A 72,089-nucleotide genomic window follows, 5' to 3' on the forward strand; every position below is an offset into this window, starting at 1 on the left:
TCCAAGATGTATAGCGTGCACCACAAGCTATTTTCTCAAAGTACAGACTCCTGTCGGCATTCTCTCTATAGGCTTTGAATGAATTATCTTCTAAATCAACACCGTCTTTCCCGGAGAGGCCGTGTGTTTGCTTCCAGCTCTGGTAATTGTCAGCACAAGCATTCTGGTGAAGTATGCTCTCACCTACGGCCTCTGCACAAGGGGCTTGGTGACTCAGCCAGCCTTGCCTGGTCCCCGTGCAGCTGCCGCTCCCTCTGCGCTGAGTAACACCCTGCAGCAGCACCAGGCAGCGGCTGGGGCGGAGGACAAGACAACGGCATGCTTTGGAGCAGCGGAGTTAAACTGCCTCTTAGAAAAACAGAGGTGATCCTACCCCTGATGTTGAAAAGCAGATCTTTTTTATCTGCTTCCCCCTTAGAAAAGTTGAATTTCTTCTTTCAGACAAGAGATGCAATCACATGGCACAAGCGCAGTATTTTGCAAGCGGGATTAAGATGGAAAATCCAGTGTATATCCTCAGCAAATAAATGTTTAAAAATCATCATGATTCATGTTAAGATATTATGAAAATCTTTCCCATTGTTTGAAACTATTTCCTGAAACTTTTCTTCATTGTTTGAAGATTCTTCACTGCACAGAAGCTCCAACTACCACTCAGCTGGAAAAAAAGATACCAGTAGAAAGTAGTGCATCAAGGCTCCACATAAATGCATCAAAATTACATTCAATTATTAAAAACATCATAAGATTATCATATAGTAGAATAGTTTTAGCTGGAAGGGACCTCAAAGCCTATCCAGCTCTACCCCACTACCATGAGCAGGGCTGCCACCCAGCAGAGCAGGCTGCCCAAGGCCCATCCAACCTGTCCTTAAGCACCTCCAGAGATGGGGTATGTGTTAAGGATGTTGTAGATTCTGTGAAAAAATGTACACGCCCCAGAGAAGCATTCAAAACCCTACTGGCTCCTGGTGTCTGTAGTCCAATCCCTGATAGCTCCCATTTCCAATGTGCTTGCCAGATCAGGGCCTTGATGGGAAAAATAAAATAAAAAAAAAAAAATAATAATGCAGAAGTACATTAGCTCCAGGGTTTGGTTCTTTGAATAAATACTTTGCACTCTCAGAATGGAGCCATTGTTTTCCTGTATACATTAACCCTGATTCTGACTCTTCCTGCATTCTGCCACACTCTATACATAAACTTATGCTGTTTATTGCCTTGTAACCATTATAAAGAAACCCTCCCTTTCTTCAGTTTCATAGCTTTCTTCTCCTTTCCTAGCAGCCAGACTGTGGAACCACCAGGTGCGGCAGCTGTGGCAGTGAGTAATCCTGTTAAGCTGTGGGTCTGGCTGGGCTGTAATGGCCTGCACCAGATTCCTGCCTTTATCACGGGCATTTTTTTTACTGTCTGACAGCGCTGAAATACAAGGCCTTTTATGTGTGTAAAACAAGGAGTGGCCGAACAACTCTCCTGTTGTTTCCCAGCTGCATAGCAACCCAGCCTGCTCTGAAGGTGCCTATAGACCTTGTTTCTCAGGGCACTGTGACTTATCTTTCTGGGGAAACTTACATGACAGACAAGGTTTAGGCAGGTACGAACTATTGCTCAAGATCCTGCTGTGCAGCTGGTAGAAATATTAGCCTTTTTTTCTTTTTTCAAGTCCATGAACGTTCATCAGTGCTGTAAATATGAACTATAATTGAGAAAAAGATTGTTGTGAAAAATTTCACTTGCGTTGTAGAAGCCTCTTCCAGCCTTACTGTCAGGTCCAGTGTCAGCTGCTATAGTGCACTACTACTGCATAGGATTTCAAGAACTGTAGATACAGATATGGCATTCCCTGGTCACGAAAGAATTGGGATCTTTTTTTTCTCATGTCACAATTCAGTTACATGAGCTAATTCGCTTAAGTTTACTTTGTATAACATTACACTAATTCATGGGTTAACATTAGAAGCATTTGCCTTAGGAAAAATGGTCTTAGTTTTGTTTTAAAAAACAAGTACAGGCACAAAAACAGATATTAACTGATCTGAGGCTTAGGGTGACAATTAGAAGAAAAGCAAACCCACAGATTAGCAGGATTTGGGGTGACTTTCTGCTGGAAGTATAAGGCCAAAAACTCAACTGCTTTTTGGCAGATTTTGTCACCTACTGAAGATCCTACTGTGTAGTCGCTAGTTTTCAAGAAAGTGGATGTTATACCGGAGAAAGTTCCTTCAGATTTGTCTTCCTAAAGGCTGTTTGAAAGTTTTGTTAATGTGCAACAGATCATCATAGTGCTTTGCTGAAAAATATAGCCTTAGCACATATTTTCTGGCTAGTTTGAGAGTGTCTGTCAAATCAGTAAGTGTAGGATATGCTGATGCATTAGGATATGTTTTCATTACATGTCACTAAGGTTCTTAGAGTCATCACAGCATCCATGTTTGAAAACCTCATTAAATTACAGTGATGATGGTACAGCAGAAAGGATAGCTTTGACCTCTGGCTCTACTTTTATTTGTTCTGGTAGTTTATCTGCACTGCAGGCTGACTTGTTTAGTGCTGATAATTTTCAAGTGCCTGCGCTGAATTAGTAACCTGAGTTCACAGCCCTCCAGGAAAAAAAGGCCCTACAAAAGCCTGCAAATGCCAGCTGCAAATAACTAAGACCACCTGAAAAGATTTAAAGCAAAATAAACTGCTATGATGTCATGTGCTCTAAACTGACAATAATTTCACCTGAAATACTACAATTGTAGTAAAGTTTAGAGTCTGAAATTCACTGAACACTCATATGGAAAGAAAAAAAGGGGGCTTTTTCTTTCTGTAATGTACCCCTTTTAAATTCATCAAGCCCATTTTTATTCAAATCATTTTCCTCTGCTATATATACATATTAAGAAGAACAAAAAAAAAAAAAAAAAAAAATGGAAGAAAGGAAGAAAGGAAGAAAGGAAGGAGAGGTATTCTGAGACTGTTCAGCCTGGACAAGAAAAGACTGCAAGGGGTTCTTGTCAATGCTTATAAATATCCACTGGGTGGAAATCAAGTGGATGGGGCTGGGCTCCTTTCAACAATGCCTAGCAAGAAGGCAAGGAGTAATGGGTACAGACTGGATCATAGGAAGTTCCCTATGAACATGAGTCAAAATTTTTTTACTTTGAGTGTGACAAAACACTGGAACAGTCTGCGTGGAGAGGTGGTGGAGTCTCCTTTTATGGAGATTTTTAAATCCTGCCTGGATACTTTCCTGTGCAACCTACTTTAGGGAACTTGCTTTAGCAGTGGGTTGTACTCACTGACCTTCAGAGGGCCCTTCCAGCTCCTGTGATTCTGTGAATAACCTTGCACATGGACATCGCCTAACATATACACATGGTGGTGTGTTAACTTGGTGGTGTGCTCAGAAAAGAGTTTTCCAGATGAGCAAATACTAAAACCTAAGCACGTGGACTGATGGTACTTCATGACAAGATAGAGCTGGTCTTTCAATTTTTATATTCCTATTTTTGTACAGTCCTTAAACAAAACAATCCTCTACGGTTTGGATAAATATTATTTGAAGAGTTGAAAGCAGGACATGCTTATCTTTTTATTCCTCTTTCTTCCCTTGGCAGTTAAAAAAACAGCTGAAAATTCATTGTTGAAGAGTAAATTACAAAATTGGTTCATGCCAATATACTGTCATATTTATTTACATTTAAGGCCTAAAAACTGTATCAGCATTTCCTAGTATTTCTACGTCAGGAGGAAAATACCAAGAAAGTAAGGACAATTAATTAAGTGCATTTAAACATGAGGAAAAGAGTAATAATATTCATTGTTTTGCAATTAATTAAACTTTCTTCATCTTTATATTTTCTTTTGGAGAGACAGGGAGTGCACATGGGTAAGAGACACATTAGGCAGGAAATCCATTATTATTCAGCTGGGAAAATTGAACTTTGCCACATAAAACTGTAAGTTAACAAAATCGCTCAGAATAATTCCTTGTCCAGATTCTCTACTGTAGGGTGTGCTTGGTTCATCATTTATGACTTGCAACTAGAATGCATAAATTGCCTTTTCAGTTGTCTTTTCAGTTGTTTCAACTTGCTTTTTCAGTTGGGCAAATGTCCACGTGAGCCTGGGCTGCCCAAAAGTTGCAATTCAAGTGTCTTCTGTTCTCTTCCTTCTTTTTGATCTACAGATCCTCTGAAGCACTGTTTCAGAGATGAGAGACAGAAGAGTATCACAGGCAAAGCCATCTAATGGGAGAGAGCAATACAGAGAATGATGACTTGAGGAAGTTGTACAGTAATTCCACTGGGATGTGAGAAAATTGCTGCTTTGACACATGAAATCATTTTACCTTGGGATGCCAAGGTCAACACTTTTTTTTCTTCTCAAAGAAAACTAAAAAATAGATACTACACAAACCTTCAGTTTTAAAGAAAAATACATTTTCCACTGATTGATGAAAAAAAATTCCGTCAGTCTACTCAAAATATGATGTTTCAAATGTTCATTTATTGTACTTTTTCAATCATTCAGAATTTTTACAAGCAAAACTGTAATCTTTTTATTTATGAAAACATAATTACATTGCACTATTACTTGTACTTTGAATAGAATGAAAATGATGCATTTGGTTACAGTAGGAAGAAAAGTTGGAACTATGCAGTTGTATTAATTCAAGCAAAATTGTAGGCACTTTTGGATTTTTGCTTAGATGGTCTTTTCATCTTGCAAGTAGTACAATATGCTGCTCACAACAGCTTAAATGTGTTTTTTTTTTTTTTTTTTACCACAGAATCAGAGTAGAGCAATAAGAATCACAACTGGCAGTTTTTGACTGAGTGTGCTCCCTGTTCAGTAATCTACTGAGATCCCTGGCTTGTGGCTCTATTCACTTCCATGGCCATATGCTTTTTGTGCTGCCAAGGTCTAAGTGAGCCTCTGGAAGACATTAGGATCTGGCTCTAGAAAATCCAAGTAAAGAAGCTATAGACTTAGTGTGGCATGCTGCTGATACTTTAATAGGAGTGTTTTGCTGAATGGCTTATAGCAGGATTGAGATCACTATTATATATTATGTTTCTTTCCTGAAAGCAATTCATGTTTCTTTATTAAACAACAGAATAAAAGCCAGGCAGCAAACAGGCTTCTAAGTTGCAGTTGGAGAAAAAGAAGCAAAATTATTGTCAGTCAGAATTAATCTATATGCTGTTTTTTAGTAATAAAGCTAGAAAAAGAATTTACACTGAATACTATTGAACTGAGTATTTGTTCATGTTTGATACACTGTTATTCCACAGTTTGTATTAACCTCAACATTTCAAGGTCTCACTTAGAAAACAGTAGTTAGAAAGATCGTAAAATAATGCAGCAATAGAAGTTAATATTCAGAAATGTACTGAGGGATAATGTGATTGCTGTCTCATTTCCAATCATGATGATATTTAAAAAGTGAGACTGTTTCTTAGAAATTTTATTAAATAACAAGCTATTGCTTTTAAAAAGTTGGCAAAATACAGTGCTGGTAAGGTAGAGAACCGCTACATAACCAAAAGCTCTAAGAATTTTTTCTTTATTTGTTCTTCCCCTTCCTATTTCTAAACATGCAAGAAATCAGAGTTAGTTTGCACATCCAAACTTCACACAACATTATTTTTAAGGGGCTACAAAGGATTCAGCATCTGCTCCTGAAATCTGACTTTATAACCTTGGAACACAGCTAGGAAATATATTTCTAATTTGGATATGATGATTTTTGAAATATTTACAAAAAACATTTTTTTTACATTAAAAATATCTCTAATGGGCTTTGGCTATATTGCATAGGCTTTCTAAATGTACAAAGTGCCCTAGATATTGGAAATACTCATGGGTTCTTTTTAATTTATTTATTTAATGTAAATAGGTGTGTTTAGTAAAACAAAAAGGATCTCTTCAGTGAATTTTAGTATGTAAAATATCAAAGTGTACATATAAAAATACACAGCTTTATATATTGGTAAGTATTTTCCTCCTTTAAAGAACGCTTCCAGAAACCATTCTTGCAGTAGCTACCAACATGTAAAAGATAATAATTCCACTGAAGTCAACGTAATTTTAGTAACAATCAAGGCTACAGGATGAAGTAGCATTACTTCAGATACCTAGAAGAGAGATTCTAACATGCTCAGTTGCTTCCAGGAAAAGCTTGAAGTCCTGGAAGAACCCTTCCTCAAGGTAGCCTTGAATTTGGTAGTGGCTCCTGGGGAGCAGTGCCGTCAATGACTGTAGCACTGACTCTGCATCTTGTCTTTGAGAGAAGATCTGGTTGCATTTCTGAAAGCATCATTTAAATTGTTTACTCCTGAAATAAAACTCAGACACTTGTCTGAGGTGGGTTAATCTGGATATGAAAATTTCTTTTTGTTGAGTGGGAAATAGTTCACAGACAACTCTTCAGCTTTTCATTAACCTATCCATCAAAGCTGAAGAAGCAAAATTTGAGGAAAAGTACTGATCTGGTGATCTAGCAAAACAAGCCAATCCCTCCATATACGTCTAATGTATTTACACTGAAGTGATGTTGCATACACTGTGCTTACTATACATATGATACAAAAGTAAGATGAGATAGATACTATATTTCCGTATTTCGCTCCTTCAGATCATACTGTAAAGTATGTTAAGGTATTGCTAGAATAACAGAGTCCAGTAGAGCGTTTTTTGTGGGAAAATAAAAGCCGAATTTAATTAAGATTATAGAATCATCAAGACTTTTTCAATTAACACATTCAAATACACTTTCAAAATATCAATGCAAAATACATTGACATATGAAATAATAATTCTCCACATTGTGTATTCATAAATTTATGTTGTTCCCAAAGTTTTTTTTTTTGTTTGTTTTCATGAAGATCTTCAGCTACCACTATCAGTATTATAATACTTGCTATTGCCTCCCCATATCACAGAGCTTTTATGACTTTGTTTTCTTGGCAGTATTTGAAAAGAGAACTAGCATTTTCTATTATAGTCCTCAAAAAACAACACTGTGTTGGAGACTTAAAAGAGTCAAACTTTGGCACAAGAATCCAACTAAATGTTCCTGTTTATCAACAAAGTCTTTCTAGATTTAAATAAGGTATTGGAGAAAAGATGAAGCCAGCAACTTTGTTGTTGACAGCATTAATGTTGCAGCTCCAGCTGCACCAGATTCTTGGCCACACTCATGACCAACATAGAAGGTCACGAGAGTGTGAGTTTCACTGAGAACTTTAGTAAGCTATGAAAAAGTATTGCATTTATGTGATTATTACATTTAACTTTTGCTGGTGATAAGAGAAATGATTCAAAGTGCCATTTTGCAGTGCACCTGGAAATACATGATGCATTTGAAAGTGCTTATTTAGTCTTGTATTGACTAATTATTGCTTTGTTTTTCTATCTTGCCAGTAAGGAGCAATCAACCTAAATCTGCCTGTGGGAGTTCGCCCAGAAATACAGTATTTTAACACTCTTTCATATGACACTAATTCATGCTGATACTGCATGCACTCAAAGATCCCCTCTCACTGATCTGCTTAGTAATCAGATTTCTCTCCAAAAACATTAGTGTCTGTTTGTACATGCTTACTGCTCTGTGGAGAGAGAGTGAGAGAGAGAGCAAAATTTAGAGCTAACCTCAACTTTCCCTTCACTGACAAAACTTTTGACCTTGTAACAGGGCATTCTTCTGAGATCCTTACTCAAGGAGGAATCCCTGTAATTTCAGTTCTGTGAGTTAGTTACAAATAAAGACAATGTTCTTGGTGGGTGGCAGCTAATAAGTGTTGGTGCAAGTGGTGATTTCACTGGGGAGGTGTGCTGACAGGAGCCTTACTGGCTGGAATATTGCACGGTGCTGTACTTTGTCACTCTTCTCCTGGAGGTGCCAGGGGATGCTGTGCCCATTGCCTGACCAAGGTGACAGTCAGCACTAAGCATTTGACCCGTGCTGCTCAGTCCACCCAGGTTGGCCCCTCCTAGTCCTCCCCCTGCCAGGTTGCTCATCCCAGACCCTGACACTACCCTCTCAGTGACCACCACATTGTGGGCATTGGATAACTCTGAGGGAATATTTATCAAGCTGCCTGGCATCCCAGAGGCAGGCCTGAACACCCTTTCTGTCACCACCACGTTTGACCCATCTACCAAATCGGGAATGCTCAGAGATGCTGGGAGCCGGGAGTTAGGCGCAATGACTCTTTCTGTGACGATTACGTTGGAGCCATCTGCAAGATCAGGAATATCTAGCATGCCACGCAAATCAGAGGCAGACGCAGGACCGACAACCCTTTCTGTTACAACAACATTGGATGCGCGCAGTGGATCAACACAAAGAGAAGGAGAACCGGAGGCGTAGGTCTCTGTCACCGTCACATTGCTGTGGAGCAAAGGATCAGGCATTGGCCGTGGGGGCTGTATGGTAGATGCAGATGTATAGGTGTTTTCGGTAACTACCGTGGTAGTGCCAGCTGGGGGAGCCATAGGTGCAGATCCGTTGACAAGGATCGTGGTTCCTGGTGGTGGGAGGTTTAGGTCACATTCAGAGTTGGGAAAGGTGACGTTAATGCCTGGCCAAGGTGGGTTGGCATCAGGGAAAGGTTCTATCTCCTTGCCCAGACAGATCTCTGCCAAAGTCTTAAATTTTGGTCCTAAAGTTTCCAAGTATGTTTCATCTGTATCTTCTCCAATAAAGCTGCAGCAACCAACAGAGCCAACAGGAGTACCTATTCCTTCATGATCATATATTAATAGGCAGTCATTTGCTGGCCGACCTTCATCTTCATCTGCATACACAAACGCTTTCTGTAGTTTGCAAAAACAGAAAAGTGAACAGAATGTCAGGTTTGTAACCACGATGACTCAAACCATTAGTGAAGTTTCCCTGTTACAGTAGGGCCTAGCTGACTCAAAAAAGAGAACATCACAGAACAAAAAAAAAAAAAAAAACACCAAAATGTTTTTTACCTTCAAATAAGCTTTATCTAAATGATACTCACATTTGTTCTTGTTTCTGCAAACACTTAGTATCTCAGATTTCATTAAAACAGTTACTGCAGAGACTTGAGACTTTTATACAAAAGACAGTGTGTCCTGGAAATAATTTTACTAGATATTTCCTGCCTTCTTGCCCCAGAATCTTATCCAAAGTTTTTTAGTTTGATAAAAAGTATCCTTTGTTAAAATTCTGAAATTGACAAAAGAAGTAGGTGGGAGAGGATAACATAAACAGAGCTAACCAAGACAGACAAGGAATGGTAGTATTGGTCTGCTGACAGCAGGTGTGACTGTGGGGTGAATGGAAAGGAACACACTTCCTGGGCAGCTGTATCCAGACAAAGAAGTAGGAAGAGAACTGGAGCAGGATGGCAGGGAGAGCAGCAAGGAAACCAGTACAAAGGGGAAGTCATTGAGTTGGCCACAGTGAGGAAGACATGGTGTGTCTGATGGAGAATCCATTTTGAGCAGGAAAGGGATTGAAGCTTTGGAATGAAGTTGATGATGGTGGGGTGATCATGAAGGAGAGAGAGGGAAGGAAAGAACAGAATTTAAAGAGGGATGAGGTTGAAAGACATAGGGAAAGACAAAAGTGAAGGCCCAGGAGGGAGAGGAGGCAGTGAGTGGGCGACTGAGAGGTTGTTTGTGGGGATGGATTTGGCAAGCAGAAAATTAATACATAGTTCTTGTCCAGCTGGGTAGATCACAATCTGGGAGAAATCAAAGGTCAGTACTGGGGCTTTTCCTGTTCAGTATCTTTATTGATGCCCTGGATGAGGGCATTGAGTGCACCCTCAGTAAGTTTGCAGATGACACCAAGTTCAGAGGAAATGTCAATCTGTCTGAGGATAGGAAGGCCCTACAGAAGTATCTGGACAGTCTGGATAGCTGGGCTGAAGCCAATGGGATGAAGTTTAACAAGACCAAGTGCTGAGTCTTGCACTACGGCCACACCAACCCCAGGCTTGGAGCAGAGTGGCTAGAAGACTATACAGAGAAAAAGGGTCTGGCGGTGTTGGTGTATGGCTGAACATGAGGCAGCAGTGCACCCAGGTGGCCAAGGAGGCCAATGGCATCCTGGCTTGTATCAGAAATACTGTTGCCAGCAGGAGCAGGGAAGTGATCATCCCCGTGTACTCAGCCCTGATGAGTTCACACCTCAAGTACCGTGTACAGTTTTGGGCCCCTCGCTACAAGAAAGAGTGAGGCTTTGGAGCATGGTCAGAAAAGGGCAACAAAGGGGTCTAGAGCGCAGGTCTGATGGGGAGCAGTGGAGAGAGCTGAGATTGTTCAAGAGGAGGCTCAGGAGTGACCTTATCACTCTCTACAGCTATCTGAAGGGAGGTTGTGTTGAGGTGGGAGTCAGCCTCTTCTCCCACATAAGAAGCAATAAGACTAGAAAGATTCCTCAAGTTGCACCAGGGGAGATTCAGATTGCACTTCAGGAAATATTTCTTCTCCAAGAAAGTGTTCAGGCACTAGAACTGACTGCCCAGGGAGGTGGTGTTGTCACCGTCCCTGGAGGTGTTCAGGAGATATTTAGATGTTGTACTGAGGTTCATAGTTTAGTAGGAAATATTGGTGCTTGCTGGATGGTTGGACTGGATGATCATAGAGGTCTTTTCCAACCTTGGTGATTCTGTGATTCTATGAAATTTATGCTCAGGACTTCAGGACTCCTATTTCATCCCCTCCACTGAATGCTGCATAGATTTTGAAATACATTAATCCTTACATATTAATTAAGTTCTTATATGAAATTTATTTTTATATGTGACTATAGTACCGTACGTTACAGTTCATGCTAGTCATAAAAATATATCCCATTAATCATGTAAACTCCATATGTAAAGGCTAATTAATATTTTTCCAATTTAAAAGCGTTGTATCTGTGTCATATGCTATCTTTTAGGGAGCAGAAATTGCAATAAAAATACGGAAGAAGGTGAACCAATAATCACAGTTGCCTAACAGTTACTAACTTAAACAGACTCTGTAGTAAGTAATTGTGAACAACTTGACGTTGTAAATAGCTATTTTTACACTGTAAAAATTACTATTTTTATAGTTTAAAATTGATAGATTTGATCATCACATATTAAATTGAAATAATTTAATTTCTTGCCCATAACCACAATGTATCCATCAATTTTACAAAAAGGAGTCCTACTGAGTAATCAAGACTCTTATGTCAACAACTCCAAAGCAGTATTATTAATATCATGTTGTTTTTCTTTTTTCCTATTAATACAGTTAGCTTTGTTCTCACAAGTTTCAGTAGAGTGAAGTTAGTTATAGTTAGAATTTGAAATGGGCTGCCCGGGGAAGTGATGGAATCACCAGCCCTGGAGTTATTTAAGAGGTGTATATGGGTGATGCTTAGGGATATGGTTTAGTGGTAGACTTGATAGTGTTAGTTTGATGGTTGGGCTTGATGATCTTAAAGGTCTTTTCCAACCTGAATGATTCAAAGTTTCTGTGATTCTATAATTTTGTATTTACACAGTCTCACTTGGGGAGGATAGTGTAACAACAGTCTCACAGATTCAACACAAAAAAAAACCAGTTGTTACCTCAGAGAAGTAGTTGTCTAGGAAGGCCATGTTCACCCCTCCTTCTCGATATTCTTTTATTGTTCCTCCAACTGACCCTTTCGCTTCCCCAGTTCCAGAAATTCCTCCAGCTGTTCCATAACCAGTACCAGTGCCATAACCAACTCCTGTAGTTTCTTCCACACCAGAAGCTACTACTCCTCCTCCTCCATATGTATTTGTATATATATCTGAGAACAGAAAATGAGTTATTGCTCTTGTGCTCTGTGAAAATTTTCTCTCACATTTTCTAGTTGTTAGATTATTAACAGGGATTCAGGAGAAGAAGTGTTGATCATAACTGATGTTAATAATGCAGAATGAAAATAAACTTCACACTAAATTATAAAATCATACTGTCTTAGTTTCAAGTGAGATGGAAACTGTTTTCTTCAGAGTATCTTGTATGATGCTATGTTTTGATTCTAGGAGAAAATCAATGTTGATAACACACTGAAGTTTATAGTTGCTGCTAAGCAGTGCTGTTTAGTGACAAGACCATTTGCAGTAGAGGGCCCATGGAGCTGGGAGGGAATGGAATCAGGATAGTTGACTTAAACTGGCCAAAGGGATATTTCATATCATAATAACATCACACAAAAGGAAAGTTTTGAATTGGATGTGAGTTCATCTGTTTTCCTTCTGCTGCTCAGAGTGCTTTCTGTGCATCAGTTGGGAGTGGTGAACAATTATGTGTGTTTCACTCATTATAAACATTTTTGTATATGTAGTCATTACTATTTTCCTTTATCTTAGTGGATAGCTTTATCTCAACCCATGAGTTTTCCTTTATTTTATTTTTTTTTAATTATTCTTTCACCCATCCCACTCGGAAGGGGAACTGAAAGACTGTGTGGTGCTGAGTGATCTGCTGGGTTAAACCACAACATACCTGCAGAATTTTATATTCTCCATAATTTTTCATATATAATAGCAATGAAAGTATGATCTTAAATATTACTCTCTAATACAATATAAAGCAATTGCATACAATATTCTTGACTATACTTAGAATAAGAAATATAGGCCAAATTCTATTTTCCCTTTTTTTTTTTTTCCCACTTAATCTTGATCTCAGCTGTAGAATTTTAACCTGGGGCTCACACCGTAGTAATAATGAACAGTGGAAATAAAGTAAATAAAAGTCTTAACTTTTCAATTGTTACAGCAGCAAAACCTCCCCGAGAACAAAGACTATTAATTTATATCCCAAAATGTGCTCTTTTTACCTAGAGGATAACATTTTTGGCTGATCAGTACTCATCAAAGAAGTTGCTGCTTGCAGTGATGTGTCCTCCTATAAGAAGCTAGAGAAAATGGATCTGTACCAGCATCTTTACTGAAAGGGACTGGGAGAAGGAAAGTAACTTACTCTCTATGGACATCAAATTCTAGGGGAAACCTTATCACAAAAGCATACATTTGTTATGACGTGTGCCAGCTCTCTATCTAAGCTGCACACAATTGAGCAGTAATTAACTAGCTACTCAACAGATCTTATTCTCCTTTTTACTAAGCAGACCCTGGGAAGAAATTAATCTTTCACCACTAAGTTATAAAGGAAAACTTTTTTAATTTGATCTTGATTTCTTCTAAAACTGGTATTTTGAAAAGATCCACTAGCTGGGAGTAGTTTCCAGAAATGATCCTGCTCATTTTCAGGGCTATAAACCACAGATGTTCTCTATATGCTGGAAATCCTAGTAGTGTCAGTTTGGTTATATGCAGAAGTAAGATTGGAAGGGCTGGGTTGTAGCTGAGTAACCAGTGTCCTCCTTGAGCCAGAGGACATGAAGTACTGAAAGATAGCTTAATGATAGTGCACACTGAAAATCTTAAGATCTTCTTACCAGAGGGTTCACCAAAATCACCTCCAGCAGCTGTTGTTGGGGCGAGAATGTGTGAGACATCCTGGAAAACAACATTTTGATTCCTTGAGTGATGACTTTGAAATTCCCACATGAAGAGCAACACTTTGTGAATCATGTTAAGGAGTTACAACTCTGAACTGTTAATGGTAGCTATGAATTACCACTCTCATAAAAAAAAAAAAAGAAAAGATTCAAAGTGTTTTTCATTGTCAATGTAAAAGGTGATCATTGAAGATAGTTTGTTATTTTGCCCTATCTTGCACTGGAAAAGCTCGTCAATTATGATGTTTCAGCTGAGGGAATAGTAAGATCAAACTATTGGGCCAAGCTAACTAAGCACAACCTGAAGATCACAAGCTCCATCTGCAAATATTAATTAAGAATCACCTTTCATGCCTGCCTGGCAATGGCTGAAAATCTCAGGCTTCTTTTAGAAGATTTCTTTCTATAATCCCTTTCTTGCTTCTAGACATATATAGTCTTTTTGTAAACACAAATTACTGTGGGCTTTTGAAACACAGAATATACTGACCCTATCTTCAGGCTGTGCACCTTCTATTCCCCATGGATGAATTGCCCCTTCTGTGCATTCAGGTACAGGTTCAAATCCAGTTCCGACTCCAGCTGCAGCTCCGGGTCCACAGCCACAACAGTCACTCATTGACATCAGAATTGGAATCACTTAACAGGAAGGAAACAGGAAACAGGTATTTAGGACATCTCTTCTTCATAGCTGCAAGTACCCAAGAACTTTTGCAAATGTATCTTTTAAAATGTTTCAAACTAAGCAGCCTGCAAATCTAGCTTTCAGAATCATTAGCTGCTTTTGAAAATGTATGCACTTGGGTACTCGGAGTAATTTTGCATTAGTTATAGTAGAGCAAAATTAGGGTGGAGCAGAGCTGTTACTCCAGGTTTATGCCTATACACCTGGGAACAGACTTTGATCTACTTCAATTGAATGAATATAAGATGCAGATGTATGAAAATTAAACAAGTAAGACTGGTTAGTCTTGCTATATATAGCATTCAGTGATATTCATACCTGATGTAGAAGAGTATATTTTCTCTTCAGACATTGTAATTGAAAAATAATAAGCATCAGTAACAGTAAACATAAGAGAATCAATCAGAGTTATCTGACTGCAGCCATCTTTGTCTAACTCTCATGTTGCATCTCCACATCACATGTACTTGATGCTTATTTGAAAAATAATATATTCAAAGCTCAAATCCCAGTTTTAACAAATGATTAGACAGTGAGTCAGGTTTCTCAGTGTGGTATATTATGCTTAGTTCTTGCAAAAGTTAATGTTGGATATTGCTGAATACTTTAAAAACTAGCATAAGTGACGAACAGCCCCTGTTCATTCTAGGAAAGGGCTGCAATATTCATTCTGGTTGTGTTTAGGCTGTTAACCTAGATAACTAAGTTAGTAACCCAGTATTTCTGAAGAGTTAGCAGGAAGACAGTTGTTTGCCTACAGCAAACTAACCGAAGTATCTAAATTTCCCACTTTAACATCAAAGTAAACCAAAGAGAAGAGGGAAGAGGGCTATACAGTGCACAAAGTGCTACTTCACACCAAGTTAGTAAGGATGTATTTATTCCAGACCACTGACCAGAAGAGATTTCTGAAGGCAGAAAGGCTGTCTGTTCTGTAACATTAACCACACAGGAACTAAAATCAAGACAGCCTTTTACACCTTCTGCTGATTCCCACTAATAGAGAACAAGACCCAATATGACTACCACTTCAAAAAATCAGGTCTTTATAGTTGTTGTAGTCAGTATTTCTATACCGCTTGATGCTCTTATCATGAAAGAAGAACAATTACATATTACCGTGGTGGCCTGGGAAGAAATTGCCGAAGTTCATACGTTGCATAAAATCTAGGTTGACTCCCTTAGACTCATGCTTCTTCAAAAATACTGGGACATGTTAAAGAATGAATGATCTGCTTTGATCCTGTCATTGCAGACACTACTGTTTTTTTAGCAGTTTTGTTTAGCAAGAAATTTTTAACATATTGTTTAGCAACAATGGCCAAAAGATTTAAAAATAAAGCTTTATCTTTCTGCAAGTGAAATTTGGCTTAGAGTTCAAAGGATGTTTGTTCCTTGCATCTTTTCATACCTGATTTGATCCATTTGTTTTGGTAATGTAACTACAGAACAAATTACAGCATTACAAATGTTGTAAAGTAATACAAACAGCTCTTGTCAAGAATCTTCTGAATCTTCTGCTAAATACTTTGACCTGCCTGATGGTCTGAGTACAGAATAATATTGAAAAAAAAACCCCAAGTTTTATGATGGAGATAGTTATTTCTGAATGAAATATATGTGTATATGTGGAATATAAATATAGATATATATTCTTACAGTTTAAAACTTGTTTTTTTTTTTACTGAGTTCACAAGTAAATAATTGACAAAAAAAATAATCAGAAAAATTAAAACATACACTTGCTAAAAGATTAATATAATAACTTTCTTAATGTTATACTTACAAACAAATATTAATCCACCAAGAAACATCAGGCCAATGGCAGAACCGCTAAGCGTGGTAGCAGAAGGTTGGGCGTATACGCTAGGATATTCATTTCTGCCGTAATCAGTATCAATGCTGTCAGTATAAGTGTCGTAACCTCCATTGTCTACACCAGTGTTAGAATCCCAGTCTGTGTTGGTTTCGCCTCCGTCATTTCCTTCATAATCAGTCCCACCATAGTCTTGTCCTGTTCCTCCACCAGTTTGGCCTCCTTCACCACCAGTGCCACCACCACCAGCACCACCACCACCACCAGCACCACCACCGCCTGCACCACCACCTCCAGCACCACCACCGCCTGCACCACCACCTCCAGCACCACCACCTCCAGCACCACCACCTCCAATGATAACTATTTTTGTGGCTCCACTGCTGCAGTAATTGCGACTGTCACATCGACAAGCTTGCAGAGGAATCACATACGGCTGCAAGCAACTTCGACCTTGGCTATCTCTTACTCTGATAGAGATCTTGTAAAGGTAAAAGTCCATGTTCTGATTCACTAATTCTGCAGAGGAAGCTTTGGGGGGGAAATAAGAGTATAATGTTTAGATTAAGGTGTTGTCACTAAATATTACACACTTTTTTTTGTTTGTTTGCGAACAATGTTTCTGTCTTATATTAGATCTTCCATTACTTATGCATAGACAGTACTTATTCAAAACTGAAACATGATCGTGATCTATGCTGGGTATTTTTTTCAGTTTTGGAAAGCCTCAGCTAGATCAGTCTAGTCACCACTTTTTAACTTCAGAAATATAAAAGATGAAAATTCACTTTTTTATATCTTACTGATGCTTTTCCTCATTTTTATTCCCATTATGGTAAATATGAATTGCAAGTTTTATACACTTTTTTCTCTCTCACTGGAAATGTACATGATAGTTATGCTTTCTGTTTTTCAAAAGATATTTCCATTAAAAAATATATGTAATGTTACATTTGCATCTGTTTAGGGCAAATGAGACAATGGTAGTTGCAATTATGATATTTACCATTTAATATAGTCTTCAATATGTACAGTAAGTTCTACAAATTCTGTCATTTAGTAAAGTATGAGATTTGATGAATTCATAAGCTAATTCAATCCTCTTGGAGGAAATTGGATAAGCTTGGAGGCTGAAATGTTTTCTTAAAGATATAAGCAAGCAGAACCTGCAGTATGAACTGCAAAACTTGTGACCTTTATTTGCCATTTTCATAAGACTCATGAAAATAAAGACCAGCTAAGAACTTTACTGTACTCTAGCAAATAAAGAGCTTTGTCATACGCTTAGGATTCTTCTTAGATAAAATAAAAAGGTATCAACTTACTGCTTTTTAATTGCCTCATTATGTTTAGACCAATAGAGCTGCTTGTCATAGATATACTCATGCATTAATAAATATACATGTGCAAATTCAGAGTAACTTTTTGGATTCATATGAAAACAAAATCACATATGAATATTTTATATTTTTGTCATTAAAATGTATTCTAATCTGTTATCTTAGATAGAAGCATATTACTATGATATACTGTTATAAAACGTGAGTAAATTTACCATTTATTGATCTGATAATCCACGTGGTCTGAGGTTCACCATGTATGCTGAATGTAAAGGGGAGGGCGTATTGATCACCATTTATGCTCTTTGCTGTGATAATCACCGATGGGGAATGCATACATACTTTCCTTAATTCTGTATTAATAGTTGGACAATTGTCTCTGGTGTCTTGCATTGTAAGTACAATGGTTCCTGTAGCAGTATATCGAGGAGCCCCTGTAAAAAGAGGCATTTGTGATCAGGATGTAATATTGATACTACAAACAATGAGTTCAGATGGGAAAACATGGAACTGAAAGAAAATTAAAAAAGAGATATATTGAACAAAGAGTTTTGTTCAGAAAACAAAATCTGTTTCTTACCTCTGGTAATAGCCAGAACTTCTGCTCTGTACTGCCCATTTGTTACATAGGAGGATTCCCAGTCAATAACTTTGGTCAGTGTGATCTCCCCAGTGTTTTGATTGATCCTGAACCAGGCACCTGGATCACGTCCTATACTATATCTGTATTTGGTGAAGAAAAAATATTCAGAGTAAAGTTGAATATGAGACCTAGCTATCTGAGTAGAATAAAGCATGGACTCCATATATTTTAGTGGTCTACTACATATACATCTTGTAAGTAATACTTGTCACTTCAGAAAATGTTTCTTTAGGCCATGCTAGATGGCACTGCATTTCACCCTATTCAAGCAAGATTTCTGTAGATGTCAAAAGAGGTACACCATAAAAAAAATCAGTAATAAGGGAAGAATGTAGAACCCATTATATTTTGAAAGTGATATATTCTAAAAGAAAATGAAATCTATCTAGATCCTGTAAAGATTTAATAGAACTCATGATATTATCAGTAGTTAAACCACAACTCTATGGTTGTGTTTGCTAATAATTTTTCTGTTTTATGAAAACTTTACAATTTTTTTTAAATTGGGTATACTAATGTCTATATTTGTTTAAAAACAAAGTATTTTTCTACCAAAACTGACATGAATTTCAGCAGAAATAAATATAAAATCAGATTATTCTTTTTTTTTAATATGAACTGAGCCAACAGTGACTTCTATTCCAATTTTATAATATTGCCCTTTATTATGGTCTTCTCCTTGTTTTTTTTAGAGATGCTGAGAGATTCTCTGTATTTGGTAAACATTTGAGATCTCACAAAAAGAATTTTCTAAGTTATGTGGCAAAAAATGTGTTCTGATTTATTTTAATTGCTGCTTGATAGAAGAATAATATTTTCATTGTCTCATGCACAGAGCTAAGAAAAGTATGTCAGGAAACAAGAGAAACCATAGTATAATAATTTACTACTCTAATTCTATTATTCTATTGTTATTAACTTTTTTTTTTAAGTACCCTTTGTAAGTAACCTTTCTTCTTCTTTGACTGGAATAGAGATAACTAATTACTTATTCCACTGAAATTTTAATTAAAGTATTATTCCATCTGGGGGGTAAAATAGAGCAGAGCTTACACAACATTATTTGCAGTAGTGCCTGTGTCCTCATCAAAGGCTGTGTATGTTCCCACAATATAATTCGCCCTTGTTCTTTGTGGTACAGATATGATCATTGAAGATGGGTTAAATAGTGGTGGTTCAATCACGTTTTTTACTTCTACTATGAGGGGTGTTCCAATGACTTGGTAATGAGACGAAACTGAATGGTGGAATTCAGCTCTGTTCCTGACACCAATACTCAGGGAGTGAGTTGGGATATGCTCATAATTCAGCTCCTAAAAACAAACAAACAAACAAACAAACAAACATGGAAAATCAGAAGACAAATAAAACTTGCTGGACTTCATCTTATTTAAACTATGCTATTTTAAGTACTTGACTGACAGTGCTGTCAGTGATTTTTTTATTTAACAATTAAAAGTTTTAATATGATTGCTTCAAATATCCATACCTTAATTACTCTAAGGATTCCTTGATTTGTAGCCGGATCCGTAACAATTTCGAAGTAGTTATCTTCATTACCAGATATAAAGAAAAACTCTGCCAACCAGTTGTCAGTAAACTCTTCATCAGCATCCAGAGCTTGTATTCGTAGAATTTCTGAACTGAGTGAATTTTCTGAAATACTTGCTGAAAACTGGAAGGGCAGATACATACGTATTAGCAAACACAGTTGACCACAGAGGATTTTATTTGAGAATGTCCTGTCTGCAGTAAATATATTAAAAAATAATAATTTAACAAAAAACAAAGCAAAACAAAACAAAACAAGCTGTGTTGTTCTGTTGAAATTGTGATTCAGGTTGCAGATATAAAGAGCTATGTTACTCCAGTGTTTGTAAAGGCAGCTTAGTAGAAATGGATTTGTGCTTTCTGATCATGATGCTTTCGGTTTTAAAAACTTACAGAGCTCTGAGCAAGAGTTGGGAAGTTGTCATTGACATCAATAACTTTCACGTGACAGCTACAAAGGGATGAAATTCCATCTGCAGCTCCATCCCGGTCTGACGCCTTCACAACCAAAGTATAACTACTGTGTTGCTGTCACAGAAAGAGAAATTACCCTGTTACAAGAATCTCTACACACTATAAAGTGTAAATACCAATGTCTTGCCACTGTTTCTTCACATAGGAATTTGCCTCAGATGTTTCATTTTAACACAAATAAAAATATATTTTCCCCATTTTATTTTATATTATTTTATTTTATTTTATTTTATTTTATTTTATATTATTTTATTTTATTTTATTTTATTTTATTTTATTTTATTTTATTTTATTTTATTTTATTTTATTTTATTTTATTTTATTTTATTTTATTTTATTTTATTTTTATTTTTTGTAGCAGGCACCCTTTCTCTCTCTCTCTCTCTCTCTCTCTCTCTCTCCCCTCCCCCTCATTGTGTTCCTACCTCGCTTTCCTTCCCTCCCATCCCCCCTGGCAACATATCACTCTTAAAGATACACAGCAGCATTATGTCACCTAATTTCAGAAACATAAATATTACCTCTCTGTCAAGATAATTTGCTAGATGGAGTTCTCCAGTATATTTATTCATAATGAACATTGGTTGGCCTGAAGGCTCTTGACTCTCTATCTTGAAGGCAATTTTAGAGTTCAAGTGATTCGGTTCATCTGCATCTGATGCAATTATTTTCATCACCAGTGTGTCTGTGAATAAAAAAATAATGAAAATTAAAACTAAATCATAAAATCTGCTTTGTTCCTGAAAAAAAAAATAATCATCGAGATGGTTTTAAATACCTGGTGCATAAAAAATAACAGAATTCTATCTCATTTTTGACATTTATGAAGAAAAATAGAAGTTTAATTTTGTTCTGATTATGTCTAAATGTTAATGACTTTAAGAAGTGATAAAGAACAACTTTAAGTGTTTAAGTAGGGACTTATTTAGCAATATTCTACTGCAACTGCAATACTCAGGCTTCAAATACAAATATTTGAAGTAGAAGAAATGGAAAAAATGCATTGTTTGTACTCTCATGGGAAATAAGTATAGTTGCGATATATATATATTTAGAGAAAAAAATAGACTGATTTATTCTAAGTTTTCACATCTAAAGGAGTTGTATGAGGATACAGTTAGGAACTGGAATATTCAGCATTTTTTGTGAGGGAAAGAAATGCTTCAAGCAATGAGCTTGAGCCTTTCTCCAGTAACATTCTGAGAAGCATCCTCTGCACTTTCCTCTGCAGTAGCTTTGGGAAAAGAATGTCACTGACTAAGGAAAAGTAGAATGAACACACCAGGTTTATATTGCATTAACTATATTCTGGATTCTTTACTAACTTTACCATAATTGGCACAATGTAATTACTTACTGTCCATACTGCATTCTTCAACAGATCCTGTAAATACCGACTGTGCAAATATAGGAGGGTTATCATTTATATCCAGAACTCTGACTCGAAGTTCAAGAGGTGGTTCCAAATCCATACCCGTCACTGAGTGTTTTGCAAAGCAGCGTATCTAGATAAAGGTATTTACTCATTTTAAAACCAAAAGCAAAGGAAGAAAAGCATCAATCTGAAACAGGTGATTTAGAATGCTTTTATTCTTGTGCTTCTCCGGTCCCAAGCCACATCCATCATTATAAAGGGAAAGAAATTGAGGTGTACTTACAACAAATACTGGGGTCACTTCCCTGTCCACTATTGATGTTATATTAATTTCTCCAGTTCTTGGGTTAACAACAAATATTCCATAAGGGGCACGATCAATTCCAACTCCAGAGATGCTGTATGTGACTGGATTGTTTTCTTCACAGTCTGATCGAATCTGCAATAATAGATTATTTATACTGAGAACTTTACAGGGAACACCTCCAGTGTCTTTGAGAGCAGAGCTCAGTGCTGCCCCTCCACTCTCATGAGGAGCTGCAGCCACCATGAGCCTCCCCTCAGCTCCTCTGCTCTGGGCTGAGCAAACCCAGAGACCTCAAGCTGCTTCCCATAGCTCTTGGCCTCCAGATCCTTCACTGCCTTTGTTGCCCTTGTTTGGACTCTCTCTAATATTTTTATGTCCTTCTTATAATGAGGAGCCCAAGCTCTTGGTCTCTGTTGTCAGGCACCATCCTTGAACTTGTGCTCACTCAAGCAGCTTCACAGAGTGATAGATAAAAGAGTATTTTGATCCAGTGCACAGACATTGCACAATAAAGAGGCTGTGGCTGGAGCTCTCCAGGAAGGGGACTGACTGCAATGCTCTAGGAAACTTTTGGTCACTCCTCAGCAGCTGTGTGCATTTGCCTTATGAGAGTGCCTCAGCAGAGCTGTAAATTCTTAGTCATCTTTCTTTTATTGTACGTTCCTTGCTTTGACTAGTCTAAGCAAATGTGCTTTTAAATCTATTTTATCAACATGTCTTTATAAAAAAGCTTCCTTGTCAGTGAACAGTTCTGCTATGCTTTCTACTTACTTTGGCAATTGGATTCCTTTTAGAATTATCTTCTCCTTCTCTACAAGCTGCAGCAAATTTTATCCATTCACGTTTTTGTCTTCTGAAAGTTTTCCATCTTGCCGTTCCATTTTCATTCCATTCTTTTACCTTTGACATAGAGTTCCAGTGTCATATGACCAGCAACCTCAACATATCTTAAATTAATTCAAATACTAAAACATCCCCCAACAAGAAGGAATAAAGAAATAGAATATATATTTTTAATACTTTAGAGAGTCCAAAACTCTGAGACTGTGCATGTGTACTTTACAAGTATTCCTGCAAATGAGATATTCATATAGGTTCAGGAGAAGTTCTTTTGAGGCAATGAACAGGCTATTACCTGCAGCTGTTTAATATTCAAACATATTTTCAACCTTCAAGCTCAGAAATGTTCTTGTTTAGTATTTTCCATGTCATTCTTAAATTGATTATGTCTGATTATATAAAAAAATCATTTTCTCAAGAAATATTTATTACCTCTACATGAAATCCTGTGCTGAAATCCAAGAGTACCTGCAAGAATGATAAAAAGATTAGCATGTAAAATGCAGGGCAAAATGCATCAGTTCAAACCCAGCCACAATACACTGCAGAATTGCAGGGCAGGAGTTGTATGTTTTTTCAAATCTATTTCAGTAACCTATCTAGGCTGAAGCATTTCTGTAAATTTCATTGTACCATTCATTTTTTTTACTATATCCATCACGTCAATTCCCTGAAAATTAATTCATTCAAAATTATTTCTGTCTTTCAAGGCAGAGATGTGCCATAGCAAATTTCAAGTTACTCCTACTATCAAAATGCAAGTTTCACATGGATTTTTAGAATGTATCCATCTTAGCTGAAAAGAGAAAGTAATAATTGCAAGATTTATCCTAAATACTTTATTCCTTACTTTTTATGTTTTTCTTACTTAGTCCACAGTAGACCCAAATACTTCAATATATATTCAAACAAAAGGAGAAAAAGTTTTCTTTAGGTTAAAGTATACAGAAAAGCTAACTGAAGTTGGCAGGTAGATTTCTCTTTTCTAGGAGCTTTGATTTGAGGTCTAACTATACAACCAAAGACTTGAGTAAATAAAGTTCAGAAAATAAGATGCAATATGAAATTATTTTAAAATCAAAATTATGGAGAATCATCAATTTCTTGATTAGCACAATTTAAAAGAAAACACAATTTCATTAACCTTCTCCCTAAATAAAGTGTGAAAGTGGAATTCACTTAGTCAGTGTACCCCTTAATAGATTAGGTTTAGGATCTACCTCTGCTATCTTCACATAATGAAATGAGAAGAACATGGATTTGCAGGACCAGATGCTTGCTTCATTAATCACTGGGAGAAACAAAATACCTAGGTGATGCAAAAAGGTGTGCAGAGTTTGCCTTTTCTTGCCAAATGTGACTCATGGTTCTAGTTATCAAATTTCCATGTGTGTATAGCTTCCCTGTTCTTGTGAATTTAGCATGTCTCATTTTAAGTTGCATTTCTGAAGATTCTATACGAGTAATTTAAAAACATATATATGTTTGTATAGCTATAAGTTTAGTTTTTTGACTGACATTGTCTGGTGCATTCTAGGTCAGATATTGCATGGATATACTCTGTGATGATCTTTTCCTCGTTAGCAACTCCATGTCATGGGTCTTTTCTAAGTTAAATATTTTGCAAGGTTGTTCTCTCAAGACTGGAAGATAAGCATAGACTATTTTCCTCTTAATTCATGTTAAAACAATTTTACAGTAGATTGTGATTAGATTAAACTGCCCTGATCTGTGAAGGAGGGAGTTTATAACGTGGCTCTGCCTCTTTGTTGTGCACAGTACCTTGATATTTATGAGACTATCTATGGAGTAATATTTTTTTGTTTGTTTGTCTCTTTGAGCAAGATACTGACACAAATTGCTAAGAAAAGAACTTTGCAGGAAAATCATTACAGTCATTTTATCTCTTTGAGAAGGAAATAGATATGTTCATGCTGTGTTAAAAACATCAGTATAGCTTCTAATATCTTGGTGACTGTTTAAATCTTCAGTTGGCATTCATATGCAGTCATTACTCATCTTGAAGAAGGTAGCCTGCAGTATTAGGCTCCATTTAAGCTGTCGGGTGCTTTCACTTTGGTAGTAACTAAAGCCTGTACTTTTTAAATCCCCTTTGTGGCTTGGGGAAACATGAGAGAGTGGAAGATCCTGATTACACCCTCACCAGAGAGGCTGACTGATAAAGTCCACCAGAAATTGCACTGATTCAACATTTCATATCAGTTGATCACACTGTCATAACAGATCTTGCTTTGGCAAGTACAGTGAAATCCTCTCCACCCTTAGGCTGACGTCCCTTCTGGCATGCAAGCAATTGTCTTGACCCAGAAAATTATGAGCATACACCTTCTAATGCAACGCCAGTGAATCTTGTCTACTGACTGCATCTGATGGCATATTCTGTTATTTAACAGTGAAACTAATATCTCACATCCAGTCATGTCACTCTTGTGCTTCAAAGGCCTACCCGAAAAGCTGTGCTGTGTGTCTGTGTAAAGAAAAACTACAAAGAATTATTTTCTTTAAGGACATGAGTATTCATTAAACCCCTTAATTTTAGCCTATTTGGAGTTCCACTTCCAAGCAATGAAGAATATCAGTTTTATACTGGAGTTTCATCCACTGGATCATGAATGATGGGAATTCAAATAATTTATTCATCATTAATGCTGGCAATTGTAAATTAAGGCCCTGTGTTTCCAGCTGTGTCCCTTACTGATGAAAGTAAAAATCCCACTACTACATGTTGCTAATAGAAAATCCTTAAAGAAATCTTGATGGTTTTGAATCCAGAGTCCTTAGTACATTTTGTGATGTTTCTTGAAAATCCTCTGACAAACTCAATATCTGTATTCAGTAACTCTCTCTCAGTAACTTCTATGCTGTAGGACTGACGGCAGACAGACACCAGATAAAGTTGCCAGGTTCACCAGCTAAACTTAAACAGTTCTGAAATGACGTCTATCAAGTATGATCCAGGGCTGAAGAATCTCCTGCCTTCCTAACATTTTCCATTCATTAGCAGTTAGAGGGTTCCCCTCAACTCCAACTGTCATTGTTTAACATCTCTATGTGATGCAAACTCTTTTTTCCAGTGCACTTTCCAGTGAAGAAGTACATTTTGCCATCTGCCTGCAAGATAGTTTGGTTCTCTTCTAAATAGTGAACAAATTTCCCTTTTTAAACTTGTATCTAATTCTCTACATACTGTAATTTCCATAGATTCTGTGATTAATGACAATTAAAACAACAGTAGGCACTGAAATATGTGGGATGTATCTTGAGGATGGTGGGGCTGCCAAGCTGATCAGGATGAAATCACGATGTGCTGTCCCTGAAAAATGCAGGGAAACTGGAGGCTAGTTGCACAAGCTGTTTCTGGTGTGGGCTGGGAGAAGTGCAAGCAGAAGACATATTTATTGTGACAGTCATTCTTACTGTATTATGTCTGAAAACCCTATTTTTTCTATGATGAACCCTGTTTAGAAGATGGCACCTTAGAATCACACTGGAGTTATTCTAGGTTTATTCTGATGTAACTGGGAACGGAATCAGGCCCATAGGATGTGCATGGTTCTTTGCACCTTCAAAGCAATTTACAAACACAAATTAACTAATCATTAATTGACTGCCAAGCAATAATGTACGCACTTACAGAATCCTCCCTCCTCCACCTACTTGTATCTAAATGACTGAACATGCCTTTAACATCTTCCCAGCATTATTCATATTGGATCTGCTTCTCACTCTTTGAAGTCAACGGCAGTATTGTTACTGGTTGTAAAGGGAGGAGTGCTGAGAACTCACATACATTATATGACTCATCAGGGTTCCATGGTAGCTCTGGTTGTGTCAGCATTTTGAGACTTTTACATCTTACTCAGCCAAAGTTCTGACCAGCAAAGGGTTGAAATATGAACCCTTCTCATTACGCATTCTGCACTTCTTTAAGAAAAGATGTGCCGATGCATGTGAAATAATGACAAGGAAACCTGAAATACAGGACACACTCTTATATATTATAAATAACTTTTAAATAAAAAGAAGAGTAAGATTTTGTCTGTACTTTTCATTTTTGCAGGCCAGGAATGTACGTGCTTCCAGGTTTAAGGAAAAAATTGGGGGGATGATTTTTCTATCAATTCGTCTTGTAATTCTGCAAAAGTTAGGTCAGTTACTTCCTGCCTTAGCAAGTGGACTCAATATTTTATACTGTACCCCAGATGGAGGGAGGATCCACTGTTATTTCAGCAGAGATATAATAATATTCATGTCAGTCAGAGGAATAGATTCCAAAATTGTTATTATTTTAAAATGTATTTACTCAAAGAACTGACCACTTTGGGAAAGTTTCTACTGACATTGTTTCTTTTCTCCTGAGCAAATTAGCAGAAGACAAGTCATAGAGAAATAATGAATTTCCATAGAGTAATTGAGCCCAACCATTAGAAAATGGAATAAAAAAATGATTTCTCTGGATGTTGTAAGTCATTATCATTCAGAATTTAGTTTTTCAAATTAGATGCACTTTAATCATGATCTGCTCAACAAATCTTGACAATAAAGCCTGAACTCTAATATATCTTAGCATTCTAAGTCATATTAGAGTCTCTAAGCTAGGACTCTAAATGCCATTTAGGAGCCAATTTTTACTCAGGAATGTAACTGCAGACTTAAGAAACTCATCTTGGGTGGAACTTCTGATGCAGAAGTGATTTATTTTCTACTTCTACAGTATTTTTTTTTTAATTTCAGAGTAGCTTAAAGTATCCCGGCTGCATCCTGGTAGATGTTTGGTATGCAAGTGCCAAAGTGGAAAAGATTGAGCCCCTTAATATTTTAAGTACAAGCCAGCTTATGAGTAGGAGGTGCAACTAGAGCCTTACTACTGGAAAATAAAGCATAGATAAGACATGGGAAAATACAGCCAGACAAAAGTGCATATGAGAGATGTGGTGAATTTAAAATTATTAGCTGTCACATGATGGCTGGCAGGGGAAGAGTCATACCTGATCAAACAGGTTATTTCCATAAAACGTGTCGGCACAAGTACCACAAACAGAACTCCCTTACTCATGAGAATAATGCCTTTGAAGTCATGTGAGCAGGGGTTGCAGAATCAGACCCACCAATGGTGAAATGTATATGGAGAATTATTAGTTTCAGAGCTGGTAAGTTTTCTTCTTTTGAAAGCACACTAGCATGCTAAAATATTTATAACTCCACAGACTTTTGATTTGATACACGTTAGTGACCATATACTGAGCAGACACACACCAAGACAGGTATTTTTCATGAAAAAGTAATCAAGCCAAAAGCCAGGACTGCTTTTCAGTCTTGCACTAAAATAATTTACATAATATACTTAAACACTACAGTTTGTCCATCGCCTTCCTCTGCAGTGCTGAAAGATACTATTATGCTATAGATGCCACCAAGACCACTGCTTTTCAGGGAAGCACACAACAAGAACAACAGTCATTTCCTCTGGGATACTCATCAAAATACAGTGGCAGTTTTCTTGGTCACTCCTTTTTCTGGACACAGATCAGTCACAATCATAACAACAATACACTGAAAGAATTAAAATTCTCAAGAGTTGATGACAGAAAACAGTTAAAAGCTCTTCTGATTAGGCAGGATTAAATGCAGTATAGTGAACTTATTTTTAAACTGTAACCCATCCAGAGTATGTAACATCAGGTAACCGAATAAAATAAATATTCACTAATGTTATATAAAAACCTGGCACTCCTAGCATGATGTGCAACATGCCGATCTCAGAGATCTGCTTGCTTCATTATACAAGTAGAAACGCATCTGAACCATAGTGTGCTTTTGCCAAGTTTAGTCATTGTTTTCCTGGCAGCTGCCTTGTGCGAGCTAGTTCTACTTTACTGATGCCTGCAACATAGGAGTCACGGATTACCTTCTCTAAGCAAGTATTGGGATTTTTTATACTATAAAAACATATCCCTTTTTTTCTGACCACCACAGTTCCAGAGGTGACAGTGATACAGAGTTAACAAACTAATATACTGCGTAAATCAAAAGCCACAAGAAGACGTAACTACACTATAAATTCTATCCTTTCCAGTCTTCAGGGCCCTAACACTCTACCTATATTTAAACAAGCAGCATAGATGAGTGAAAAAAATCTATTCAAAAAGGAAAAACAGTGCAGGAGTAAGAAGGCCACCGTAATTCCTTTAAGTCATTTCTTGGTAAGTTCCGTGCCTTGATGAACACATTGTACAACTATTTCACTTCACCATAGCCACAGCTTTCGTTCTACAGTAAGAAAAACAAACCCAAGGAGTGTCACTTTCATCATGCATTCACTTGCTCAGCACATGGCTGCTCGGACACATGCATTCTGTAAGGCAGGAATTCTTTGTAGCATGAAATAATAGGCAAAGTCTTGATTTTTGCTTGGATATCATTTTCAATACATTTCATCCTTTTTTTTTTTTTTCTTGATTATAGACATAACATTCAGCCAGTTCTGAAACTATCCCATTTAGAAAAATATATTTGCTCTTCACCTTTCTCTCAATCGAACAACAACAACAAAAAAAAATATATATAGAACAAACCAGTCAGGTTATCATGATTCTTTTTATAAATGATAAGATTTTTATTTTAAAAAGGAACTCTTTAAATAGTACCCATATACAGCATTCACCTGAAAAGTCAAGCCTTAAACACGGAAAGTTATATATTAAGCATCAAAAGACTACAGATTTGCAATCAAAAGAAACATTTGTCAGCATTTAATGAAAACCAAAATTACTCGTATAGAATCTTCAGAAATGCAACTTAAAATGAGACATGCTAAATTCACAAGATTTTCGGGGGGGCTAGGGGGAGTGGGGAGGGGGTTAATTAGTTTACACTGAAATGTAAGGGCTGCTGAGGAGGATTCAACAGGCACGAAGTTTCCAAATATTGTTGTAAAATTTGACTTACCAATAAGAGGAACAGAAAAGCAGCTGTTCTGTGAGGGAGCCAATCCATTGCATCTGACTTCTCGGATACAAGTCCAACTGAGTTATGGTTGCAAGCCTGTTCCTTTTCCCTCCCCCCCCCACTCTGGTGTCTATGTAAAAAGGCACTCGGTAGATGTCCTTATACTCAGCCTTTCAAGGTGTCTCTGCCTCCCTCTGAAGGAAGCACTGAAGATGCTGTATAACAGAGTGTCTTTCCCCACCCCAAAATCCTGGGCTGGTCTCATCTGAAACGCTTGACAACATCATTATTGCTTGCAGGTAAAAGCTAAGAGACACACCTTAATGCTTATTGCACTGAAACCCTTTGTTGGATACAAAAGGGTACGTTTTAAAAACAGAAGGCAAGCTTTGCTCAGAAGATACTGAGTGATTTATAAATTACAACATAAGGAATCATTAAAATGGTAACTTATCTTTGCTTTGAATGCAGTTGCCAGTTTTCTCCTTACACCAAGTAAGCTTTCTGAATATTACTGTAGGGAATACAGACTTTAAGAAATGATTGAGGTAAAAATACACGTTCGTTTCCTGTCAGGTGAGAAGTCAGTTCTGTCCACATTATCCACAGAAGTGCATTACTCCAAGCACTTTTTTTTTCATTAAAAAAATGAACATTTCAATTTGGGGAAAAAAAGTGTTTTCCTCATTGGACCAAGAAAACAGGCAGAGGCAGAGAAAGGAGACTTTCTGTTTTCACTATCTGCATGCCATACCTCTCCCTTCCTATGGGTTGTGCTCTTGCTGATAGGGTGGAGACGAAAAAGCATACACTCCTTGTGCAGAGAACCTGGAGAGCTGCTGGAAGCGACAAGTGGTGGAGAGCAAAGGGAGGATGTGCTCACTTCAGGCCTCATTTGGGTTAGCACGGGAACAAATATGTGAGGAATGAAGAAACCTCTACTCAGCAATGGATCTCTTTTTGCTGCACTTTGTAATTGCCTCCTTGAACCCCTGGGGGAAACAAAAACAACAATAAAAGTGAATATTTGCTGTGCTGGTGGACTTGTGAGGAAAGTAGAGCTCCAGTCTCCAAAAGAGCAGTACAACTGGCATGCTTTTGCTCCTTGAGCCCACTGATGTGCTAGTCATCTCCTAGGACTGGACACAAGATGGAAAAACAGAAATCAGCAACCCCAGGGCTTCCCAGCATCCCCAGCATCTCCTGGGATGAAGCCTTATGCTCCTGCCAGTTCTGTACTTTCATTTTGATTACTGAATATAAGTTATTTCTTGCAAATGTAAAATATGCATATTCTTTTACAGACTCATCTTTGCTCTGTAAATATTTTCATTACAAGAAAAAATAATTTGATGTACAGAAGATAATGTGTCAAACAACAGTAATGGTTACAGAAAAAGTGAAAAAATAAATAAAAATAAAAACCCACCAGCTAATAAACTGTATCTCTCTGTAACATACCTCCCACTGAAAAATAGTGCACATAATAAGAACACAATAAGAACAATTGTTCAACAGAAAAACTTGCCATACACAATTTCAAATCAGATTACAAAAAAAAAAAAAAAGGTCACATTTAGAAAACATAATTTGCACATTAAAAATTAAAAAGTATATTTTAAGAAAAAATGACAAAAAAATTGCAATAATAGAATCTAAGAATCTTTTGAATAGGAAAGGAACTTTAAAGGCCATCTGGTCCAACTCCCCTGCAATGAACAGGGACACCTACAGCTACGTCATGTTGCTCCGAACATCGTCCAGCCTGACCTTGAATGTCTCCAACGACACTGTTCCGGTACCTTGAAAATCTTATTATAAAAAACTTCTTTCTTACATTCGACCTAAGTCTCCCCTCTTTCAGTTTGAACCCATTTCCCCTTTTCCTATTACAACAGACCCTGCTAAAGAGTCTGCCCCCTTCCTTCTTATAAAGCTCTTTAGATACTGAACGCCAGTTACAGGTCCTCCTGAAGCTTTCTCTTATCCAGGCCCCAGATCTCACAGCCTGTCCTGTAGGGGAGGTGTGTCACATCCCTTGGATTATTTTTGTGGCCCTCTTCTGGACGTGCTCTAACAAGTCCACATCTCTCCTGTACTGAGGACTCCACCTCTGAATGCGCTCCAGGTGAGGCCTCATCAGTGCAGAGAGGCAGGGTCAGCCTCTGTCCTCTCCAGTTCAGCACCCACTCTGTCTTTCCAAACTAAATATATCTGCTTTGCATTCAAAAAGTCTACTTTTCTTCACACCTAGAAATAGAATTTATTTTCATACTTCATTATAGGGCTATTTTTTTTAACATTTCCCATGGCACAAAATATGCAAGAACAAAAAAGAGCTTCAGCTAGAAAATTAGAACAGGAAATAACAAAGGAAAACATGATAAAGTAATAATAAATACTTTAATCATGGAAAAGGTAGATATATTTATTTACTCTGATAAAATGTTGATAATATTCACAGTTTGATATTATGAGAACTATTACTGTGTTAAGAGAGCTCTTTTGTAAAGTGTTCAGGTCTCATGGACAGAAAGGAACAGAACCCAAAAGGCGTCCATTGAGAGGGAGATGCTCAAAAAGGTTAATGGTGTAAAATATGTATGAAAACAGTAATAACAATGATGCGATTCTGCTCTGAACCTGTGCCTTTCCACATCCATTTTCTTAATGTTTATGTGGTTTAAATGGTGCAACTGTTTGTGTCTCATCTAGATGGCAAAGCGTGACTAAAATTTTCACTTGATCAAATTTCTAACAATCTTTGTGATTGTTAACTTTATATTAGTGCTCTTAATTGAACAAAATTGATCAACTTACACGTCATTTTGCAAAACAAATGAAAATTAAATTAATATGTTCTGAAGAATCAGTATTACCTTAAAATGCGATACGACTACAAAAGAAGAGGCTTTATGAAGTTTTTTTGCATATTTTTGTCACACATGAATGAGGAGGGATGTTGATGAGATAACTGAATTGCAGATAAGAGTTTCTTACTGGCATAAATCTGTTGCCAGCTCATGCTTTGGTGTAGGTACTGGCATAAAGCCTTTCTCAAGGAGAGCTGCTCACCAGCTCCTTCCATTCAGGCTGAGTAACAAAGTTAGCAGGTGGAAATGCTAAAGGACTCAGAAAAATATGGTGGCAGGCTGAGTATTGTGGCCTAGCTACTGAACAACCTGTATTTATTTTTCAGAGAACATTTAAGCAAACTATATCTCTTGTACAGTAGAATTTTTCCTTTGGGGCAAAAATATTTCCTTTTGCTCATCTCCAGATAATGCCAGCTGAAACTGGCGAGTCTCAACCTATGTTATTGATTTTTTTTTTTTTTCACATTCCCAAAATTAATTTTTCAGTGTTTTAAGACTCAATCTCACAACAGTAACTGAAGAGGAGAAATTATGGAGAATATACATGGAAAGAATTAAAAGCACCCTTAAAATCCCATAGTACAGCCTTGGATGCTAAACCCTGAATCTACTCATAAATTCATGATGACTTTATTGAACTGTTACAGAGAAGATTAATGTGGGTATTTAACTAAACTTTTAAATTAAAATATTTTGCTTTGGTTAGCTGTACTATCAACTTATTTCTTTTTGTTCTTCAGTTGCATAATATTGATCATATCTTGAAATTATTTTTTTCTTTATTAGTATTTATTTTTCAATGTAACCTTCTTATTTATTTATTTATTCATTTATTTATTTATTCATTTATTTATTTATTGTACTTTACTTTGATTTGGTGTGGGTTTTTTTCAGAGAACTTTCATGCAGATATTCTTTTTTTTTTTTTCAGAAATTTGAGTTAAATGTTTTCATACTTTTTTTCTATCTGAACTAAGTATACATATTAATACAATTTTGCATTACCCCCCTATGTAAAGAACATATATATATTCTCCTGTCTGATAGACTACGCATAATTTTCAGATTTCTTATATGGCTTAAAACCTGCAATTTTTAAAGGTATGAAACCTCAAAGCAGATGATGGCAGGAAGGAAGAGCTAATGCTACAAAACCAGGGGCAGAGGGACAGCCCCTTCAGGCTACAGCAAGAGCTTGCATCTACATGAGATAGCCACAAAAACACACCCTAAAATTGAAGTTTGAAATAGTTCTCAGACATAGCCTTGAGTGAAAGTCTCCCATATGGGATGTATATAAAAAAACCTTACCACAAACAACAACCCCCACCCTGCCCTCAACAACAACCTAAATAATTAAGCTTTTCTACTATAACATTATTTTCCTGATTAAAGGATGTGTGTTTCTCAAGAAATTACTGGAGGATCTGTGTCATTCCTACATCAATACAGATCTCTATTCTAAAAGAACAAGCTAGAGTAGGACTTTCCTAAATTGTCTGTTTTTTTTTTCTGTGAATAAGGAACATACATTTAAATTATTTTATCAATGCTATATTCAGACCTACATGGAAGGTAAAAGAACAGAGTTTCTGTAGTAGTGTACATACACCCAAGAGAAGGCAAATGAGAAGTATCATTAACTTTTTCAAAGCAGTGGATGAGGAAGTCAACACGATTAGGCCTATTTTAATATGAGGAAACTGAGGCATGGGAAGGTGAAGTGATTTTTCTGTAACAAGCAAAGCAGGGACAGGAAGAATCTCAACTGTTGCATTTTAGGATATGTGACAAGTGGCATATGGCAGTGCACTCACCTCTAATACATCTTATTTTAAATTTCTGGAGCTCTAGCTCCTGGGAACTGCTTGAAACATAAGGCACACAGTCTGCAATGCCTATGATATACAGGTCTATCTTTTGTTACAAACTTTATGATTTGATGTATTTTGAGAATTTCATTTCAATATGAATAGAATCAATTTTGCTGCTCATAAAATATTTCTTGATTAGAGATTTCTACTTTAACAATTATTTCAAACTGCTAAACATCCATCTCAATACCCAAAGAAGTTATCTCTAACAAAAATTGTTGCTAGGACGGGGAAGTATCTCTTGTTATCAGACTGATTAACATTGATTTGCATTATATTATCAATTCATGTGTCTGGGTAAGAAATTGGATATTAAAATCTGATTATGCTGGGTTGTGTCTAAGGCAATTTTTCAGCTTTCTCTGGATAGACAATTTCTGTATGCTACTCATTCCAGCTCACTGTTACCACCAATAACTGTTGATAATAATAATTGTGATAACACTGTCATTTCTGAGATGCTGAAAATACGTGGGGAACACAATCAGAAAATGGATTTACACCAAAACTAGAAAAAATAAATGTGATGGAAGGAGTAGGAGATGAGGAATTACAAAGAAGTAATGAGACTGATTAGAGCAATGCCATCATGACATTGCCAATTCTGACATGATGTTTGCCTTCTCTGTCAAACCTTTGGAGTGACCAGTAACAGAAAAATATTTGAATTAATGAGTGATCTTGAAAACAGTGGCCTGCTACTTTATCAAACAGATAGAATTTTCTGGCTGCCTTACTTTTATTCTCCCAGTTCTGGAGTACAATTTTCCTTTGATTCATTTATTAATTTATTTATATTCTGTTATACATATGTATATTATTACTTGTGAATTTTGTCTTCTGATGAAGTCAAATTCATATGTATGTATTGACTCTAGGGCATGCAGTACCACCTAGGCTTAGCTGCAGGAAGATGTTGCCTGCATATAGTTACCATGACTCATTCAGAATAGTAGCCAACAATGAAGTAACTGTTAATGCTTTTGTTGGTTCTCTGCTATGATGAGCATAGGAGCAACTCCTGGGTCCAGCTGCACAGCCCAAGCACTCTCCAAGACCAATGTGCCAAACTTGCCAATCCCTTGTGCTACCTGTGTGAAGCTGGCTTTCCTCTAGGTCACAGCATCCACAAAGCACAAAGTTCATAGAATCATTGAACCACTGAATCATTAAGATTGGAAAGACCACTAATATCATTTAGTCCAAACATCATCCTATCCCCACTGTGCCCACTAACCATCTTCATTAATGTCATATCCACACGGTTCTTGAACACCTCCAGGGATATTGACTCCATCACCTTCCTGGACAGCCTGTGCCACTGCCTCACCACTCTGGGAAGAATTTTTTTCCAATATTCAACCTTAACCTCCACTGGCACCACTTGAGGTCATTACCTCTTTTTTCTATCACTGTTAATAGGGAGAAGAGGTCAATTCCCACCTCATTACAACCTCCTTTCAGGGAGTTGTAGAGAGCAATAATGTCTCCCCAGGGCATCATCCAGGTTGTATAATCTTGGTTCCCTCAGCTGCTCCCTGAAAAACTTGTGTTTCAAACCCTTCTCAGGTTTGTTGCACTTCTTCAGACTTCTGGTGTAAGATCAACAATAGCTGTGAGAAGGACAGGGAAGTGCTAGAGGGGAGTGACCAGCTATCTGTCATGAATGAAAGCTTAGCCTAATTTTCACTTGAAAGCCAAACAAAAGGAAAGAGATGCACAGCAACTTGTGCACATTTTTTTTTCTCATAACACAGATAATAATAGCGCTGAAGACTTATGGATCGTTTTAAAGAGTGATTGATACTTTTTATTCCTGATGGGATCAGCAAAGTTTTCATGAATGAATGTCTTCAATAGCTTGCCCCTGTGACAGTGATTTTGGAGATACTGTTTGTGAGTTAAGTATGAGGACAGCAGCCTGAGAGAAGAACTGAGCACAGAAGTGAGGCATTATCTGCTGAGTGTTTTTTTAACAGTGTTAAGTGCTTGAATTAAGAAATACTGGAAAGTAATTAGTCTTTCCCCTTAAAATGAATGAAAGAAATTAAAAGGAAACAAGGAAAAATATTTCATTGAAAGCTATTAGGAAGTTGGTTGTTGCATTACCTATGATGTAAGTATAGGCAGTTAAAAAAGTAATTGAAGAGATTAATATTAGTTGAAGCATCCATCATAAGCCAGAAAGGAATTCACAAGTTTAGAAAGGAGTCTGCAATTTCAATTCAGCATTTGAAACCAGTCAAAACTACGGTTCTAATAATGCTTCATAAACCATAACATAACATAACATAAACCATAACACCTTTTTGCTCTTTGAATTCAGGATGCACAAATTATTTATATAGGTCAATATAATACCATGGTTTCTGAATAATTTGTGTATTTATCCATATGAATTTTGTAAACCATAATTATCTAGGCAAAATTATGTCCCATGTGTCCATAGGCATACATGTTTATGTGCATGGTATGTACAGAGAAACAGACCCTGCTAAAGAGTCTGCCCCCTTCCTTCTTAAAGCTCCTGTTTACATATTGAAAGGCAGTTACAGGTCTCAGTGAAACCTTCTCTTCTCCAGGCCCCAGATCTCTCAGTCTGTCCTGTAGAGGAGATGTGTCACATCATTTTGCATTATTTTTGTGACCCTCTTCTGGACGTGCTCTAACAAGTCCACATCTCTCCTGTACCAAGGACTCCAAATCTGGATGCAGCACTCCAGGTTGAGGCCTCACCAGTGCAGAGTAGAGGGGCAGGATCACCACCCTCACCCTGTTGACCGTGCTGCTTTTGATGCAGCCCAGGACACAGTTTGTCTTTCTGGGCTGCAAGGGCTCACTGCTGGCTCACGTCCAGATTACCATCTACCAGTACTCCCACATCCTACTTGGCAGGGCTGTGCTCAATCCTTTCATCCCCTAGCTTGTACTGATAGTGGGGGTTGCCACAACCCAGATGTATGACATTGCTCTTTGATTTGATCTACCTCATGATTTTCACCTGGGCATACTGCTTGAGCCTGTCTAGGTCTTTCTGAATGTCATCCTGTCCCTTAAGCATGTTGACCACACCACATAGCTTGGTGCCATCCAAAAACTTGTTGAGGGTGCACTCAATCCCACTGCTGTTGTCACTGATTATGTTAAAGAACACTGGTGCCAGTACTGACTCCTGAGGGACACCACTCTTCACTGGTCTCCATCCAAACGTTGACAGATTGACTACCAGTCTTTAAGTACAATCTCATAACCAGTTCCTCACCCACTGAGTGGTTCACTTGTCAAATTCATATATTTCCAATTTGGAGAGAAGGATTTTATGGAGGACCAAGTCAAACGCCTCACTGAAGAAGACAGATTACAACAGAGGATCTTCCCTTGTCCACTGACGCAGATAAACTATCATAAAAAGCAAAAGGGTTGGTCAGGCAGGACAAAGTAATAGGCTTTTAAAATCATATTCTAGCATCTAAATAAGTGGTGGGACTACCAGTCATGTCAAGCCTAACCAGATTAATGCTGCTAAAAAACAGAGCTACTAATTAGAAAAACGTATTGGGTAACAACATCACAGCATCTTCCAAAGAAATAACATGATTTTAAGCATCTAACGTCATTAGTCACTGAAAAGGAAAAGAAAATATAGGCCTGGCAATCTAAAACATGAACCCACGCACTTATATTATTGAAAGATGAATCTTCTTTAGGTGGTGAAAATTTAGGTATCACTTTCCACAGGTTTGAATTAAGCAAGTGGAAGAGTAGAAGTGTGTCTGGGCATACAATATCTCTACACCAAGCTTGTGACCAGCTCCACACAAACCAGGAATGAATCTCTGAATTCATACATAATTAAACTCCCCAATATAATTTAAACAAATTGTACTAAAACATCCCCAATGTCTAAACCCTGAGAAGTGTTATATTTTTCCAGCCTTACTGCTTAACATACCTAAAGGCAAACAACCCCTGAGTATAATGCTCCCATTTAGTTTTTCTTTCATTTCTATTTTCCATTCTTGACAAAGAGAAACTGCTGAGTAGGATGGGCAGATGAGAGAGTTTTGAAGACAGGTACTGATGAGGATGATGGGTGTGAAGAGGACTGTTTGTCAGGAGTGGCACTAAAGCCTATCATCTGCAATGACACTGGTATGCCTTACCTTACAAGAGCATTAACTCTGGGCAGCAGCTTGGAGGAAACCTCTTTAAAGTTTTCAGCTGTAGTTTAAAAGCATTTTAACAAATCTGTCCTTCCCTAATCTCCATTGGCTAGCATCAGACATATCTCAGAATACAATGCTTGTTAAACTTATTACTACATCCCTCTCACTTGTTTCTGCTTTTAATTAGCAATAAAATTTTCACGTAGGCTATCTGGTACAGTGTCCCATCCTTTCTCTATTTCTACCACCATTTGAGAATCTCTCTTCCTCCAAGCCTATCTATGGCACTGGCCATCTTGCACCTGCAAGCCTTTTGAGTATGAGATACAGACAGAGAGGCATGCTCTCTCTCCAGCTTTTGTTGCAGTGCAGCTAGATGGAGATGTAGTAGGAAGTTGCATTGGGTGGATACTCCCAGCAAGGTTAATCTCTTCCCTGTCCTTCTTCCTGGGAAGGAGAAAGGAAGGATAGAGGAGGGAAAGACAAGCAGTGCCTTTGTGTCTAGGTCTCATGACTATGTTCTAATTAACTGCATATGCTTATGGGTGATTACAGAAATCCCAATATAGGTTTTAGACAGCAATAACTGGATATTCATACACACTGATGCGAGGCATGATCAGTGGTCTTCACACATTGCCTTTGATGAAACTGAGGAAGCATTTACACTTCCACAGCACTAACTAACCAGCTGTCATGACACTACTGGACTTTTCATGACACTATGTACTTTTCGATTGGTAGTACAGAGCAGGTGTGTGGGTCACAAGCAAAGCATGCAGGTTTTTGTCTCATCTGACACTGCACAGGCAGTGATTTTTTTGTGTAAATAGTATGGCTAATAGCAAAAGGACATTCTGAATCTAGTTTTGCTCCAGTGTGAACCAGGATCCTGAAGAAAGTAGCTGGTAGCTGTTTGCTTGGATGTTTTTGTTGTCTTACTAATTACAACATTGCTAATGCTTTAGGTCCTGCTTTCTCTCCACATCATTTGGGAGCAGATGGATATTCATGTCTTGTATTCAGAGCAGACCCTCATGGTGTAACTTGCATCTGAGTGGTGAGGCAGTGAGGAAGTGGAAGCCATATGTTTCATCAGTCATCATTAAAATATCACCATTGTAAACAGTAAAGTCAAACACATCTCCTTAATACAGTACTTTACTTAAAAATAGCTCTTAGACTTGAAAGTGACTGACAAAAATTAAGATTATTTTCCTTTACGTCTGAAGAGGGAGAAGTGGCATTTCAATATTCTGCAACCAGTGGAAAATACTGAATTCCTAAGTAGTGAACTCTGTTTTTTTTAGTTTCAGTGACTATCTTTCCATGAAATGATCACAAATTTTCAAATCATCCAATAAAATATTTTAAGATGTTAGAATTATTCTTTACTGGGTAAGAGAATGTGAGTTTTAGTGTTTTCCACAATGTAATACTTGTTTTACATTCTATTTACATTACATATTATACATCACCTTTAATGTTTATAGGGTTGTTATTTAATGGCTTTTTCTTTTTATATGAACACTAGTAATATAAGCATCTGAACTGTTCTCTCAAATGCCTATACAAACATCATAAAATACTGTATCTAGCCAGAGATCTTTGCATTTTCTATGCTTGTGTACTGAATTTGTGAGATGTCTTCATTGAAGTGTTAAGTGGAGATAATGACACAAGCATGTGTCACATCACTAGCTATAGACAGCAGACTAAGATCTACTCTAATATTACAGCTTCAAGAGTGGCCAACAGCAGTTGCTTAGTACAATAGTCAAGTTCAGAAAGGAGCATCCAGGAAAGAGTCACTGGTGGTTAAGAACTTCATGAGCTGGAAATTGCATCCATACAGTCACATCTAATTGTATTTGATGTACCTTTCTTCCATGAATTTATTTTAGAACATTTATACCACCAAAACATCCTCTGGCAATGAGTTCCACAGATTTAGTTATGTGCAGTGTGAAAGTGTTCTTCCTCACGTTGTTTTAAACATGAGGTCTGATTACTTCACTCAATGCACTCTGTTGTAAGAAGCAAGTAGCTGTTCATTAGTCACCTTCTCCATGCCATTCACTGTCAACCTACGATGGGGACCTACACAACAAAATGAAGTGCATACCTTCTAAGAATGACTGCTAAACTTCTCTTTTAATAAAGATTCAGCCTTCCCTGTAAATGACAGTCATTATGTACTATTAAGGATGAATGTGGTGTGTTGGTGGAAATAAAGATTAGCTCGTTTTAACTCTCCAGTCATGCTGTATTCTGTTTCTCCTCTCTGGGAAGTAACTGACCCCAAACTGAACTCACAGGGAAGAATATCTTTGAGTTTGCTGAACTTTGGAGCAAGTCTCATGAGAGAAAATCTGCTGTAGGAGAGTTTGGTGTCTCAAATTCATATTATTTGGGGTTGGACTCAATGATCTCTTGAGGTTCGTTCCAACCCCTATGATTCTATGATTCTATTCTACCTAAGGTTTGAATATAGACCCATGAAGACCTAAATTACTTGAATTGTACTTTTAATTTATTTTCCTGAGCTCTCATAGGGGCATTTGAACACTGTACCAGAAGACCTGGAAATGTCACTGTAATTGGGCTTTGCAAATTCTGTACTGGAGAACAGAGGGTGGAGATTTCTGAAATTTCTAAATTCAAGAAATAATTCCCATGAGGCCTGAAGTGGATCACCACTGGCTCGACAACAGTAAGTTGGCTCGTGTATCTGTTATTGATACTGATGCAGCTTGTTTCCCATACCCTACTAGGTGGATAACCTTTCCTAAAGAAATATAAATATCCATCTGAAGACTACAGTCATATCACCCACCTAGTTTAAGCATCACAAATATCAGTAGTATGTCATGTGCTCAAGACAATGGCTGTTTTGAAAGTCAAAATGACTATGCTTTTAATCTTATGCTTCTCACCCTGGTGCCTTTATTGGGTGGGCACTTAGTCAGTCAGGAGGGGTTCATGTGGGCCTGAGTTACAAACTGTACATTATCTGAAGATGTGACTGGCCCTGCACAGGTCACTTAATTACAGACAGACTTACTGTGTGTTGCTCCATTGGGCCTGTGTCAGCTCCTGTTGCAATCTGGCCCATGGACATCTCAGACAAGTTGCTGAAGAACATCTAGACTGGGTTGGGTACCTATTACAAGTCTAATTAGAAGGAAACAATTTCCAGCGTTACCTAGTGCAAATGAAATTTTGTGTAAGCAAACAGCAGCTTCGGCATTTACTGAAGCTTCTCTGTTTAAATACTCCCTTACATGCTCATTCACCTATTAATTTCCATTGATTGTGTATACAATGCAGAAATATAGGCTTGTTTTATAGTTTTGTGTTATATTTGTGTCTTTCTTGCATTTCAAATAAAACATACATATTTTTTTTCTTCTTGAATCTGAGCAGACTAATTTTATAGTTTGGTCAACATAACATAGAAGAGAGATATTGTCTCATTGACAAAATTTCTGTTCTTATTGCTCTCCTGTCTAAATAATGCATTTTTCACTAAGTCTCTTGAAAATCTTTGCTTTCTGTTGTGCCCCGTCAGTTTTCCCAGATAACACCTGCTACAGCAGCCACAGCTTCCGGTGCTTACTGATGATGGTCTGCCTTTGTTCACTAAGTGAGATATTCCTCTTGTCTTGCTTCCTTTGCTCATACAGATGTGAAGGGATCTGAAAACCTGCTCCCCTACAGTGTGGCAGAAATACGATTCTACCTGCCAGATCTGGGTAATTGAGGAATCAGTTCAGATAGACAGTGGTGTGCCTACGGTAGGGATCTGCTCTTTGGAGATAGGTGAGAAACAAGCTGGACTTGGGTGCTCTCTGGAAAGATCCTTTTTTTCAAGTAAGACTGCTGTTCCAGGCAATTTACTCATTTAGGCCATTTTCACTCTTAGCCTTTTCCTGAGGTTTTGCAACTGACCCTTGATTCAAATCTCAGCTCTATAGATTAACTCTGGTTTCGGTAGGTTTGGATCCATCCCCAGCCACCCCGAATCTAGGAAACTCTTTTCCGACTTAGAGACACATAGTATGAGACTGCTAGAAGCAGGGGGAGAAAAAAGGAGTTGAAAATTGGAGACATTTCCAAATATATCGCTTAATTCCAGTTCTGGGCAGCTTGCATTCTTGCACTTCTGAAGAGACTTTAATTCAGAAAAAACAATGATTAGACCTCAACATGGAACAGTATATATATATATATATATATATATATATATACATTTTCTGCAGTCATTTTTCCCCATTAAAGATTTAAATGTTTTTATTATTTCAGAGGAAAAACGTTAATGTGAAAATTTATATGCAAAATGTGCCATATGCACTTATGAATGTACTTCTGAACTCCAAACTCTTAAAGTGTTAGAAAGATGCATCCCTGTCAACACAAGGCTGTCTTTAATGTTGTATGAAGAGTTATAGCAGTAGAGGAGGTTTTTTTCTGAATGGAGCCAGTAGGACTACAGTAACTGATGCCTTTTGATCAACACCCTGGGTATTTTTGCTAGATAAAGTGGTCCATACTAGGTCCCAACAATATGGTTGGGATCTATAGATCCCAAACTGGATCTTTTTCTTTGGCACCTGCCATGCATCCTCAGTAGCACCAACTGGTGCTGAATCCTATGGTATTTTTTGGGTTCTTCTTGATGTTTCTTTCAGGAAGACAGACCTTGTGTAGTTCCTGCACAAATACCCATCTCTGGGATCTTCACCCCTCTGACCTCTGCAGTACCCTTGAGCTTCCTCTTCTGGTGCCCTCTTCACTATATAAATACATATATATAATACATAGGTTATTTCAGGTGCTATTACTGATTATGTGGTATATCTAAAACATGCATAAAATATGACAGTGAACTTGGAGATACCTTTACAAATAAAGGAAAGTAATGAGAATGTATGAACACCTCACATCTGCCAAATGATAGTGAGACATCTGTGTAACTTCAGACAATATTAAATTTTCTACTATTTGACTGAGTTCACATGAGGTCATTCCTCCATATATCAGTTCAGTTAGCTACTATACCCCTCAGCTAGAGATGTACTTAACATGGACCTGGAGAGAACTGTACCTCTCATAATAAAATAAACAATCTTAACACATACCAATGACAGATGATTGTCCTTACCAGGTTTCCAAAATACTTTAAAAGCATTTGGGCTTCTTAATTCACATAGGGTGAGAAATAAAAGCTAATATGGAAAAGACAGGTGTTAAGAACGAGGATAAGTTTTCAAATTTTGGATTCAACACTAGCAGTTTGCTCAGAAAATAAAAATCATTACTGATAATTTATGCCTTTATGGTTGTGACGAATAAGGGATGTTGTCAGAAGAAGCAAAGATTAAACACTAAATGTCTTTGTCATTGTTAGATATAAAATTGATGCCTCAACCATAAAAAAATGTCCACTTGGTTTCTCAAGAGTATGACAGTGCACATATAATTAGGCAGGGAATGAGAGTAGTGAGAATAGAGAGGTGTGGCCTTATAGTGCACTGAGTACACGCACACACCTAAGAAAACAGCCAGTCACTGGGGAAACTGATAAACAGTTTCAGCACTTCACGTCTGAGGCGATAAGCAGCACTCCGACGAGTCAGAATGCCTCATCCGTCATTTCAGTTGAGTATCAGAGATGTGCAAGTCTACCAAATGAGCTTTAGAATGAGGCATGAGCCATAGGCATGCGGCAGTGAAGTGCTGCCTTTAGGTCAACTACAGAGTGAGAAAGCAATGCATACAATCCTGCATGCTCTGCAGGAATTATGCCACTTTGCCTACAAGAGATGATCCCTTTGCTTAAGCATTTTAGATTTGAAAGGAATGGGAGACAAAGAAAGACATGAAAATTCCATAAGAAGTAAAAGAAGAAAAAAAATGATGTTAAAATAAGTATTCTGAATATTCTGTATAATTAAACTAGGCACCTATAATAAGCTCGTAAGATAATTTTGGATGTTATGAACAGTGTTAGTTCTTTCACTGTACAGAAGACCTTTTAAAACAACCTAACATCCTTCTTAGCAGTTGTCAAAAAATATTACAAGAAGGGTAATAAAGCAACTTACACTACTGGTACAACTGGATTTCAGAAACTACTGAGAAAGAAACACAGACAGTAGTTTAGTACTGAAATTACTAAGAAAGCAAAAAGCTGGCTGTCATTTTCTTTTGTGAATGTAGTTCACCGAAATACATAGATTAAGAGCTGAAATAGTTTTTCTATGAAAAACTGACTTTTTTTCCTTCATATTTTTCTATGTTTCTAAGAATCCTGTTAAACTTCAGTCATGATTTAATCACAAACTTGGAATTTCTCATTTTCCAGGTGAAAATCAACATTTTGAAGACTGATTTTGCTATAAATTTGAGAAAATGACAGTGAAACCTTCACATTTTCCTAAATGTCTTCAGGTTTGATTCTTTACCCAGAAAGATATACACTGCAGGTTCATCCAGTTTTTATACAGATGAAGTCGATCTCAAAAACTTTTAAATATCTGCAAATAAGTAATTCGAAGTGTACAAGCTTTCTATTTGATTTGTGCAAGCTTTTTCATATGGGTGCATTTTCAGGAATGGTACAAGTACAGAGCACAGTATAGATAAATTCTTTATTAGCATTGGCCACTGGTGCTTTTCATTAACTTACTGCATCAATTTCCTGTCCAGCACTTTTCCTCTGGGATGTGGTTTTAAGAACAGAAGTAGCAGTTGATGTGATAAATTCATTCTCCCCTCAACCTGCTGTGTTAGGTTACTACAGCAAAGCAAGAAGTTCGTGTATTTTAAGGCTAGAAGGAACTGTTATAATAATTTAATTTGCCATGGATTAGAAAGTACACGATTCATAAATGTACATAGTGTACATAATTCAATGATATGCATTGTCTTGACTTAAAGACTCCGCATGCTGGGTACTCCATCACTTCCCTTGGTTACTTATTTAATGTGTGCTGTATTTCCACCTTAAGAATTTGAACAGTTCTTAGAAATTGTACATCTCTAGAAAACAGATCCAGATTCTGAGTCTTACTATATTTATTGTGTTTAGAGTCTTCAAATGTCAAAATCTTCCCCTCACACAAGTATTTATAGCACATGAAAATACCTGTGGGCTTCTCCCTGTCACACATGGTAACATCGGCAGCTTTTGCAACAGTTACTCTTTTCTTAATTTTTTAAATTTTATTAAAGTAAATTTATTTATTTAATTAATTAATTCAATTTTTTAGTCTCTTTTCCTTTTAGGAGAAGACATCTCCAACTGGAAGACCTTTTACCTAGTCTGTCTTTATTCAAGCAGTCTCTATCTTTTAATCAAGAGCTCCCCATTTCTGTTTTCTTTGCATTTGAACTGTGCAGTTCAATTTAAATATACATATGTCTGATTACATAGTACCAACAGTAGACTTTGAGAGTGGAGAAGTGAGGGAGCTGTACAACAACTGCTTAAAAACTCATAGTAACTTGTTTTCTTTGTGAGAGTGATTGAGGAGGTACCTCTAGGCTCCGTACCCAAACAGTCCCATGCCATTTCCTTTCTACTCTCCATAATTTCCCCACGCAACAGGCCACAACTTGTTTTGCTCTCCCTTCTCCTTTCCTTCTCACGCAAACATTCACTGGGAGAACAATCTCTAGGAGAACTTCTTCCTGAATTCAGAAAGGCAACAACCCAGAAAAGCAATAAGTACATCTGTGGTCAAGGTGATTTTTCTCTCCTACCATCTAAACTAGGCCCATTAGTAAGGCTGAAAATTCTAGTTGTAGGAGCAGAAGATTTTTGACTAAACAAGAAAGGGGCCAACTGGCCCCAAACCATTCCTGAAAGTCTCAGTGTTGTTGAGAATAATAATAAAACATTCTTACTGTTTCTTTGGGAAAAGGATATAATCCCCAGCCTCATATACTTTTTTTCATATGTAGAAAGAATTACAGTTATTTTAAATACAAATTCAACATAACTTGCTTTCCAGAAAAAAAAAAAAGAGAAAAGAAAGAGAAAAAAATATACTTGAATCCACAGCCTAGTCTGGAGAAATATCTCAGTTTCATGCAACTAACTTAAGAAAATCAAGTAAGAGCACATTCTCCCTGTTCAGTCAGTAGAGGAAATCACCTGTAGAAGATGAATCAGAGCGTCCAAGATCTGCTTTACTTGCTGGAGACACTCATCACCTCCCAGTGACTACAGAGGGAGTGCAGAGTGACAACACTTAGCAAAAAGAGCACCAGGTAGAGGCCTACAGTGAGCTGGCTTTCCATCCCACTGAAGAAATCCACTGTAAATGTATTTCTCCACTTATAAAAGTCATTCTGAATAGTATGATGATAAAAACTGTTTTATGACCTTAAACGTGGTACATAGCAGGTCCAATTCCAAACTTTGTTTTTTGGATGTTTAAATTAATTCTGCAGTAGATTCTGGAGTGACCTGTGTCCCGTTGCCAGTTTGACTAAATTACATACAAATTAATGTTAGTCTTTACTCCTGGCTTGCAATACTAGTGTAATATATAAACTAGTAGTTCGCAATAAAAATACAATTGCTAGGGCAGTTTACATAAAGTTTTAGAGGAAATTCACCTTTTCTGTCTTCTCTGTAGAGCCAATTGTAGACCTTAATGGACAATTACCACAAAGATAAATCTGGCTTCCAAAATTAGAGAAGGATAATTCTATGGTTACAGTGTACATATGGCTTGCTCTTCCTCCTGTCACCCTTCCTCTGCATCATGGGGTCAAGGATCTATTTACATTTTGGCTTCTGTACTTGACCTATCCATTAAATGGGAACTACTGTCCTTTTCTACAGTAGTTATAAATTCTTCTGGAATCAAGAATAATAGAATAATAGAATCACAGAATCAACAAGGTTGGAAAAGACCTTTAAGATCATCCAGTCCAACCATCCACCAAGCACCAATATTCCCCACTGAACCATGACTGTGCAACATATAAATATTCACTGAACACCTCCTGGGACAGTGACAACACCACCTCCCTGGGCAGCCGGTTCCAGTGCCTGAACACTCTCTTGCAGTAGGATTGTTCAATCTGAATCTCCCCTGCTGTTCAATGTTCAATCTGAATCTCCCCTGCTGCAACTTGAGGAATCCCTTTAGTCCTATTGCTACTAACGTGGGAGAAGAGGCTGACTCCCACCTCAACACAACCTCCCTTCAGGTAGCTGTAGAGCAATAAGGTCACTCCTGAGACTCCTCTTCTCTAGACTGAACAAACCCAGTTCCCTCTGTTCCACGTCAGACTAGTAGTCCAAACCCCTCACCAGCTTTGTTGCCTTTCTCTGAACATGCTCCAGAGCCTCATTGTCTTTCTTGTAGTGAGGGGCCTAAAACGGCACAGTACTCAAGGTGCAGGCTCATCAGGGCTGAGTACAGGGAGATGATCACTTCCCTGCTCCTGCTGGCAACAGTATTTTTGATACAAGCCAGGATGCCATTGGCCTCCTTGGCCTTGGACCTGGGCACACTGTTGGCCCATGTTCAGCCAAGCATTGACCAATATCCCCAGGTCTGTTTCCTCTACACAGTCTTCCAGACACTTTTCTCCAAGCCTGTAGCATTGCCTGGAGTTGCTGTGGCCAAAGTGCAGGTCCTGGTACTTGGTCTTGTTAAACTTCATCCCATAATCCTCAGCCCATCTATCCAGCCTATCCATATCCCTGTGTAGGGCATTCCTAACCCCAGACAGATCAATACTTCCTCTGAACTTGGTGTCACCTGCAAACTTACTGAGGGTGCATTCAATCCTCTCATCCAGGTCATCAATAAAGACATTGAACAAGACAGTCCCCAATATCTATTCTTGGGGAATACTATTTATGACTGATTGCCAGCTGGATATGAATTGATTTACCACCACTCTCTGGGCCTGGCCATCCCGCTAGTTTTCTACCCAGGAAAGAGTGTACCTGTCCAAGCCACAGGCTGCCAGTTTCTCCAGGACTATACTTGGGGAGACAGTGTCAAAGGCTTTGCTGAAATCTAAGTAGACAATGTCTACATAGAAGAAGCCCAGACACATACAAATTAAACCATTCATTAATTAAAACATTTTTAATGAAGGACTAAGTCTGTGTTTGGTGAATTTGAGAATTTGAGCAACTTGTGTAACTGCAGAGCCTTTTCTTCCTCTGCGCTTCTTTCCTTCTTTCTGACATCAAGGACTGTTGACTGTCACTTTAAAGCTCTGATTCATTAGGAAGGACGTGCAAACTTCCAGAGATAATGAATACCACACATTCCATTGTACCCATGCTCCACAGGCCTTTTATTGCTTTAAATATTTAACACTTTCAAAGCATTGGAAGAACTTGCTGAAAAAGAAGTTCCAAGGCTTACTCTCTGTTTGGATATGTTACAAGCCCATTTCTATGTAGCTTGCCAAATGTGCTGTGGCTGAACTTGTGACAAATTTTACAGAGATAAGAGAAGGCAAAAGAAAATCTATTTCATCATTTGTAGATTATTCATTCAACTAAGGAAGAGGCATCTGCGTGTGTCAAACTTGGAAATTAATCACAATCCACAGCAATAGCAGCTGAACCTAGAAAACGTATATGAGTTGAAATATGCTGTTTTTGAGCATGATTGAAGACACAAGCATGAGAAGTTGAGTCATCCAGAGAACTGGCATAGTTCAAACTGCCCCAGCCAGTGATGATAGCAGTGATGGAGCCTGAGGGGCAGCTGAGCTCCATAAGGCAGGAGTCTGCTTAGAAATTTTGCAGTGGTGAGTAAGGCAGAGTGAACCAAAGAGTTGTGCCCGCAATTCTTGCATGTAAAATGGTCACAGGTACATCTCTCATCAGGATATGCCAGTAGCGTACAGACACCATAATAATATGGGATGCTGGAAGGTACTGCATTGCACTGGAGTTCTCTGCCAGGAAGATTACTCTTGCTGAGATCTGCATACTCCTGCATAACAGACGTCTTCTGGATTACATTGTGGTTTAATATGATAAGAGTTCAAGCAATTTTTCCCTCTGCAAAACCAAATCTTGTTTTTCCTCCTCATGTAAGAAGTCTCACCAAGCCAGAGGAACAAGCTAGGCTTGTAGGGTATAACATCCTTTGAACTAAACTCTACCCTCAGTTATACTTTTGTGAGTTGAAGCAAGTCTTGCAGTTCCCTGATGCAGTTGGAGTGTTTCATTGATAATGCAGAGGAAAGGCAGCTTTTCACTCATTCCAAAGTTCCAAGTGCATTTTCCTAGTATGCTATAGGGTGAACTCAAACATATGATTATTACTACAGTTACTTGGTTTATTTATTTTTACTTATTTTTGCTTTCTGACTTCATATCTATAATAAGGCATTCATTATTCAGAATTGAGCTTCAGCTTTGAGTAAGCCTGACACATTTTATGTAGAAGTCTAAGGAAGCTTACTGAGCACTTATCTGATTTTCTGATCTTTTGCAAGCATGTTAGCAGAACTCTTCTTCAAGAGAGAGGTATGTTTTTTTTTTTCCCAAGCAAAAGTAAAATGACACCCATAAAAAGACAGGCTCATGAGGCAAAGGAATCTGCTGTGAACATTGTGATTTTGTTTGCTTTCTCTAGAATAAATGATTTTAATGTAATACATTAAATAAATATTTATCAAAATAAAGAGTTGACAGAGTTGGAAAGAGCAGGGGAGACCAGAGAAGGAAGAAGCAACAGCTTGTGTGGAAATGTAGCTTTAATAAGATCAAGTTTTGCCCTGCCATGTTTTGAAATGATCTGGAAAAGCCTGTTGCCTTCCGCAAAGAACAAACACAGTTAAAATTACTAACGCAATGACTCTACTTAACAAACAACTTAATACCTGCAGACTTTCTAACTGGGTGTGGAGGTGTAATTGGCTCTTTTGGATCTTTCTCCTTGGACAGAAGCCAAAGAAAACTCCCAAGCCAAGTCATCATGATTTAAAAACCATTTTCTGAAGCTCTAGGTTCCCATGAAGGCCCAATATCTATTTAACAATGGGAAATCCAGATACATTTGGATCACTTCATTTAGAGGCTTTGTCTGTGTAAACTACATAAAGGCAGAAGTGCAAACATGCTTTAGGACACATAAACCCCTGTGTAGCACACACTGGTCTTTGTAAGTCAGTATAATGAAATATTCACTAATTGAAAATATCAGTTTACATGTATTAGATCATCAAGCACAGACGTGTACTTCCAATATCTTTGCACACACTGCAGAGCCGTTACACAGTGCTGTTAATAATTTTGACTGAAGAAAATATCTGTGATGAATTCCAGCCACTTTCATGCTTCAGAAAAATGCTGAGAATATTTTTGGAGGCACAGCAACAAGATGTAATGGTGAAACTTTCTACTGATGACAAAAATATTTTGCGCATTTCTGTTTTTATGAAGCCTTTTACATTTTAATCTTTATAGCAATGTTCCAGTACTTCCAGTGTGAAATTTGCATAGACTTTTTTTTTTCCCAACAAGTGCAGATTCATTTCCACTCAACAAAATATGTGGTATACATTAATCTTGAATGTAAAAAAGATACGACTTCTAATTAATTGAAAAATAGAAGAATCAAAATCCACTACTGGAAAGCTTTTGTGCAATGACTAATAGAAAAATCCTTTTTTAATTGTTCAGCTAGACGTAAGCAGTGTGCAAAGCAGTTATGTCTTATACAGTCATAGCCTGAAAGGAAGCTTGGGAAAAAGACTGGGAAAAAAGATTCCTGAAAGTATTGCTTTTCAGAGAAAAATGAGTGTAAGGCAGCACAGAGAGCTGAGATTCTTATCCTTCTGATGTGATGGTCGCTATAGCATAATGGCCACGGAGGCAGGAGACAGACTAACTGCCACTGCAAGAAGGGTATCTGGGACTCCAGTGTGCTCTAGAGAAGTCTGGAGGGAACTCTGCCTCATGTAGGTGCTATCCAGTTTAGAAATATGATTACACTCAGGACTTTTCTAATCGTCTCTTTCAGACATATAGGCTTCATTGCCATTTGGTTTAACTTTTGCCCTGTGTTATATATATTTTTCCAAGTCTTGCTGTAATTGTTATTTCTTTATGCTGGTGATCATTCAGAATGGCAGGCAAGTAATGCTGGCCGTCGCTGAAGTAATACCATTCAGCCACTCCTGATACACTTTCCAATACACTCCAACATCTTGCCATCTTTCCTCAGTCTGCAAGAATGTTTGGAGTGCAAAGTGGCACTGGTGAAAACAAAACCCCAGCCACAATGCCAGCAATAGTCCAACCACAGCAGAGATGAGTTAATCCAGTCTTAGTAGAACTGAGACCACAGGCAGTGCAGTAGATCTCTAACATCTGTGTTTGTGTCAGTGCAGTAGATCTCTAACATCTGTGTTTGTGCCAGAGAGAACTGCTATACTTAAAAAAAAAATAATTAAAATTAAAGAAGCTGTGTCAGGGACACCTCAATAAAAATATCAGACTGCCAGCACTGGTGTCATTTCTGGGCTGATTTTTGAGATGCTATAGCAGCATATAATGCTCAATAACAACAATCCTGACTTTACTGATCTTACATGCACAGTTTTAAAGAGCTATTTGAAGTCTTCCTGACTTATCTATTATACTTAGGGATACTTGCTGTAAGAACCAAAAATAATGAGGGTAAATTGCAATGCTAACATTAAGCAGAAAAAAGTCTTTTGAAGTATTGCCCTGTGGGACTCACTTAGGCTAGTTCAGTCAGGTTTGGGAAGTGCTAGATGATGGAGGATATGAAAATGCGGAGAATCTGGGTTCTGACATAAGGGAAACATGATCCCTCTCTGATCCCTGGCAGTGGTTAAGACTGAGCAAGACAAAGGCAAACCCTCCAGAAAAGTTTAAAGTGGAAACCATTTGACAAGTAGGTAAGTTCAATATTATTCATGCTATTTCAACATTTTTTGGCATTTTTCTCCTTTTTTCTAATTTAAAAATATATGCTTTGCGGAGCCAGCATGTTGTGGGATGACAGAGCAGGAAGCCCATTGAGGCAGGGGACACTGAACCCTCTCCCTGCTCTGCTTGGCGGAGAGGACAAGCAGAGAGAGGCAGTAGGAGCCAGTCCTGCTCAACTGGAAAATGCACTGCGCACACTGGATGATGGCAAACAATAACTGAGGGCTAGTTTGCAGTATTCCTGTGTGGGCATTATTATGAAATGATGCAAATTTTTTTCTTCCAGGAGGAAGCACCAGGGAATGTGCCCACATTTTGCTTTAACTCCATGTGGCAATGCCAGCTTGCATGGGGTGATTTGCCCTGCTTTTCCATGCAGGAAAAGCTGGACTCACCTTCTCTGAAGAGCCTTCATTTTCTGAGGAAAATGGAGTCAAGCTGATCTTCCTTTGGGAGCAGAGTGATATTCTTTTTGGCTGTCCCAGGGACTTAGGAGGAGTGGCTTGTACATCTTCCTTGCGTTTGCTCTTTTCAGTCTACTTATATCAAAATGTATCCTATAGTCATATTTTATTAAGCTCTTTTTCTCTGATTTCAGTACAATTTCAAACATGTGCTACCAAAAGCTGTTAAAAAAATACTTTCATAGAAATCAGTGATTCATGCTTCCGTACACATGACAAAGGTGCATGAAACATCTTATTCCCTACCTTCTTCTGTTGCCAGCCAGCCTACACAGACTTAGCTACTGACTATGAATAATACATTAAAGTAAAATGCAAAGTTTCAGAATTACCGAATTTATTTTGCTTTCTGAAGAGACACAGAGATGATCAATGGAAATCATAGTACATATATGTTGTGACTCTTTTTACTATGCATGTTTTATGCAAAATAGTCTTTTTAAAACAAAAATTCAGGCCACAAAAGTACTTAAAAATCACGATTTCTGTTATGCAATTCTTATGATAATTCATGAAGAACAGTGGCATGAACTGCTATATGGCATCAAATGGAAAGGATATTCTTTTCAAGTTTTACATACTGGGAAAAGCAGGGAAAATACTTAGTGCAAACCTCTAACCTAATGCTAGCACAAAATGTACTCACAGTAATACATGTTCATAGGCCATATGTTGCACTACTATTAAATTAACTTATAATTGCATGGTGATGTTCTGGATTTCTGCGTGCATTGAAGACTATGTATAGATTTGCTTATGATACTGCCACCTTCAGGAACTAAGTTTCATGTAAATTTAAAATAACTGTAGTTGTGAGATGAAATAACACTAGAAGCAATCTGTGTTTATAAATTTTCACTCATGTAAATCTCACAAGATCCACAGCGGATTCCTTATTCACCTTATAGACTATCTCTAAATTTAGTCTTCATAGTGTAAGGCTAAGAAATTCAATGGCAATTTAAGGCTGCTTCAGTTAATGTGCCAAGGGACCAGATAAACGTGTGCTTTGTTAAGCAGATAGCAACAAGCATTATGAATGCGTAAAGTAAGACAACTCCCCACTTAAATTACTCCAGCTGTGTTTACACATTTCCCTATATGGTTCAAAAGAATTAGATGTTCAAATGTTCTTCAGAGGTACATGCTGTAGCAGAAGAAGATATGGAACTAAAATAAGCAAAATATTTTTTCCATTCTTTTGAACTGTCAGAGATTTTTCAAATGAATCCTTCACTACCGTGGAATGAGAAGAGGATCTTCCAAAATTTTAAATACCATTTGCAGTAGAATATTGAGTATGCTAGACCCGTAATTAATACAGTTTGCAAGAATGTAGAACAGCGGGATTTCAGACCTCGCTTTGAATAATTAAGAGGAAATATCTCAAATTTTTCTTGTTTCAAGAAAGTAGCCTAATCAGTTCTAATCAGCTATTTTGTACTGCGCATTACTCAGGCCCCTTAATTAGACATCTTTAACATGTGAATGAATACTAGAGAAATTCAGTTCAGTATCAATTTAGTCCAACTTTTCATGTCTGTGACATCTGCACCTGAGCTAGTCACACAGGTAATCTAGGGTCACCATCTGTATTTAGTGGAAATAGGTAAATACCATCAGTTCACACAGGGCAATATTAATTTTATCTAATGCAGGCCTTTGGTTTAGGATAAGGCATCCATCAACTAATGGTCAAATCTCTGCTGACTAAAAAAAAGTCCAAGCTCAGGAGTTTATAGCTATGTAGTAAACATACATTTAGTCAGCTCAGTCTCCCCCAGTTCCCCACATTTGGTACATCTCAAGAATTAGCTATGACACTTGCATTGGGTTTTTGGAAACAGAGTTGAAATGTTTCCCTTGTTAATTTTCTCACATTCTTTGAACTTATCAGATCCAGTCCACAGTGTTAAAACAGTTAAATACTAACTGGTTATCAAGCCTGATTCTGTGACTGATCTGATTCTTTTGAAAATATGGTTTCAACTTGGATTTGTAACATCGTAGTGAAGACCCCAATCAACAAGGTAACAGCTAGTCTACTAACATTATTTTACTAAGAAACTCTCTCCTGATGCATAATTCTCTGAAATATTAAAAATCCTTCTGAATATTAGAATTTGTAGTTTTCATTTTTTTCATATGAAGAGGTAAGACATTCAAAATTTGTTATTTATTTTCTGGCTTGATAACAATGGTAATCACTTGTGTTAGGCTTGTGTTCAAACAGATTTTGCTTACTTCCCATAACTGATGGTTATTGAACTAGGCCTCCTTCAGTATAGATTGTGTATTTTACATAGAAAAAGCATGTAGACTATTTTATAGAATTTTCAAGCTATGTCTTTTTGCTTTTCATTTGTTGCCTTTTATTTCAACTCAAACAAAAACTTGCAAGCTCATATTTTATTATGTAATTTTCCTACAAATTTGCTCAGAAATTGAAGCTTTCCTGCCTAAAAATGAATGCCTACTAAAAGAAAAAAACTCTTAGCTTATGAAAGATATTTTTTCTCATATCAGAACTGCAATTTATTCTTTCTTTCTTTTACTTCATAAATCAAAACCAGAAAAAACAAATAATGCAGTATTGTGTCATCAGTGTATCAACATAACTTTAAACTTCACCAGGGAAAAATGTAAATATCATGAATATTATTACTATTACTCTTTGTCAGCCAGTCACCATCTTATACAGTCCTTACTCTAGATAATATAGTAAACAGAAAGTTAATTATCTAGTAGGAAGGAAAAGAAAAAACAAAACAAAACAAAAAAACACCAAAAAGCCAACACAACAGCTTTGTAATTTCCTTTTGTACCCTACAGATTTTATCTGCTTCTAATATATTATGATCTCAGTTTTATAATTATACACAGTTACATAAAATAAGACTTGCTTTGAACTGCTTGAAATACATCATAAAAGAATTACACACTACAGATGCAGTATTAGCTTGGCTTGCTATTATATTGAAAGGTGGCAAACAGACAAATTAATCATGGGACAGAGGGCTTGTGTCCCAGCCAGGGTTATACCACAAACCCAGGAAAGCCCAGTTTAACCTCTTGCTCAAGCCAGAGAGTTTTATTTCTGATGACTTCAACAGGAATTGGACTGGATCCAGAAATAGAGAGGATGCTATCAGGCATCAACTACTTTGCCTTGATAGGATCTTGAGGCAGATACCTGTTTGAAGAGTTAGTTTCAAGAGCAAACAAGAAACCTTGGTGTAAATACATGCTTACTGCATCACCTCCAAATAACTGCCCTTCTGAGTCTCAGAGAAGGATTGTAGCATAAGTATTCAATTATTGGCCTTTCCTGTATCATTTACTGAAGCTTCTTTCGTGACAGTACTATACTTTTGGAGTAACAAAAATTTTCTTCCTTTTGGATGTATAAATGTAAGAAAAAGATGTATGAATGAAGGTGGAAATGGAATGTGCTCAGTTGTAAAAACCTGTGGAGTAATAGCAATTTTTATTTGAGTATCTTTTAATAAGAAGAAATATTACAGTAGTTACACGGAAATGTTTTTTATCTGCCCCTAAACTCAGTGACTGTTAAATGCAGATAAAGAGTTTATTTGTGCTTCTGCTTTCAAGTTGATTTGGATAAATCAGGAGGCTGTCTACACTGAGATACATTTAAGACAAATTCATAAAATGAGTACATTTTGAATTATGAGAAAAAGACAGAAAAAGCAGAATTAAATGAGGATACTAGCAATAAATATCTTACTAATCAGTTTCTAATGATGTCTGTGACAACTCCAAATTTCATGAAGAAATTGTGCATGGCATTGAACCAACAGTATTTCTCTTGTCTTACACAGTACAGTGTACATTACCTTTACAACATCATTTAATCATCTCAAGATTGCCAACATATGCACCAAATACAATAATTACTGCAAGAAGGGTTTGGTAAAATGTCATCTCCGGTTCATATATTTAGGACATAAATATTTATTCTCTTTTAGATCTTTCTCTTTGTGAGAAGAGTAGCAATCACTTTCACTGTAAATAAAAAAGCAAACAAACCAGAGCAAAACAAACATTAGAATAATTTTGTCAGAGGGGGTTTTATTTTGTACAGCAATTCAAATTTGATGTTCAGATAATTGCAGTCATAATTGGAATGGGTGATTTATTCAAAATGGAGAGTAATATTAATTTTTGCATCCATTAAACAAAAAAAAAACCAAACCATACAAACAACAACAAAACCAATCATATTTCCCATTTTTTTTGCTTTCAGGCCACTTCTTTCAGAAGGCTAAAGCAAAGTTCAGACTTTGTGTAATTCAACATTTTAGCCTGGTTAAAACAATGTAAAATTAAAAAAGGATGTAATGGTGAAGTGAAATGGTACTTTAAAAAACATTTGGAACAGTTGTAGTTTATCAAGCATTTGATAAAAGTGGAATGTGGGGCCTGGTTTTGATTCCTTAAAAACTGAGTGATGAGTTCACACACTAAAGGATGAAACAGGTTTTCAAGAGGGAGAAAATAATTTCTTCTGAACAGGGAATCTAAGCATAGGCAGAAATTAGAGAAAAAGTTTACAAGGAACTCAGCCATTTCAAATGTAGAGGAACTTTATGTCTCTTTTTCATATGCATTTCAGTTTAGTTTTCATATTGGTAAAGAAAAGAACTGGCTGTAAGTCTACCAAATGATAAAATTATTTTTTTTTTCCTAGAAACAGAAATATACTGTTAAGAATTTTGAGGTCGAAGCACAAAGCTCAGGACTTCCCTTTTCTTATTCTCTCTCATCATGGATTGCTTCTGTGATTGAAGAGGTGTGGTGAGATGTATGATTTCCCAGAATCTGTTTTCTTCTCCGAAAACCAAGCTGATGATGTATTTAAAATGCTGTTTTGACTGTTCAAGTAGTAATGTTTCTAAAATGTTTTAGGCTTTCCCAAAAACATACTTGTATGTATAGTGCCCTATGAGTAACATCGCTTCTTGGCAGAGATGAAGTCCTCCAGGGCCTTCACATAGAACCAGTTCAAGGCGTTCTGGAAATGAAACCTTAATCCATGGAGGTGAAAGTGTCAAGCAGTTTGAAAGGCCGTGGTGGTTATGACTTTTGAGGGAACAATTAGTGGTATTGGAGGGCTCTGTCTTTCAGGGAGGGATGGGAGAGGTGGCTCAGGAAGGTAAAATGTGAGGAAGAAATGCTAGGCAGGCACATAACCCATGTTGAGGGGATGAGGGAAGCTCATAAACAGAATGGAAAAGGGTCTTCCTCTGTTTTGTCATCTTACCTCTGTATAGAGATCCTCCTACAGATTCTTATCTTGAAACTACCTCCTTTCTCTTCTTCTACTTCCTTCTTTCTGCACCAACTTGGAAGAACTTAAGGTGCCTCCTTCGGGTCTCTGCTTTCACTTTCAAACTATTACCGTAGTCCAAGTTTCACAGGCTTTTGATCATCCTTGTAGCTCTCCCACGTGCATCTTTAAAATGGCCACATGAAATGAAGCCTAATCACAGATTAGGAGGTCATAAAGCTGGGCATTACATCTTACAGACAGTGCTTCTGTTTACATATCAGTTTTTTTAGGATACTAATTTTGTTGCTTCTATTCCTAGTTTTTCTGCAGTAGTTTAAATCCTTGGATCCAATTCAGATTGTAATTCTCAAAAATTTACATACCGTTAGCATATTTATTACCTGGTTAGCTCTCCATCTCATAATTGTGAAGCTAAATATTTTTACCCAGAAGCAGTGTATTTTTGACATACGCAGGTGGTATTACTTGCTCTTTGAAAATTATAAAGGCTACGAATATTGATGGTAACATTGAAGACAAACTTGCTGTTTTTACTCTGAATAGAATATGTTCAGTTCTCTGGCAGTAAAAATGAATGTGTGTTTTGTGTTTGTGTGTGCTGATGTGGGTGGAATGGAGGGCTGTAGTATATGGAAATCATGTCAGTAAATCACTACCAGCAATTATACATTACCATGCATGTTGCAGCTTGGTTTTCATAGCATTCCACTAACACAGATCAGAACATTCCTTGCTCTTCTGAGTATCTACTGGCCTCGTTTAGGAGTACTACATACCTGCATATCTCTGAAAAGAAGGAAAAGGAAGCCTAAACTTGTAGGCATGTTTTAAGACTTCACAGTTTTCTGAAGATGGAGTATGTTTGCTGTTTAACGTTCATTACAGTGTTATTACTTTCATTTGACTTTCTGCAAAAAGGGAGATGAATAAGACTGCATAAAACTGGCTAGAGGTAGATTTATTTTCCTAAATCATTCATCCTAGATTTCATTTTACTGCATGAAGGACAAGTGAGTGTTTCAAATCTGAGTTGGGTTTTGTATCACCTTTGAGGGAACAGTAATTAGGAAAGTGATAAACACATCAGGAAAACATAAACAGTGAGAAGGGCAAACTTTTTGATCTGTTTTGTTGTGGTTTTTTATGTTGATATGGTAGATAGTGAAGAAATGTATAATCGAATTCTACAGAACTTCTGAGATTTTGCATAACCTCATGGCATACAGACTTTAAATACAGAACAAGATACTACCTGTTTCTTAGCTTCGATTGAATTAAGTGGTCCAAGAAAATACCAGAAAATAGTCTTGACAAGTTGTTCTCTACTTAATTGTTATGCAATTTAATGTATTTCATCATGCATATTAATTTTTTTGGAAAAATAGTGAGTGAGTTTGTTTCTCAATTCACTTCACTAATATGAATGATATCAAGAGCTGTTTTAAAAAAATCAGCAGTATTATGCAGATGTGATGTGAAAAGGTGTAATTGATGAGTATACAAGACCCACTGTGCATAAAGTTGTTCACAGAAGGTGCTTTCTACCAAGTAGTTACTCTAATTCATTACTCCCTTTCCTTTTACAGTTATTTGTAAAACAATAAGTAGCAATTATGTATTTATGTCTTTATGTCTGTAATTATTTTCTGCAGACTTTTCACAGGGAGAAATGACTACAGAAGCAAGAGCATTTAATTGTGATGGTCATTTTGACTGAGTAAGGGCTGCAGCACTCTGCTGTGTCAAGCAGAATATTTTGAAGGACTGTAAATTGTTCTGGAGACATCTTCCTTTTTATTTTTCAAAGCATTTCCTGTCTAAATGAATAATGTGGCCAGTGACATATAGCATGATCATGCTTATAAAGTAAGCGTGAGTGATAGCACTCCTGCTTGGCTCAAAAACATTTATTATGTATTAAGCTGACTTACTATGCTAAAGAAGAAGATAGCTATTATTTCTCATGTATACTGTGTTACTGAAGTTTTAGCTATAATTAACTCTTTTCTGAGAGTAACATCTTAGATTAAAAGTTTTCTTTGCCAATAATTAAATACTTTTTTTTCTATGTTTTACCAGTTTCTTATCTCATAAGATCAATTATAGCTTGAGAAGATTCTTCTGTGATCATGTTTCTGCCATTAGCCATTTTATACTTCAGCTTGTAGAGAATATGCTATCACAGTTGGAGTAAAATCATTTGTTGAATTATATCATTGGAGCTGAAAGAGGGAGCGCCTTGAGCCTAAGAAGAGTCCCACAAGACTGAGATGAGAAACAGCTGTGCTTAAAGGCTGACAAAAATAAACAAACAATAGATAAGGACTGAGATATTGTTGGCTGGCAACCAGATAACCACTAAAATCAATTTTTTACAAAGAGGTTTATCTTTTCAGTACCTGGCAGGAGCCAAATGTTAAATAGACTTACTGAAGCAAATGCAGACTCATGCAGTGAGAAAAAGGCTTGAAATTGTACTACAGGTTAAAGAACAGTCTACTCGAAATGATCTAACTCCAAATACTGGTGTTAATTTTACCATAAAGCATTCTACAAAACAAGGAAAAAACTACACAAAGGACCGCAGTTGTGATCTTGTTTTTACATTTATTTCCTATGTACCAAGAGAATGAGAAAACGAAGGGATTTTTTTAGGTATTTTTATTATTAACAATAAATTAAAGGCACATTCCATTTGCTTTCAAAGAAGAAATGCGCAGTTTGGTGGGCTTTTGCGTTAGACCTATCAAGGAAAAATAATACACTCAACACTTCCACATACAATTCAAATTACCATAAAAGGTCAATTTTGCATTTATAGAAACACTGAATTTTCATACTTTTAAGAGATATGACCATTTTATCATTCATTCATTTATCAGTTCATTCCAAGCATTGATTATCCTCCTGAATTTCCTTTTTAGCTGAAGCCAGCATCACTTTAGCAAAGCTGATGAGGGAAGGGACATGCCAGTGTCTTTTGCTGAATCTTGTTTTCCACCAGCTCTCACCCAAATGTCCAGATTATTGCAGTCCTCACAGGGCTATGTGCAGGCATGATGCACCTCGGCCCTGACATGGTGCCCTGCTAGGCTGTGACAAGCCCAGTGCTGCTACAAGCTGGCTGGGAACCTGTGTGCTTCCCTGGTGAAAGCATAGATATCAAGTCTACCCTAAGGAATTTGGGAGATAAGGTGCTCCTATGTGTTCTGCTTATATCAGTCTTAAATGACCCACTGTTTGTTCTATGTCTCATTAGATAGAAATCTGGAAAAAAGAATTCCTCTTTAGTACCAAAATGATTTTAAAATATTGCTGGAATAAATGAGTCATACTCAGTAATAAATACAGATATTTCAGTGTGTATTTGATTGTCAACGTGGGAATTCTTACAGTAATATTAGTAATTTTTATGTTTATATACACGCATGTTGCATATATGTTGCATTTGTATTGTACGTCAGCATCCATATTTTCAAACAAACCAAACAGAAAATATTTCAAGCAACCTGAGAGAAGAGCATACTGTGTTTACTGCCTGCAGGTTATAACCACATGAGGAAACAAAATAAGGCACGGTCTTAAAACATTTCATCCCTGGCATGCCTGGCCTATGTTCAAAAACACCAGGCTCAAATCTGAGCCTCCTGTGAATGCTGAGAAGCCTTCATCTGCAGCCTTCAGCATAGCCTGGAGATCACCTCTGCCTGGAGATCATCTCTGTGTGCTTTTGCGGTGTGACCGCGGTGCAGAGCGAGGCAGAGGACGCACAGCGGGGCTGTGAAGCGTGGCCTAGTTAACCACAGCTCGCTGTGCGCAACCACGCCTCGATGGGGAATCCTGCGGACAGGCAAACCGGCTAGGGCAAAGCAACAGCTTCACTTCCCTGTGGGGCCCTTCCAGCTCAGAGCATTCTACGATTTTATGCAGAATGAAAAATAAAGTTTACATGGAAATCCTGTATTTTCTCAGCCGTGTTGTGCTAGGGAGTTTTAGCCAGTTCTGGAAGCATAAATACCTCACACTTAAACAAATATGGAGACATTTTAGAAAGTGATCGCTGCAGAGCCCAGCCCCATCACACAGGCTGTGGCTGCTCACCAGCATCATAGTGAACCAGTTCTTCAGGTGCAGCAGTTCACCTCCCAGCATGTTAGCTTAAAACAAAACTGGTGTTGGTTTAATGTAATATACTCAACAGTGAATTATGGTGGCCAAATGCTGGCCCAACTTTGCTGACTCTGCGAGAAGCTGAAGGGGAGGAAATCCTTGTGTGCTCTGCTGTCTTGCTCTGCTCCAACTGTAAAGGTTTCTCATCTTTCCCCACTAATATATATATATATTTGCTTACATGAACCATCATTCTCCAGCCTAAGCCTCTGTGTGAACTGTGTTTTGTTCAGGCCTCTCTCTGGAGTGTGTGCTGTACTATTAGCTGTACAGGCGGGAGATTTAGTAGCACGGGGCAAAAAATGTATAAAATAAAATTGTGATTCTTAAGCATTCACGTGAGATGCTGATGGTAGTCACAGTTCTTAAAATCGAGGCATACAGGGAATCACAGCATGTCCACAGAATGAATAGGAGACTTAAAAAAAAAGGCTTGTGGGGCGTGAGGCTAATGAGGAAATGGAGCGCACCCTAGCTCTGAGCTATGCATTGGACTTCTGCTGTCACCAGCCCTGCTAGCAAAATTTTTAGAGTGCTTGAATACATGAATCCTGCTCTAAAATGCTTACTGAAGTGGATTTCAGCTCAGAGAAAACATTATGCATAGGCCTTAAAAAGAAGCCTCTCACTGAACACATTCCTTGGTATCTCATCATGACGGCAAGCATATAGCCAAACAAAACCACATTCCCCTACTTTCCAAGTCTCTTAAAAAAATTATTGCCCATTAAGTGTTTGTTTTTTCTGCTTGCAGTTGAAACCACAGCACTGTAAACACTGCTGTTAACTAACACTATTTGAGGTTTTGACTGAAACCTTCCTCAGATGCAAAATTCGTTGGATGTTGGAGGAATAGCAAGACTCAAAACAAGCCCATACGATAGCAGAGTGCAAGCATCATGCTCCTGGAGCTGTGAAGGCAGATGGGCTCCTCCTGTTCAATGTTTCTGCAGAGGGAACCAAGGGATACCCTCCACCTGGAGCATCCTGGAGTGGTCCCACGTCCCCCAAGGGCAGGACCCATAACTGGATGTCACGTGACAGAGTCATCGCTGCAGAGTAGAGAATACAGGCAGGATTCACAATGTTCTGCAGCTTGAAAATAAGGAAGGTCTTCTCTTCAGGACCTCCTGGTACCCAAGGGACCAGGTGATCATTTTTTGTCCTCAGAAGTACGGAGATACAAAAGGAGAAAACTGTTCAAACAAAGAAGAAATTTAATTTGTTAAATTCTTTGATCCTTTTTTAGACATCTAGCCCAGGCCTAACACAGATCTCCTTAGAGCTGATGTTAGAGAATAAACCATGCTGTTTATCACCACAGCCTCATAATAACTTGACTGAAGAGAAATATATGAAAGTTTATGTTTTATATCTGGGGTTAGAAATATGTGCCACTTCATGACTGTAGGGAAAATATATATATATATATATTTTTAATCAGTTACGTTATAATACAGTCAGTACTAAATATTGTTTGAACCTTCTGTATAGAACATTTATTTTGCTTAAACACTTGAGTAATATACAACACTAGAAGCATTCATTATTCCATTAATTTAGTTTTAGAGTAGCTTAATTTACAAAGAATGTCAAAGTTCATAAAGCATGCTCTTTTTTATATTCTTTGAACGTGGGAATTCTGAAAGCAAATGTAAATTAAAGTTTCTTCATCTTAAATTTTTCCTTGGGTATTTAAGTTATCCTGACTGCTTCAACACTCAAAAAAGGGATGAAAGAACTAAAACTCACAAATAAGTGCTAATGATTTATCTGCTGTGAGCTCAGATGGCTACTTCTCAGCAACTTGAATATTCATGCGAGGAATGTGACTGAAGCAGGGTCAACAACCAAACGCACAGGTACATATTGGTGTGACTGAAGAACTACAGATTGCAAAAAGTTAATATTCAGAGCGTATTTCCACAGAAATAGGTTTATCTTATTAGCTGAATGGTCTGGTGAACTAAGGTGCTTAGTGGGTGGGTAAGGAAAACAATTTCTAATAACATTTCTAATCATCCTAGAGCTTTACTACATAGTTAACTTTTTTTTTTTTTTCTAATAGCAGAAGTAATTAGAGGGAAGAATCGAAGTCTTGTTTCTTTTTTAAATTTAATAACAACATTGGGATTTCCAATGTATATTTATAGAACTTAATGATAGAAGAGTTCTACTGCAGTGTTGAGAATGAGGGTAGAAGCTGGGTTTGAATTTCTCTAAATAGTACAGCCACAAATTCATTCAATTGGGAAATTACATTAGTATAAACAAAAGAAGAATCAGGCTAATAATCCTCAAAATGCCAAACAAATAACCAATTAATTCTATATTATTATAAATCTTGTTGCACATATAAGATAGACAGGGAAGTCAGGGGATTTGCCCAAGGCTACAGATAGAGCTGGAAGTGCATCAAGGATTAAAGCAGAGGAGAAACTGATTATCATTCAGCTCATACTTGTAGACTGTCCAGAAAAGACCATGCATAGCTTGACAGATATATGAAACCATCTGTCTCTTCTTATTATTTAATAAAATCTATTTTTGAAAAAGGTACGATGTCTAAAAATTAAACATATATGGTATAAGTGATTGATTTATTTCATTTTACAATCTTTGAAAAGTGTAGCTGCTAAATAGGTCAGGTGCAGATCCTGCCCTGTCAGCACAATGATTATTGTACATATTGTTCTTAAAACTGATATTATCAAAAAAGAATGTGTCATTGAGTTTCATTGAGTGAAAGAAAGAAAAAGTAACAAATCATAGAAGTGATTAAACCACACCAGACTTATAATATTACAAATCCACTGTATCCATATATATATATATATATATATATATATAATATGATGCCTATACATACACACACACAATATATATATATATTTATTACAGTATGCATGCAAGAGTATAGATTTTATCACCTGCAACATCAGGATAATGCATAAACTCTATAATGCGGTTCTAGCTGTATAAAGACAGATCAAAGATTCAGCCCAGGCGTGTCTCCAGAGTTTCATTGCTGAGGGCTAATTATTCACAAAATGTCCCCACCTTAGAAAGTTGTCTAACTGGTTTCTCTTTTGGCTTGTAGACATTTTAGAGAAGATACTACCTAAGCTCAGCTATTTTGGATGACGCGCTACAGCACCCAAAACAATTTCACCAGTTTTATGAGATATTTGACCAACTGCAGTTACACATGAATGTAATTTTCTCTCCCAGAAGGAGACAGGAATTTCCAAGACCTTGAGATCACGCTAAGCTCCACTTTAAGCCAAATTCAGTGAAAGGACAAGAAGCACAATGCTGTAAACTTTGCTGAAATTTCTAGCTTCATGAAGAGCAAACCTATTAAAAACATTAATTCTAAACACAAGCAAAATGCATGAAGCATTACACTGCATACCATAAAAGAAGATAATTCCTTTAGTAATGCAGCAACTCTCATCATAGGTTTAAAAAGTATATATTTTAGAAACCTCTTTAAAAGAGAGTAGATACATTTATTTGCTAATGAGTCATCTACTGTGATCAAGCAAAGGATTTATCTCAATCATCTATTCTTGTTCTAGCTACGTGAGGATTAGCAAAGAAAAACAATAGGACTTTGAAACAGAAACTGTCATAGGCAGCAACTTAAAGCTAAAGTTGCAGAGATAATCTTGTTTCTTGTTACAGAGCTCTGAATCAGTTCAGTGCTTCCTTCTGGATTTTTGGCTTTTTTTTTTTTCTATTTTTTTTTTCCTGATTGTACTAGGTAAATGTACATTTTCCTAATGGTCCTAAACCATTCAGATCCCTCACTCAATTGTTTAAGAACTTTAAGAGAACACTGAGCTTAATTTTCAGTAGTAGCAGCCCATGTACTAAAATACTTAAATACATTATATTTTTCCTAGCAGTAGTTTGTGGGGGTACTGGTTCTACTGCCCCTGTTCCCATTTGAAGTACTGATTCCATTTTCTTCTCTGCTGTAGTGTTTCCATGTCTACCTGTTAGTAATGACTGGATGTAGTTACTAGTCATAGTAATAACTAGTGTTGGAAAGTACCAGCACCTGTCACATACAGAGTTTTCAAGAGGCAGTTAATTTAAATGAATATTTGAAATTAACAGTAAGAGATGAGATTCTTAGTATGAATTCTCTTCAAAGACAATAAAATTTCCATCTGACTCAGGAATGAGTAACAATTTCACACAAGACAACATAGGAAGAACTTCTCACCCTCAAATAATATTACAAACATCAACTAACCAATAAAATAAGGAATGTGATATTGTGTTGGTTCCATGATAAAGGTATTTTTTTTTGAAGGAAAGGTAAATATACATGAATGATTTTGTGAGTTCTTACTGGGATCAGGAATGTTAGGCTTTTAATGCTGTGTTTAGTCCACTAAACTACACCTGTCATAAAATCCTGCATCCAGTTATTAAGGGTTATCCCTTCCGAGAGACAGATTGACTGGGTCACTGGACAGGATGCTCTGGTATGGCCACAGGCCACCAAAGAATGGCTTTCTCTTCAGGGTAGACAGGCAAGTATCTTCTTTCCCTCAGTAAAACAACATTTTAGCCACTTAACTTTATTAGGTGATTATGGAACTCATGAATAAGAAAACAGAAACTGCCTCTGTGTTTTGTGGTTTAATGCACTTAATACTTTTGATATCAATGAGGAAGTTTCGTACGACCTTTTTAACACTGAAAAAATAAAGCTGAAAATAAGTAATGCTTTTTTTGTCAATTCTGATTCCAGGTGTCCCCTTTATTCAGTTTGTGCATGATTTTTGTTGGTGGATTTTTTTTCCTTTGATTTCTAAAGCTGGAGATTTATGAGCAGTATACTTTAAAAATGCAACATATTGCTATATTTTGAATGGCATTTTCTATAATTTTTGAGAAGACTAATATTCTTTCTCAGTTCAACAATATTATGTAGAAGAATTCAAGTTCTAATAGCCTAAATAACTTTTTACATATTTATTAATGTACATTCTATCTTCAGTATATTATGGCTGGGCTTTTGGCAAAAAATACACTTCTCTTTAAGCCCCATATAAAACAAAGAGTTCAAAAGAGTTCTTCATGGTTTTTTTTGTTTTTTTTTTTCAAAATAAGATTTTTAAGTTACATCAGCTTACAGAAGAAAGTAGGAGTTACCCAGGATGTTACCAGATTCATGAGACTGACTTGAGACATCAACAGATTCATACAACGGTCTTGGCACAGGAAGCGAAATAATGGTATCTGAAATAAATGAGAACTTCAAATACTTTAAATACATGACTGTGATTTCATTTATTTGATTTTAAGTGTTTGGATCTTGCATATGAAGCAAGGCTTGTTAGTGATGATATACCTAAGATGGTTGCAATCTGAGGGATTATAAGGATGTCTTCTAGTAATTGGACTGTTAATACAGATTTTGATGACCACCTGCAGTCTTCATTAGCTAAAATGCAAAGTGTTGTGAAGACCTTGCATTGATGGTGGTCTGAAAACTAATCACAGACTATTGGTTATTTTATATTAATTATTATCCGTTTTCTGTTCAAGTGTCTGGAAAGAAAAGTCTAGTAGTCTCTGTCACTTGATATCAGTCTCTGTCACTTGATATCATTCCATTAGTGGTACATTTTTTTTTTGCAATTATCTAATAGAAAATGGTGGATTAATCTGTTGCACATGTTGAATACAGAAGTTCACTAAGTTTCCTGACCTTGGGCTCTAATCCATGCGGACTATCATAACCTGCATGCCTAATACCATCATTCAAATGGGTGGGGATTAAGTAAATGCTAAATAAGTAGTGTTTAGAATAACCTACACATTATTTAGTGTAAATAACTCTAAATAAACTGCATATAGAACAACATAACAAGATGACACAATTTGCTACTATGCACAAGACATAAATAATTTCCTCCTTTTGGAAAGGAGGGAGAGGAGGAGGCTGCAGAGGACTCTTTCAGGGACACAGTGCCTCCTGAGAGTACCCTAAGGTGAGCTGCAGCACAGCAGTCATGCTTGGCTCAGAGATCTGACCTGAAATATCTGCCAAACTAGTATGGAAATAGCAGCAAGGAGCTGATCTCAAGTTTAAATGTGAGCTTGTATATTAGGAAAAATTTATTCTGCAAGAAAGGGATCAGATGCTGGAATGGGCTGCCTGGGGAGGTGGTTGAGTCACCATTCCTGGAGATGTTCGAGAAAAGTATAGAAGTGGTTCTAAGGGACATGGTTTAGTAGGGAAATACTTGTGGTACATGGACAAATGGACTAGATCACATTGGAGGTCTAACCTTGGTAATTCTATGATTCAGTGAGAACATGTGTAGTTCACCTGTGCATACATGAAATTAGAAACAGAAGATCAGAATGTGAGAAATTTTGTAGACTGAAGTCTTCAACTATGATTTCAGATTTCCAGTGTTCTTTGATTATTGTGGGAAGAGGAAGGAAAGGAATCACTGCAGAAAGCAAAACTGTGGACAATATGAATACACAGTCAGTGTTTTCAGGAACTTTGCAAGTATTTAAGAAGCTATGGCTAGCAAATAAGAACCAGAAAGTTAATATTTTCATGAGCTTCTGTAGATGACACGCCTTATTTTAACTGATGATTATACAAACCATGAACTATGGAGATAATTGCTTCCCTGGCCAAATGACAAAAGAATTCTTATTTCCAGTATATGCCCTGTTGAATGCCAAAGGCATTGTACATGCTAAGGCTAATGCTTTGCTGTATAATAGACATCTACTGATTAGTAGTTCTCAAGCTTAATTTGGTTGTGGTATGATAAATTAGGGAGTGTCTTTCTAAGTAAAACTGACATAATGCTTTTTTTTTTTCTTTCCACTGGAACTAGAATAAATCAGTTCTTCCAATACAGCACCTCAAGAAAAGTTCATTACATTAAGATGAAAACATATTTTGCATTCCATATATTTGACGATTTTTTTTTTTAAACGATCCTATTCTTTTCATACTTGAGTGTTCTGCCTGTCTAATTGCTTTCTAAAGTCGCATTAAACAACATGAGTACTGGCTCATGTGTGGCTCCTTTGTCTATACTTGTCCTCAGGGGAAGTTATGATTTTTCTTTACCTTGTACCAATGCTTTTATCTGTCAGAAGCCAGGGAAGGATGACTTTAGTGATTTGGCTTCTGAGTGGGATGCATACTTTTCTCTAGTCTGAACCCTCACAAAGGGAATGAAACTATTCAATGTGTTTATCTGGGGGAGATTTCTGACAAGACTGATGCTGGAGTTTCACTGTAAAGGGAACAAACAGACTGATCGTGTTAGTGGCGTCTCACTGGTAACTGAGTGTGAGAGAGCATAATATCCCCTGCTAGAATGAGACTGAGAAACAGACAAAGAGGAAAGCTTTTACATCTCATGGATCTTGGGTCTAAATGTAGCTGTTCAGCCATCAGGTAAGGAACAAAAAAGCACATGCAGCTGGCAGCACAGTTTTTCTGGATATGCATATGATATCTTATGCTTGATAAAAATTGATGAGTTTTTGAATGCTTATTGAATGCTTATGCATACCTGTTTGTCCCAGAGCATGTTTGTCCTTGGAAATATGGGTTACACAGCTTAAAAGCCTTGAGATTGAAGCTGTGAGCCAAAACAAATTTGGTAACTTAATCTGGTAAGGTTGGGCATCTGGTATGGTTGTCCATAAATCTAAAGGCAAGAATATGGACCAAGCAGGTGACCACAATAAGGCCCTTCTCATCCAAGCAATGCTGTGGGACACCACACAACCATGCATGGCAACTTGATGTAAAACGTTTGGAGATTGCTTACTTAGTCTAGTTACTCCTGGACAGGGCTAAATAATTTTATGTATAGTAATCTGCCCAGAGGACAGAGAAGTACTTTTTTATATGTTCAAGGCTGTCATTTATGATCTGTCAGCTCTGTTGCAACAGATTAACATCTGAAGGACAGTATAACTCCATGGCTAGAGACGAGATTCCCTGCCTTTTTTAATGTGTTACTTCAGGAAAGAACTACCCCAGTTTTCCCCAGCTGTCACACTCGTTGCCCTGCTATATCTGAATCTTTCCCATCTTCTGCTGTACACCTACTCAGTGATACATCAGATATAATCTGCAGTCCCTCCTGTAAAGGCATGAGCAGTAGAAAAAGGTTTATTTATTTATTTATTTATTTCCTTCCCTCTTCTTGTGCTGGAGATACTCTAAACAAGTTCTGAATAAAGTCTCTTAAAGCATAAGGACAAGGAGCCAGATTACTAGCAGAAAATGCGAAATGCATGCCAAACTAAATGCATGAAACACACAAAAAATATTTGTGCAAGCAAATACAAGGCTTTATAGACATCAAAGAAGTAGGAGGGAGAAACTCGACACCATCCTCTGTGACATGTTTGCACTGTGGTGTGCACGTGGGAGTAGTTACCAAAGATCAAAGGTCGTATTTCAACAGAGGAAAAAAATAATGCATTCACACACACATTTGGTATTCCCACTAACTAGAAGATAAACATAACAGTTATTTATACATTTTATAGATTCTGTCTTCATATTTGTGGGTCACAGTCAAAGCCCGCTGACGTTACAAGACAGACTCCACCTCAAATTTAATATCTCGTGAGAATAGCAAAGCTCATATGATGAGGACAAGGTGACTATTAAAGTGCTCCTACTATTGCAGGCCTGATATTATAAGAATATCTAAATAAAATAGAGTCGGTACCAGTGAAATTTCTATAATGAAGATTGTTAATCATACCTTTGCAAGCATGCACTTCTACAGGTATTTCAGCTCGACAACTGTTGTCTTGGGCAAGATATCAAAGAATTGAATTTCACAACTAACTATTTTATTTATTAATAAGAAAGCTATTAAAAGTGTAAATGAAAAAGAAGAGGAAAAGCAACAAATACCAAAATGATAAATACATTAAAAGCAGAAGCCTTTTCTAGTCACAGAAATACGGATGGGTTAAGGTGGGATAGGACTTAAGGAGACTGCCTAGTCCAAAAAGGCTCAAGATGGATCACCCATGGCACAACAATAAATCCATCACAGGATTTATTATTGTGCCAGTGTTTTTCTATTTTTCCTTTTTTCCTTTTTTTTACTCAAAAAAAAAAAAAAAAAAAAAAAAAGACTTCAACCTGCTATGGAGTTTATTCAGTACTGGAAGTTTCAGGTGGATGTCAGAAAGAATGAATCATCTGCCCTCCCCAAGTACACAGCAAATACCAACTGTCATTCTTTCTGGATATTTTAAATATGAAAGTACCGCTACAAATGCTTGGAAAACTATTCACATATATCCACTTTCTAAAACTGCCATGTGGTTGAACACCACACACATGAGGAAGCCTAAGTAGCTGCTAGGCAGAAGTCAGCATATGACTGTCCCAGCTGTTCACTGTACCATTTTGGGCACATCTCATGTAGACATGCAGCTGAGCTACAACATCACCCAGAAGTCCCCATTTATTCACTTATGTTCTAGTCCAATTATCATGTTAATTTTTAACTCATTTCTTCTTCCTTTGCATTGGGGTCCACAATTAATGGAAACTATTTTAGAACTGCATTGATTCAAATATTTATTACTGGATGAAGAAGGAAAGTATAGATCAGGAAAAGCTGCAATGAAGAGGAAGGACAGGAGCAGTTTATGGTTTCAAAGAAATAAGAAATTTTAGCAAAAAAATAAAAAATAAAAAAGCACAAAAAAACCCCACA

The 72,089-nt window shown here is 37.2% G+C and overlaps 1 protein-coding gene across 1 annotated transcript; it reads right to left on the bottom strand.

The window, feature by feature from the left end:
• Positions 1–6,272: 6,272 nt before the first annotated feature.
• On the bottom strand, positions 6,273–29,758 carry LOC136059323 (desmoglein-1-like). The gene is made up of 16 exons (XM_065753439.1): positions 29,511–29,758; positions 22,974–23,009; positions 22,473–22,601; positions 21,678–21,833; positions 21,377–21,524; positions 20,541–20,704; positions 19,939–20,073; positions 19,484–19,669; positions 19,048–19,307; positions 17,932–18,074; positions 17,567–17,785; positions 15,982–16,542; positions 14,001–14,149; positions 13,448–13,508; positions 11,580–11,788; positions 6,273–8,814 (listed from the first exon to the last, which is right to left on the bottom strand). The coding sequence occupies exons 1-16, from the start codon at positions 29,556–29,558 to the stop codon at positions 7,843–7,845; spliced, it is 3,576 nt and encodes a 1,191-aa protein (XP_065609511.1). The 5' UTR covers positions 29,559–29,758; the 3' UTR covers positions 6,273–7,842.
• Between the last annotated feature and the right edge of the window lie 42,331 nt (positions 29,759–72,089).

This window comes from Cyrtonyx montezumae, unplaced genomic scaffold (assembly GCF_038088225.1).
Source record: "Cyrtonyx montezumae isolate F1298 unplaced genomic scaffold, pur_monq_1.0 scaffold_8, whole genome shotgun sequence".
Taxonomy (NCBI): Eukaryota; Metazoa; Chordata; class Aves; order Galliformes; family Odontophoridae; genus Cyrtonyx; species Cyrtonyx montezumae.

Bases quoted from the DNA above. Each gene is read 5' to 3' on its own strand.
- LOC136059323 (XM_065753439.1), bottom strand. From the start codon at position 29,558: ATGGATTGGCTCCCTCACAGAACAGCTGCTTTTCTGTTCCTCTTATTG. The intron at 23,010-29,510 runs GTAAGTCAAATT...TCATTCTTGCAG, and splicing joins CTTTTCTGTTCCTCTTATTG to GTACTCTTGGATTTCAGCAC. The intron at 18,075-19,047 runs GTAAGCTCTGCT...CACCAAATACAG, and splicing joins ACTACTGCAAATAATGTTGT to ATATAGTATAGGACGTGATC.